The sequence below is a fragment of the Myxocyprinus asiaticus genome, chromosome 39, assembly GCF_019703515.2.
Source record: "Myxocyprinus asiaticus isolate MX2 ecotype Aquarium Trade chromosome 39, UBuf_Myxa_2, whole genome shotgun sequence".
NCBI lineage: Eukaryota > Metazoa > Chordata > Actinopteri > Cypriniformes > Catostomidae > Myxocyprinus > Myxocyprinus asiaticus.
Window position 1 is genome coordinate 38,768,922 of NC_059382.1, and position 72,089 is coordinate 38,841,010.

The 72,089-nt window shown below is 38.9% G+C and overlaps 2 protein-coding genes and 2 pseudogenes across 3 annotated transcripts; all 4 read right to left on the bottom strand.

The window, feature by feature from the left end:
* Nucleotides 1-10,020: 10,020 nt before the first annotated feature.
* On the bottom strand, nt 10,021-33,568 carry LOC127429991 (cytochrome P450 2C31-like; annotated as a pseudogene).
* Nucleotides 33,569-33,713: 145 nt separating this feature from the next.
* On the bottom strand, nt 33,714-35,232 carry LOC127429512 (cytochrome P450 2C18-like; annotated as a pseudogene).
* Nucleotides 35,233-37,782: 2,550 nt separating this feature from the next.
* On the bottom strand, nt 37,783-43,886 carry LOC127429496 (cytochrome P450 2G1-like). The gene is made up of 9 exons (XM_051678538.1): nt 43,619-43,886; nt 43,072-43,234; nt 42,833-42,982; nt 42,597-42,757; nt 40,737-40,913; nt 40,368-40,509; nt 38,593-38,780; nt 38,293-38,434; nt 37,783-37,964 (listed from the first exon to the last, which is right to left on the bottom strand). Exons 1-9 carry the CDS (start codon nt 43,787-43,789, stop codon nt 37,783-37,785), a joined length of 1,476 nt encoding a protein of 491 aa, XP_051534498.1. The 5' UTR covers nt 43,790-43,886.
* A 6,634-nt stretch (nt 43,887-50,520) lies between these two features.
* On the bottom strand, nt 50,521-70,658 carry LOC127430002 (uncharacterized). Of its 2 annotated transcripts, none has more exons than XM_051679394.1 (5): nt 70,500-70,658; nt 63,863-64,121; nt 63,637-63,661; nt 61,475-61,649; nt 50,521-53,429 (listed from the first exon to the last, which is right to left on the bottom strand). In XM_051679394.1, exons 1-5 carry the CDS (start codon nt 70,540-70,542, stop codon nt 53,074-53,076), a joined length of 858 nt encoding a protein of 285 aa, XP_051535354.1. In that variant the 5' UTR covers nt 70,543-70,658; the 3' UTR covers nt 50,521-53,073. The 2 variants fall into 2 exon arrangements, with proteins under 2 accessions (XP_051535354.1, XP_051535353.1); XM_051679393.1 differs by having other exon boundaries at nt 63,628-63,661.
* Between the last annotated feature and the right edge of the window lie 1,431 nt (nt 70,659-72,089).

Below are 72,089 nucleotides of genomic sequence, written 5' to 3' on the forward strand. Positions count from 1 at the left end.
CGAGTAAGGAGGCCTACAAACCTGACACAGTTACACCAGTTCTGTCTGGAGGAATGGGCCAAAATTCCAGCAACTTATTGTGAGAAGCTTGTGGAAGGCTACCCAAAACGTTTGACCCAAGTTAAACAATTTAAAGGCAATGCTACCAAATACTAACAAAATGTATGTAAAATTCTGACCCACTGGGAATGTGATGAAAGAAATAAAAGCTGAAATAAATCATTCTTTCTACTATTATTCTGACATTTCATATTCTTAAAATAAAGTAGTGATCCTAACTGACCTAAGACAAGGAAAGTTTATCACGATTAAATGTCAGGAATTGTGGAATAAAATGAGTTTAAATGTATTTAGATAAGGTGTGTGTAAAATTCTGACTTCAACTGTATATATATATATATATATATATATATATATATATATATATATATATATATATATATACTGTATATAGCATTCAGGTAGTGGGAAGGGTATTTTTGGACATGTCAATTATACACTTCATAACAGCTCATAACATTACCTTTTTCCATGAGATTCACAATCTGCCATCTTGTCCATATTGGTGTGGCTGAGAGCCCAACATCTAATCAAAAACACAAGACATTAGTGATGAGAAGGTCGGATCATTTTACTGACTTGTATCTTTGAGTCTCTTTCAGCAAAATGAACGAATCTTTATTCAAGTCATTTCGTTCATTTGAGCAGAATTAAATTAAAATGTTACATTTTCAATAGCCAAATCCCCCCCAACACGTCTACTTACGCAAACTTTGATTATAGTCACAATAAGGAAACATGTATAATGCAGCCAAGGACAAATAATGAGAAACATAAATGATTAGTTCACCTCTGGAATCTTCTTGTCCGAGTCGTTCGTTCTTTTGTCACATGACAGCCACATGTGCATAGCATATACGGCTGTCACATGACAAAAGAACGAACGACTCTGACCAAAAGGTGAACTAATAATTCTGTTTCCTGTACAGCGCCTATGCGGTTTTCACGTAAAGAATGGAGGTTGCGCAATGCATATGCACGGCCAACACAAAATGAACCAATCACTCTCTGAGACTACTCGTTCTTCTGAGTCACATAAAAGATTCATTCAAAATGAACGACCCATCACTACAAGACATTTCAACACAGCACAACAAAAAGGGGATAAGAGGTTAGAATGATATACACAAAATAGTCTAGAGGTGAAGCTCTGTAGTCTGGTATGCACCATTAAACAATAAGTACACACAGGATACGTTTGCGTTCAAAAACCGATTCGGAGTGCAACAAAATGGAACAGAACACAACAGTCTCTTGACGCGTCTGAAACACGTGACACTATTATGACGCGAGCCGGTGATAACAGCGAGACGAGAAGCAACGGCTTTAATGGTACAGACAAGACAATAAAGCGTCACCTTCACTATTTCTACATTATTCTTACCTTAAAATGGAAGATAATTATATCAAACAGTTAGCTAAAACATGTAATAATGAAATAAATAATGAAACAAAACTTACGTATAATTTACCTTCTCACTGTTTTTTTCTGGCTTTGACGATCCTCTATAGATTACCTCATGCTCTTTCATATCCAAATTTGCTCCAAATTATTTTCTGAGGTAATCAAAAGTATTTTAACATCAATTACAACCATTGAAAATGCATAAAACAAATGAATTTTGTTAACAATATAAGGCTTTTTTCAAATGTCAAGTCTTAATTGGTTTTGATATTTCAAACGTAAAGTTGTCAGCCTTTGTTAACCCTGTAACGGATTTAACTACGCAAAAGTACACATTCACATATTTTACTTTACATATTTAACAAACAATCACACATCACTAATGTATACTTAGGCTTGGGGAGTAAATTACCTTTAACAGTGTTACGTAATCAGGATACAAAAATTGTGTAACTGTAATCCGTTACAGTTACATAAAAACCGTATTCAGATTACAGTTACATTTGGTGAAAATTGGGATTACTAATAGGATTATAATTTTTAATTTATAACAAAAAAACAAAAACAAAAACAAAGTAAAACAAAAGATCCTCCTGACATAAAATGATAAAGACTGCTGCTTGCTTTAGTACAGAATACAGATATGATCAGATGCATGCTTGAGATCTCTTGTGGTTCTCTCTCGTGACACGTGAATCTGGCACCACTTACTGTTGCATGCACAAATAACACCTGTCTCACATCAACACTGTGCTCTCGAGGCAAACGAGGTCAAACCATTAAAGGGGTATTAGTAGTTCTCTAACTAGTGTTAGCATTGCTCTTCTTCGTGTACTTTAAGTACCGATACGGCAGTGGTGTTAGACGCTGTACTGCCATCTATCAATGTGGATAAGCATGATCGTCTCTGCTGCCCCCGCCAGCTTTGGAATATCATTTGCATCTGGAAAATGTCAGAGATTGAGGTAATTTCTAAAGTTATTTATTACTACTATAATATAATTACTTTGCCTCAGAATTCAAGCAAACAGACTTCTACAGTTAAGGACAGATTATTATTGTCCCTCATATCAGTAATCTTTGGAGACTGTCTACGTTTCACATTATTTCTAAAGACAGTTATTACCTTTATTAGAGAACTGCTTAGCGTGAAATAAACCTAAATTATCTAGTGATACAGTGTAACAGACACAAGCCTGTTACCAGTTTGTATTCAGGCTGTAATACTATTCCACACCACTAGGGGTGTTAGAGTGCCACAAAGTTCGTATAAAGCTAGGTGTGGAGTAGAGGAAGTTAGCAATATAGATTATATTATAAAGAAATGTAGTAAAGTATTAAATTAATGACAGGGGTAGCAGGACAAGACTGGGGTGCAGACACAAAATCATTAAAGGGTATATATGTTGGACTTATGCAATCAGTACTAGACTATGGTTGTATTGTATATGAATCTGCATCTGCAACTATGCTAAAGAAACTAGATATCATGCAAGCTAAAGCATTAAGACTCATTTTAGGAGCAGTTAAAACTACACCAATTGCAGCATTACAGGTGGAAATATCAGAAATGCTACTGTATATAAGAAGAGAGAAACTAGCTATGGCATACTGGATTAATCTTCAGGGACAAAACAATGATCATCCAGTAAGGGGAGTACTTGCTGAAAGTTGGGAAACAATAAATACATCAGGTAAAGGCTTTGCATGGAAAATAAAGAAAGGGGCTAATGAAAATGGTCTAGATACAAAGTAATTTGCTCCAGTAGTTGCAATACCTCCGATACCACCTTGGTTATTCACACAACCTGGAATTGATTTAAAGCTACATGAAAGAATTAAGGAAAAATGGGATGGAGTTAAGACAAAAACATATGTAAAAGAATATATAAAAAGTATGCATTATTCATTTCTTCAAGTATACACAGATGGCTCAAAGAACCAAGAATCTGGAAGGACAGGGGCAGCTTTTTATGTTCCAGAGTTTGAAGTAAGGAAGTTTGGAAGAATAACAGATGGTACATCTGTATACACTGCAGATATGATAGCAATCTTAATGGCACTAGATTGGATTTATGAAGAGCAGATAAAGTAATAATATGTTCTGACTCAATGACGGTTCTTATGAGTTTACAGTCAAATCAAACAAATAGAAGTGACATTTTAATAGAAATCATGATTGCATTATACAGTCTAAAACATAGGAATAACAATTCATTTCATGTGGGTAGGAGCACATGTGGGAATTCAAGGCAATGAAGAAGCAGACAAAATGGTTAAAGAATCATTAAGGATGGATGAACCAAGTATAAATATTTCACTTAGCAGATCAGAAGGGAAACATTTGGTATTGGAAGCATGCAATAGGGAATGGCAGACTTACTGGGATTCATGTCAAACAGGAAGACATTATCATAAGGTACAAAGGAGCATTAATCATTCATAACATAAGTAGATTGGAACAAGTTATAGTCACACATCTAAGAACAGGACATTCAAATCTTAACTATACATTACACATCATAGGGAAACATAAGACAGGTTTATGTGAAGTTTGTGCAATAGAGGAGACAGTAGAACATGTGTTGATGGTATGTCCTGCATATGAAAGAGAAAGGAGTAGTCTTAAGGAAGAATTACACACCTTAGGAAGTCAAGAATTCATAATAAGCAATATCTTAAATGATGGTCCAAATGCAGGGAAACAAATGAATGCAATAATGAGATTTATTAGGAGCAGTGGATTAAAATATAGGATATAGGGAGAAATATAGATTTCATTATCTTCACACTCCATCACAGAAGGTGGTGGTATGCACCTATTAAGTTGGTTCGCAACCTGCCATAAAACCTAAAGAAGAAGAAGAAGAAGAAGAAGGAGGTTAGCATGGCTAGAGTTGCGGAAGCATGTCTCACCTGCTCTGTGCTAAAAACAAAAGTCCTTGTTGAAAAACGTGCTGTTTCAAGTTCAACATTAAGTAAGATGTTATTCTCTTTTATTGTTTGTGAAATGTATCATGCTTAAGATTTATTTGTAATGTGACTGAGACCTTGTATTTGTAATTATTCGGATGTTTGGACTTGTTTGCTTCAAGCTAGAAGAGTCATTTGAGTTCAGTTGTATTTTTGTAGAAGGACTTTCTTTATGTTAGCACTATATGCTTAATACAACGCTGCATCAACATTGTGGATCCTGTGCGGATAATAATTCACAAGATGGATGTAAGGATGTAACTTTATGAACGCTGCATTACAACACTCATCTGAAAGAGCACGCACTTTTCACCTTAAATGGAACTATTAGAAGTTTGTTCACCAACAACCACCTCATCGTATTATCATCGCTGGATCTCCTAATCACAGATAAGACACTTACTCACCGGACTCTCACCTTCTCACCCTCTTCCAAACAAAGTAGAACTTCATATTTGAAAAGACTGATTGGTTCACCTCAGCAATTCGATTACATCTGAACTCTATACGTGTTACTTTTTTTTCTTCAAGTTTTCTGGTTTTGCTATTGATGAATGTTGAGTGTTGTGTTTGGAATTTGAGTTTATATAAAAACATATAAAGTATTTATGTTGCTGCCTTGATTCTTAATTGGTTTTAAACATGTTTATGCTAGTAACTCTCCCTAAATACAGATGTGTAGCTGGTATGTATGCAAAAGCATGCGTACGCTTATAACAATGTTATGGTAAAGGAAAGATTAGTATTGTTTTTGATCAAATTTAGCATGTCCATGAATACTGTATTTGATACTATTTTAGAAAGTGGTCTAAACAATTAATAACATCTTACCTGTCCAACAAAAAAGAAGCAACATCAGCATCACTAATGTTTTTCTCATAGCAAATCTTTCCACCTTGTGTATGCCGTACCACTGTTTACTCTAGTTTTTTGCCTTTGCCGGTCTTTCTGTCTTCTTACTTCTGATCCTTTTCAGTTCTTCGTCAGTACAGCTACTGCATCTCCTGTTGTCGCTGCTTCTAAAGCATGATAATAAGTATGTTCCATTGTGTTCTTTTTGCTCTTCGCATCACCAAACAACACTGCGCTAAGCATAGCCAAGTGTATCTACGTAGGCGGCAGCCAATGAGACGTTTAGTGAAACACAGCAGACCGTGTAATTTCAACATGGCAAAACACACCGAAGGGGGTGATCCACACCATGTATAATAAAAACACTTTTAATGGAAAACTATTATGAGTACAGTCTTCATCTCATGTGGGTGTACACCATTCAGATCACTCTTCACAAAAACACAATTCATTTGTTAATGTGTAAAACTTTTTAAATTAGCCACAAATTACTGAATGCACCTTTTAAGGGCTGTTTCATCGCAATGGTCACTGGAGATATATAATTATTTTGTGGAAATTCCGACATTCTTGTCTCTTGAATGGAAAAAAGGGAAACATTACAGTTCAGTGCAATTTAGAGGCTACCTTGCGGTTGTGAAGATGCAGTGATTTTCCAAGGACCCGAAATATAATTTAAAGAAGCATTTAATGGTAAGACCCAAACAAAAATGTCATTAGCTGAATAGCTAAAATTAGTCATAAGTGTTCCCTAATTTCACCATCCAACCGTCTGTCGATAGTTTTCGTGGGAGCAGTAATAGAAGTGGAGAAACGACCACTCCCCCCGGCAAATGGCCAGTATTCTAGTACATGTGAAGCCTACTGTTGAAACTTTGTGACTTCTCATTTCCATCTTAACATCAGTTGAAACTCTAAAATTGTTCTCTGAAATGCGTTCATGTTGTCATGAGAACAGTAATTTCTTTTTTCTTTGTCAAAAAACTCCAAATTGTACACCTGAATACCAAATGAATTGAAGATGTTATGTTCTTAGGGGAAAAGTACAATGGATAATTTATCTGATTTTGATACTTATTATAAATATATTGTTGAGAAAAGTTCAAAAGTATGGGTGAGGTAGAAATGCTGGCAAATGTGACATTTTAAAACTCATAGAAAGTAGGAATAAGTAAATCAGGACACCAAAAAAGGTTTAAATCTACTTCAATCTATTCTATAAAACAATATTTTATTTTTTGTTGTCATTAAAATCTTCCATAAACACAAACATAGAATCACCCATAAACGTTATCTGGTGATGTTTGACTGTAGATCGTGAGCAACCAGAGGACAGACGCTTGAGGCACTGCATTATTAATAACAGTAATGATAATGATGAAGATAACCTGCGATCTAACTATTGCAGTCAGAAGTTAATGAATGGTCAGTGCCAATTAGTCTACATGCTAACTGCAATACTAGGTAGTGTTTTTGAATCTGAGGTGTATCCTGTCAGATTTTTTTAATGCTAAACAATACATAATTCAGTGCATCTGTTCTAACTGTATTTGCTTGATGAGAAAATAAACCATTTTCTGTCAAATATAGAGGACTCACCTGATTTGGTTAAAAATGCTGAGTTCTACATTTTAATATTGTTTTCCTAATAAGGAGGCACTGTCCCTGTTTTTCATGTTTTTTTTTTCTTCTTTCTTATACATAATAGCTACATTACTCAAACACAGTTTGTTTGCATTCAGAAGGCATGATTAAAAGTCGTCGAGAACATATTGCTTTTCACTTTTCACATATGCGATCTTGAGGCAATCAAAATATAACTAAAGTAATCTGATTACATTATTTTCTTATTGAGGGAATGGGATTAAGATATTGATTACATTTGTACCAAGTAATCAGTATGTGTTACGGATTACATTTTAAAAGTAACCCCCCCAGCCCTGTGTATACTTTATCAAGATTAAATAAATGATCATCATACCTGAAGGGCGAAAACTGACAAGAAGCGTCCTGTGTCTGTTAAACTCGCATGCATACGTTGACTGACATAACAGATGTCAACACGTATGTACCAATGTAAATAGATAAACGGGCTATATAGTCTGATGCTGAATAAAATGGATCATTTTAATTCTATGGATAAACAATACAGTGTATCTTATACTGCATACTCTAACACAATATGCCATTTCCAATATTTGTTTTAAAAATAGTAAAACATTTGTTTAAAACAACAAAGAATTTAAGAAGAGACACCATTTAAAGCAAATATTTGTCTTGGTGTTTGAAAAGACAGTTAGTTACTTTTATATATAGTGTCAATACATGTTATTACAGTTATTTAATTTTGCATTAAAATGAAAATATTGTTTCTATACTTAAATATTACATCAGTGCTGTGTCCTCCTAGTATCCTGTATTTTTCTTGCAGGAAATAAATGGGTGTCCTGAAGGATTGATTATTTTATTCCTGCAGGAGGTTTGCAGTTGTCCTATAGAAATGGCAAAATCCCGCAGGATGTTTCTCCTGTGCAGGAAGTGTGCTGGCTATTTCTGCATGTCTCTGTGGTTTTAAAGTTCCATTCTAAACCTTGTGGGAATATTCTGCACAGTTTGTCCATGTGTGCTGCGGGATTTCATCATTCCTGCAGGTTACCTGCAAACATCCTGCAGATAAAATAAAAAATCCTGCAGGATTCCTGTAGGGATTTTTTGTTAGGGTAAAGGGGCCATGTCATGCGGAATCAAAATCATATTTTGACATATAAGAGGTCATTCTACTATAAAAACATACTGTAAATTTCAGAACTCAAAACTTAATCCCCAGTGCAATAAAATAATTTATTGACACTAAACTGCAAAAATGCCTCTTTCTCTACTTCTGCAACTTCCCTACATCACTAGGGGGCTCACTAATTTATGGTTGCAACCTTCAACGCCTACTTTAAATCATCGCACCCTTTGCCCTGCCAACTCGTGCTTAGTTCTTAAACAGAGAGAGAGAGAGAGAGAGAACACCAAAACACTATTCTTAAACACCAAAGGGGACCCATCTGGACTATATTGAATTGTTTTTGTATATAAACATGCACTAGACAGACATCTTTGACCGTTGTCATGTATCGTGCGCAAATTTTAAGAGACACTGTGTCAAGTTACAACTCAAAAGGAGACCCCACCTGTTTTAGTTCAAAATTACTTAACATTATCAGTAGACCTCAGGGAAGATAATAAAATTATAAAAAAAGATTGTCATGACTCCTTTTAAAGCAGGCTAGTTTAAGCTATTAAAAAAAGGTCTCCATCTCATGATGAAGTGTTTAAGAGCTTAATTACTTTTTCCAACACTGTCAACAAATTGAGCACTTTCAGAGTAATGTAATTATGGGCTACAATCTATATCAGGGGTCGGCAACCTAGGCACGTGGAGGGGCAATCACTGGCACGCCAGCAACAGCGAGAGAGGAGTAGACTATTTTATTTATATAAATTCCGCACCTGCATTCCAATCAACATCTTGATGTAATCCTTCCTCATGATCACGCAGCATGTTTTCATGAGCTGAATGGGTGGCTAAACAAAAAGTTAAAATGTATGAGACTGCAGTATACCCAACAGACTCGTGCAGCGCGTGCAAGCCATTTGCACATCACGAGCAGGTAGCGCTTCACTTTCTGTTAATCGCATGAATAAACGCGCCCACTTTGCTTCGGTCAGACTGCGCGAATGACAGCCTACAATTCGTGTTTCATTTGTTTCTTTTTGCTTTCAGAACAACACGTAATGCAATAAGAAAAACACCACTATTAATCGTTGAGATTTCTAACCCAGCATACAGGTACACCCTCCTTAAACCATGTACATTCAAAATTACATTAAACCATTAAAAGAGAAAACATAAACCCACATGGTGGGGTTCAAAAATCTGAGTCTATATGTCTATAAATATGAAGTTTTAGGATTTTGAAGGTGCGATTAAACTGAAAAGGGCTAAATAGTTGACCGGCTTGTGATGCGTGAATGGCTTGCACGTGCAGCGCAAGTCTCGTCACACTTTAATACAGTTTAGCCTCGCGTTGAGATGATGAAAACACACTGCGTGATCATGAGGAAGGATTAGGCTACATCAAGATGTAGATTGGAATGCATGTGCAGAAAACGTCATATAATTAAAATAGCCTGCTCCTCTCTCGCTGTTGCTTGCGTGCTAGTGATTAAATGATTACAGTGACATAAGAAATATTTAAGATTCCACACAATTTCGTGATCAGTCATCAAATAAGCAAATTTGTGACATTAACTTTAACTCAACACAAAAGGACAGGTTTTCTTTCATTAAAGCACTTTAGATGCTCTGAAAATTCACATGCAGGATCATGATTATCATAATCATCGGGTTTTGCACAATTTTCACTCCAACTGTTTAATACAATTTGCAAAATAGAAACATTTTCACAAGGGGAAAACCGCATACATTTGCATGGTGGGTGGTCGGCACAGCCGTTGACCAGAAAAATAAAAAATGGCACTCCATGTCAAAAAGGTTGCCAACCCCTGGTCTATATACTAGAGCTGGGAATCGATTATTTCTTTTTAACAAATTAATCACACAATTTTCTGTAATCTCGATTAATCGCAATTAAGTTATCATACATGATACTTTACTACAAACATTAAAAAAAAAATCATAAATATATTGAATTTATACTTTGTCTCAAATAACTCGCAAGAAAGTGGTTAGTCGTCATTTATTTTAAATAAAATAAATAAATACTGGGTATACATGTTCAAATTATTATTTATTTATTTTATTTTTTTGCGGATAGTTAATTTGACAATTTTACAGGTATTAATCTTTGATACAAGTATATGTATACATGCCATAAAATCAGTGGACATGCTGACAGCTTAGGGTTATTGTGTTACAGTGAGATTGCTCCTAACTGCTTAGGAAAGCATGATGCTGTTATTAAAAGTTGAGCAAATTCCTCTGGCATTTTCCATTGTACTATGTTTAATTATAGGATCAAATGGGCAGGTTCAATTCATATCAAGCTTTACTGGCAAGATAAACTTAAGTGTACTGTATATTGCCAATGCATTATTAGACACTATACTGTATATACAGATATAAAACATATTGAATGCTGTTGTTTAATTTGCTGAAGTTTAAAATCTCAAAACGATATTCTTCTCTGGCTGCTGTACAGTCTCTATAAGTATACCTGGCTGCAGCTTGCTGGACAGCCACGTCCTTCAGTCTCTATCATGTGCACACGTGGGGTCTCTTTAGCGGTTCCACTTTTGAAACTGCAGACGACAGTAGCTGTGTATTTACATATCTCTCGCAAGCCTGGTTCATGCGAAGTCTCCGTTCTCCGTGCAGTAAATCTGCTCTCGTGTTTATAATGCCCGGTACATGCGTCACATGTAACGAAACGTGCACATCCACACAACAGGTTTCTGTGCTAGGATGTGCAGTTGTCGAGTGTGTACCTGAAAATGTATATATGCCAATTAGCCACAGAAAGTGTGGAAAAACATTAGTGAAGTTTTGCCCATTGTACAAAGGTGACTAGGTTCCAGGCAGGCAGCCTGAACCCGCCCCCACCCTATCCCCAACCATATGGAGCCAGTAAGGCTGAGTAGCCTTCCAGGAGCAACCTGAGACACCTTTCTTCCATCTCGCGAAGGCTCTGGAAGGGAAAAAACAGATACTGCAATTATTGCGTACATTTTTTTTAATCACGTTAAACTATTAATCACAGAAATTAATGCATTAAATTTCCCAACACTACTATATACATGTTTAAATACAGGGTTTTTCTTTGGTTAAAATGGTCTTTGCAGGTAGCTGAACTACATGATCATCCACACACTAGAAGTTGTTTTTTTACATAACTGCATTACATCTCTTAAAATATCTAAAGGCAATCATGGCCAGTTTGTTGAATATCAGACATTAGAACAGGAAGAAAACTAATTTGTCCTTGATTCATGCAGGTTCATTCTACATTACACTTTCTCTAATGAAAGTTTACCATTAATCTTTTATTGGTTAACAATACAACAGGTAAGTAAGAGCATGAATGGCTCCACATTAAAATGGTTAGGTCAAGTTATAGAAGGTAGTCATTCTAAAAACTAATAAACTTAAGCATTTGTTATCAATAATAATAATAATAATAATAATTAATGAACCAAACTCTGAGCACCAGAAGGAATTTGGGAGTATCAAGGACAGAACCGCTCTGAGGCTCATGACAGTGTTTTGAGCATGTGTAATACACAACAGACAGAACTGCTCTGAAACCACTGAAAAGAATGTATCATGTGCCTGTGCCTCATGCATGCTCAGAGTATGTGTAATACAGAGACCAGGGCTGTGCACATGAGATGAGTGGAGCAAGAAGCACGGGCAGTCTCTATTAATTTAATTCAATCACATTCCTTGCAGTCTGATAATCGCACTAGGTCATATCATGATTTATATTATATTTTGAACCATTTAGCCCTACTCTGCTGTCTCTGGAGCACACTGACGTGCACTGTGGGGATGAAACCAGGCTGCAATAGAGCCACAAAGATGAACAATTCAGTTTGGAAGCATATTTAGCATTAATAAGGCACCGAACTTGAGATGAATATCATCAAATTTGCCTAAATGTTTTAATGCATGAAAAACCCTGAAAAAGAGTGTTTATGAGCAGTTAACAACATAAACTAGTTTGCTAGCTTGTGACTTACATCTATGTGTATGTGCAAGTTCGAGGTGGAGCTGTTAAAGGCTGGTATTTCCACAGGCTTTAGTAGGCAGAGGTTCAGCCCACGATTAAGTTTTGGGCCTTTCAGATTTGGAAATTGAATACCGATGACAAATGTGGCCAGGGTTGCATTGGCTAGCTGCTTGGTTGGCTCATGAAATATAATCTTACAAAATTTGGTTTTACTGGGTTAGAACATTGTGTTCTATGTTATTGTTAGAACAATAAACTGGGATTATTTGAATGTTGGTATTATAAATAAAATAAAGATATTGTGTGGTTGACTGTTAGAGCAGCTATTTTATCATGACATTTGTGAGCTAAGGCATACATGCCCAGTGGAGCTTGTGTCATGGAGAACTAAAAGCGACAATATACAGCAGCACGTCATAAGGATATGATAGCAACTCCATCACCACATATGACGAGGCACCCTTTAGTTGACCCAGCACTGGAGAGGCCTTATGTGCAGTAATCCCAGAGGGGTGACAGCAGCCACAGGGGCCGTCAACCCCAACACCCACTGGAATTCAGTCAGTGGCAGAGCTACTCCCAGCTTAAACTTTGTCAGACAATTGAATCAATTCTCAAAGAAACGTACAGACTGGGACCCAAGATACTCTTTGACTAAGTGTCTTTGAGGCCCAAATGCTTCAAGAGCATAAGCAACAGATCCCTGTGCTTGCACACCAACTCCTCTGATTGCGCTAACAGCAGCTAATTGTTGAGGTAGTTTAATATGCAGACACCGCTCAGCCTCAGTAGAGCCAGTGGTGCATTAGTCTCAGCATCAGATGCCACGCCCACAGACCACAGACAGTCCATCCTCTAACTGTCTGATGCACATAGCATTTACATTTATGCATTTGGCAGACACTTTTATCCAAAGTGACTTACAGTGCCCTTATTACAGGGACAATCCTCCTGGAGCAACCTGGCATTAAGTGCCTTGCTCAAGGACACAATTGTGGTGGCTGTGGGAATTGAACCAACAACCTTTTGCTTACCAGTTCAGTGCTTTAGTGCATTACGCCACCACCACTCCACATAGCACACAAAATTAGAAAAAGCTTTCTTGAACCACTTAGCGCAAATCGTATCAGCTCGTTTGATAGAACATCTGTGAGTAGAAGCACACAAGGCTTTTCATCTGTCCGCCTGGAAACGAGTCATGTTCACAAGGTTCCGCTTTGATACAATGAGTGCTTTTGAGGACAAAATAATTTCCAGATTTGTTTGCCAGGTTTAGATGTACAGTTGCAATCAAAATTATTCAACCCCCCTGACCAGCAATACATTCTGGTGATGTGAATTAAAACACATCAACTAAAACCTTAGTAAACAGTCAAAGTAAGTTTTTTTTTAATACACATTTGAGTGATTTTGAGAACAAAGAGTTCAGTTTACCCAAATTTTAAAATAAAAAATAACTAATTCTCTCCACAAATGTCATGTAAAAAATATTCAACCCCCTAAGTCAGTCATTTGTGGAGCATCCTTTATCCTCAATAACAGCAAATAAATGTTTCAGGTAAGTGTTCTCAGGCTTTGGACACTTTTTGACATTTCTCATGAGCAAAAGCTTCCAGCACATTGACATTCTCTGGTTTCTGTGCTGCCACTGCTTCCTTGAAATCCCAACAAAGGTTTGCAATGGGATTTTAATAATGGACTGAAAGGGCCATTTAAGGTCATTCCACGACCTATCCCTGAACCAGATTTTGGACAACTTGAATGTATCCTTGGTGTTATTGTCTTGCTGGAAAGTCCAGTGATTACCGAGCTTCAATTTACACACTGAAGGCATCACATTTTTCATGCCAAAATGGCCTGATACCTGAAAGAATCCATGGTGTCAGTCAGTTAGCATGCACTGCATTCGAATGGGAGAACCCCCTGCTGTGATTCGAACGGGAGAGCCCCTGAGTGTTTGAGGCAGGTCCATCCAACAATTTGAGACTGGGGGCACCCGGACTGGCCAGGAGGGTCGCTGCAGCATCTAAACAGTGGGGCCAGCCTATTGAACAGACAAGGATGAAGCAAGTGTCCCCCTGACCCTGATTGTGAACTTTTGTGATTAGTTAATTAGGGCTTGTGCTTTCCTGATATGGAGATGGTTTGTGCAGATTTGGCTGAGATATGCGTCGGATGACCAGTGGCCCAGTTATTGTATTTGGTACTCAGGCAGGCCTTTGTGGGCTGCTGTGGTTGCTGCACCGATGTGAATGGATGCCGCTTAGGTACCCTTTAATAGTACCGGGTTGGAGGTTTTTGGTTTAGTTGAGGTGTGAGGAGGAGGAGGATGTAGGGAGGAGAGAAAATCTGGAAATGGCAAGTTATAGATTAGGTGGAAACCTTTGAAGCATTTCCAAGCTGTCCAATATGTTTGTAGGTTTCGGGGGGGGAAACAGCTTGACCAATGGAGTCCCGGGAGGCGTGGAGGAGTCTGAGAGGGTGATTTCTAGGAATTTCAGTTCTGAACGGGGAGGAACTGGGGTTGGTTTCGGGTTTGCTTCTGGGGCCAAGGCTCTGAATCTGAAAGAAAACATTTGAAAAAGTCAGCCATATGGTTAGCTATAATAAGAGGAAGGAAGGGGATAAAGTAAAGAGGAGAATGTATCTGGAGCGGGGTTCTCCAGCGGAGGCAGCCTCACGTGGAAATCCGCTCTAGTGGTCCATGGATAGGAAAGAGTATGGATGGATGTTGGCAGAGAGAATAGGTTGTGTAGAAAAACTGAGGCATCTGGAGCATATATGAGGCAATGTCAGTAAATATGCTTGCATTTGTGATATGAACGGGCTGAATCCTCGGGCGCGGGACTGCACGACGTTCAATGGTAGAGCATACAATTCATGATAGAATGTTTATGATGTATTTTACTGAACTCAGAGCTGCGAGCGGTTGGATCCGCAGGTGTGGGCCCGGTAGGATGCTTGATTTTTGTGGAATTGATATGTGCTGCATTTTTAAAGAAACTCCCTATGCAAAATGAAAGGTCTGAATCCTCAAGCATGGGATCGTGCAGCATTTAACAGAAAGAGCCCTTGTTTTTCACGTGAAAAGTTTCCACTGCAGATAAGCAAGAACTCACTCCGTGGTACCAATGGGTTGAGCACGGCATTCAACGTGAAAGCATATAGTAGGCTATGTTTGAATAAATTGATTGATTGCGGAGATGCCGGCTTATGGCGGACTGTTCAGGGAAGATCTAAAGTGGCCCAGTTGTTGTCAATCACTAGGTGGGTGATGGTTCGTTTAGTATGAGTTGCATAATATGGGTTACAGAGCCATGGAAGCTGAGATGCATGGCCTGAAAGACATGCTGCTGTTGTGACACATGAACGGCGCATTGTGCTGATTTGAAGTGTAGTGGGAGTTTGTTGCATGGCCCGAAAGACGCCACAGTTGTGGCAATTGGACAGTGCGCTATGCTATTTTGCCAAGTAGTGGGAGTTTGTCACATGGCCTGAAAGACACCATGGTTGCGGCTCTTGGATTGTGCGCTGCGCTGTTTGCAGTGTAGCGGGAGTTTGTCTTAAGGCCCTAAAGACACTACATTTGTGGTGCTTGGACAGTGCATTTGCGCTGTTACGATGTAGTGGGAGGTTTAGTCACAAGGCCAGAAAGACGCCGCAGTTGTGGCACCTGGATAGCACATTGTGCTGCTTAGGGATGATTTGAGCCAATAGTAAACATGATAACATGGTAAACGTGACGTCTGATGATGCCTGGGCATAAATGGTGCTAGATTAAATATCGTTTGGAGTTTGTGCCTGAGAATTGGATTTAGTTTACCTAGATAAATACAGTAGTCTGATGTTTATTTAACTTAAGTGTATGGTTTTGAAATTTAGATTGTAATGCAAGTAATTTGATTAACTGAATTATTGGCATGGAGTGACAATAATATGTAAGAACTTGATTCGGGCAAAAGAAGAGAAGAAAATTGATGGATTTTTTTTTACCTGCGTGAAGCATTTATCCTGGCAGGAGGAGAGAAAGTCATTTTATAGAGATGACTAGAAGATTGTAGAAGCGGTTGCTTCATGGTAATCGGGGCTGCGAGGCGAGCTCTGCTGTGAGGAGGTGAGAGATGTTTGCAAAATGGTTATGAATGAGTTGGACACAGCACGCGATCCGCATCTTGCGGAGCCAAATTCATCTCATTTCTCTTCAGACTGGCTGTGTATAGCTGTGGTGAGCTGTAGCAAATTTGGAGCGGGTGCTGCTGTGGCAGCGAGCTCACACTAAAATGTCTGCATTGATTTGAGAAGATGTTGTAATTAGAGTTATTGTAATAGAGGGACTGTTGCTTAGAAACGAAGTTAATAACGGCTTTGGCTCTGTATTGCCTATGGTATGCAGAAGGATTGGACTTGCGATCGATCATTATTGAAGGATTCACTTGTGGCCATTCATTCCTTAGAAGTATTGCCGCCACCTGCTGTATGATGTACATCTTGCATAGGTGAAGTGTCGCATAGCAATAGTTTTGTGAGGAGGGAATGCTCCACTTGACCCCCAGAATCAGAGCTCAGGCTTCAGCTGGCGCTGCGTGTTCAGCTCCTCCGGCTTTCATGCTGGGCTCCTCAAGCTCCAGTGCGAGGAGTTTTCTCCGATGAGCTTGGGTGCTGTGAGGAGGCAAAACATATGTCAGAGCATGTGCTGCCATGGCAGCGGGATCAAGCTAAAATGTCTGCGTTGATTAGAAAAGATGTTTTTTTGGAAAGAGTTTGTTTGTTGTATGATTGCCCTTGAGTTCCGAATTGAATAAATCACACTATGAAGTTTGCTTTTGAAGGGAGAAACAATCATAATAGTCATGTTGAAGCGTGACATCGAATGGAATCACTGAATGAATCACGCCCTAAATGAGCTGCGCATCAAGATTATGAGGCTGACAGGAATCACCTGTGTGGGGAACCAGGTTGAAACACGGGGAGCGTTGGAATGATGACTGAACTAAGTAGTTAATTCTGTTTTCCTCGCGTTCGAATAAAGCTGTATTAGAGCTCTGGTAGCATGAAGCCGGATCAGCGCCCATTCACAGAGGAATGCTCATGCGATTGACCGCTCTGGGAGGAAAGTTTTATATAAGAACGTATGAACAGTCGAAGGGAGCTGTTTCACATGTAAATGGTGCTGGAGCGGCCAGTTGCTGGAGTAGTCATGATATGATCTGCTTCGGCGAATGGAGATTAATAAGAAAACAGTGTAAAAGTAGCACTTATGTGGTAGCAGTCAATGCTGTGAAACGAATGAGATACTGCGGCAGCTTCTGTTGAGAACAAGATGATTTAGACGGAAGAGCTGTTCTGATGTAGACTAATTGCAATCTGATGATCCGAGCCACTTTTATGGGTCTGTTCGTGGGAAACGGGCAGGGCCGAATGCTGGAAGACTCGACGCCATGTAGAGGAAAGCAGCTGTTTATATACGCTTACTCTGGCAATGTCATTGGTCGGATTAAATGAGCTTGCTCCTCCTGAACCTAGTTTATAAAACTCTATTTAAACGGAAGAGCTGTTCTGATGAGGGTGAATGCTTTGCAGCAAAGTTGCATCCAATGATCCGAGCCTCTCGCATGGGTCTGTTTGTGGGCAAATGGGCGGGGCCGAATGCCAGAAGACTCAATGCACGTAGAGGTAAGCAGCTGTTTATATACTCTAAATCTGGAAGTGTGATTGATAGGATTAAATGACTTGCTCCTCCCAAACCTTGTTAAATGAAATTTCATGTATAATAGAACACACTTAAACACAAAAATGTATTTAATTCCCCCCAACATTCCTGACTCTGGGGCTCTGCACATGCACAGCATGAGAAATGAGCTATTTAAGCACTCCGTGAACAGACGCACCCCTTTTGATGCTCTGCACGTGCCATACCCAGAAGCCAGGAGAGACCAGACGTGGAAGACAAACAAACACCGAACTTCAGCATGCTCCACAAACAATACACAGACAACAGATAAGTTGAATAAAAGACTTAAACAGGTGTGTGTGTGTGTGTGTGTGTGTGTGTGTGTGTGTTTCTGGGGATGATTAAAAAGGAAAAAATGCTTATGAAATGGCATTTTATGCAAGGATGAGCAGGAAATTAGCACAGCTCTAAGTGTGCACCCATCATTTACCAAGATGGCGCCATGAGAGTGGCAGCCTGTTGCAGCAGCTCCTGGAGTCTCATTGTTATTTATCTTTTTTTATTTAATTTTGTCTCTTTTTATCTTTTTGCCATCTTACATGGGTTTTCACTCACTATGGTTTGCTGAGCAGATTGGTGTTTAGTTTATGTACACATGTGACCAGCTGTTAGCGCTCTCTAAACCAGTGCTTCTGCCCGGAGCTAGACCTGTGATCCCAGCAGAGCTCAGGAGGAGACACCTGGGGTGTAGAGCTGGAGCAAAGCTGAGAGCGAGGAGGAGGAGATTTAAACCCTCGGTTCCGGCAATTATCATGGGGAATGTAAGGTCTTTGAGAAATAAGATGGACAAGTTGTGTGTACTGATTCGGACAAAGAGGGAGTAACGGGATAGCAGTATTTTGTGTTTTACAGAGACTTGGCTGCATGCAGACTTCATGGACCAGAGTGCTTCCATACCTATAGTGCCTTCAGGATTATTTGGGCAGACAGGGATGTTGCGCTGAGCAGTAAGAAGAAAGGTTGAGGGATTGCACCACCTTTCATTTACAAAAACTGCAATCCTGGACATATTACCATGAAAGAACGCCTCTGGTATCCAATCATTGAACTTTTAGCTGTGGGAATGCATCCATATTATCTGCCATGGGAATTCTCCTCTGCCATACTAATCAGTGTTTACATTCCACCATCAGCTGACAAGGCAGTGGCATGTGACATAATGCACGCCACTGTTACTAAATTACATTCTCAACACCCTGAAGGTTTTGTGACCATTACTGGAGACTTTAACCATGTTAATCTGGACTTCATTCTCCCAACTTTCCACCAGTTGAATGCACTACACAGGAAAATAGAACACTGGACCTTTTGTATGCAAATGCTAAAGACGCAGACAGAGCCAATGCCCTGCCCCCACTAGGGAGATCAGACCACAACCTTGTCTTGTTAACATCTTAGTATCAAAGGCAGCCTGTCTCCACAAGCACTGTGAGGAGGTGGACTCAGGAGGCCAATGAAGCCCTGCAGGACTGCTTTGAAACTACAGACTGGGATGTGCTCTGCAAACCACATGGGGATGATATAAATACAGTAACATTACATACTGTATACCAGACTACATTAACTTCTGTGAGGATACCACCATCCCAATCAGGACTGTACACTATTTTACCAATAATAAGTCTTGGATCACCAGTGACCTGAAGTATCTGCTGAATAAAAAAAAGAGAGCCTTCAGGTCTAGTGACAAGGATGTTCTTAAAAGGGTTCAGCGTGACCTGAAGGTGGGACTGGGGGAGTGTAAAGACTCCTATAGTCAGAAGCTGGTGAATCAACTCCAGCAAAACAACACCAGGGACGTGTGGAAGGGCATGAAGCAAAATACAGGGTTCAACATCAAAGACTGTCAGCAGGGGGGCAGTCTGGACAAAGCCAATAAGCTGAATGTGTTTTTTAACGGGTTCAGGACAGAACCCCAAGCTGGGCCTTCCCACATTGGACCAGCCTTCACACCCTCTCAGACATCAACTCAACCCCTACTTTTCCCCCATCATCCCCTATGGAGCACACCTGATCACAGCCCCCAAACTCCAACATCCACAGGAATGCCCCCCCCAGGTTAGAAGACAGCTGGAGAGACTTCATCAAGGCAAGGCTACAGGCGCTGATTGTATTAGTCCCATGGTCCTGAAGTCCTGTGCTTCCCAACTGTCTGGTACCCTGCAACACATCTTTAACCTGAGTCTGATGCAGGAAAGGATACTGGTGCGATGGAAAACATCTTTAGTACCTGTACCTAAGAAAGCCACTCCATCTGGCCTCAACAACTTCAGACCAGTTGCCCTAATGTCACATTTCATGAAGGTACTGGAAAGACTGGTTCTGGCCTACCTTGGACCACAGGTAAATGTGTGTGTGGACCATGCTGTCATCTACCTGCTGCAGTGTGCTCACTCTTTCTTGGAATGGTAGTGGTGGCATTGTGAGAATCATGATTTTTTAATTTCTCCAGTGCTTTTAATACCATTCCACCACTTCAATTGAGTGAGAAGTTGCTCAGGATGGGTATCAGCAGGTTTACGGTCTCCTGGATTGCTGACCATCTGTCGGATAGACCCCAGTTTGTGCGGCTGGGGAGCTCCTTGTCTGATGTGGTGGTTAGTAACCTGTCACAATTTCTGTTTACTCTGTACACCTCAGATTTCTGGTATAACTCTGAATTATGTCACCTGCAGAAGTTATCTGATGACTCTGCGGTGGTGGGGTGTATTAGAGATGGGAAGGAGTTGGAGAACAGGGAACTGGTGTATAACTTTGTGGAGTGGTGAAGCAGGAATCTGCTCCTAAATGTAAACAAGACCAAGGAGATGGTGGTTGATTTTGAGGACAAGAACAGCGACCAAGCCCATAGACATTATGGGCGAGGGGGTTGGAATTGTTGAGCACTAAAAGTACTTTGGTGTTCACTTGAACAACAAACTGGACTGGAGGACCAACACTGACGCTGTGTACAAGAAGGGGATGAGCAGACTATTTTCTGCAGAAGCTAATATCTTTGTGTATGCACCAAGATGCTGGAGATCTATGAGTCTGTGGTCATGAGTGTCATATACTGGGCTGTGGTATGCTGGGGGTGCAGCATCAGTGCCAGAGATGCCAGCAGGATTAATAAACTAATTCGCAAGGCTGGAATAATCATTGGTCAAAACCTGGAGATGTTTGAGTCAGTGAGGAGCAGAAGCTCACTGAACAAACTGCTCTCCACCATGGACAATCCATCCCACCCCCTCCATGACACACAACAAAGACAGAAGAGCTCATTTTCTAACAGACTCATTTAGCTCTGCTGTTATAAAGAACTTTTTAGGGAATCATTCTTGCCTTTCACCATAACACTGTACAACAGCTCACCTCTTTGTGACAGGTGAATACACTATTGCACTACCATCTTTTCATACTGTTTTTATCATACAATATATGTATTTATGACTATTATTGGTTTTGATGTATATATTGCACATATCTTTTCAATATTCAGTGTTTGTTATGTGGATCTGCAATTCTGCTTTTAATATTATTGTTATTCTTAATCTATTGTTGATTATGCTGCTGTAACATGACAATTTCCCTTGTGGGATCAATAAAGTATTTCTAATCTAATCTAAGACAGGCTAAACTGTAAGCAGTGTAATGATGGGATGAAGCAAACAGGTAATGTGTGTTTATATATGTGTGCTGCCCCGGCCAGTGACAGAGCCCCTTGTCACACAAGGCATAACCAGCGTGCAGGCCTCACACATATGCAGCAAGGTCCTTTGTGTCATGACATGGCAGCCTTCTGGCACTTCACCAACAACCATTCCCAGCTCGCAACGGCAGGGAATGCGAGAAGGCTTCTTAGCAACATGGAGACTTTTTTTTCCCTCTGGCCTCTTGAAGGCAGTAATAAAACAATGTGCATACTTCTGGTGTTTCCAGTGTTTCAGAGGAGATTACACACTTGTACCTGGCTTACAATGATGGGGGAAATGAGAAGTGAATCTCTGACAAATTCAGCCAATAGTGTCACTCCACAGACACCAGACTGCCCATAGACCTGCAGATTGCCTGGGCAGAGATCATGATGGCCGGAGGTAGCCACACCTGATTGGGACATCTCACTATTGGAAGCCCCAGTGACAAAATACCCTTCACATCATTTCCACCTTCAATCATGATCGATCACATTGCGCCAGAGCAGGCCATCACAGGCATACTGATTAGGCAAAGCCGCTTGAGATAGAGAAGATCTTAAGCTGGTGACAAATCCTTAACTCTCCGTGCTCTATATCCCATCCTCACTTCCCTCACTCGTGTTGTCCCTTTGGAGCCACAGAGGTCGGATACTGGGAGGAAAGGGGACTGGCATCAGTTTCCTGAAGCAAGCTGAGAGCAAAGCGTTTTGAGTTTCATGCAACCTCAATGAACACAAACAATCTCCGTGAGCACCACTTGGCATGGCCCAGACAAACAAACAGCACTTGTGCACAACAGAGGAATAAATCGCTAGAAAAACACTTGCGAAACGCCATCTGGACAAACGCATTATGCAAGTAGCTCTATTAGTTTCAAAGGATGCGCTTATCGTCAAAGGATAAGCTTATCGCTGGTTTATATGCCTGTGATGACCAGCGTTTAAGGGGTGGAGCATCAAGCGCCATCTGCTAATAGAATAGCATGATTCTATATGGGCTTCAAAGATTGTCACTCCTGGAAGGAGTTCCCATAAGCCAAGCGCACAATGCACGACTTGCAGTCGATGACCTGTGACTCACATTCTTGAATTTCATCATGCTAGCGCACATACTACATGACTGATCGCAGACTGGGTGTATCATCTAAATGACCATTTGTCCCCAGCTGAGGCCCTTTTGTACACCTTTTATTAAGATGTTTTGGGTGATCCGATCACAAGTGTACTAGTGAGACACATTACCGTTACACCTGGTCATCTCATTTGACCACTTGTGTTCAGATTTCGAGGAGAGAGTCTCTGATTTCATGAGGACATACATCAGTCATTACGTCTGTGTATTACTGAATGATAATAATGTGCAAAAAAGAAAAAGTGCTAAAAATGCCACACAGTTTCTCTAATTATATGCAAACAATGATTGAAAAAGAATTCTAAGTTATTTTAGTGCAGTACCTGTAACTGAGCTTTGAATGTGTGTGCTGCTTTTACCTACTGTACCTGTACCAACACACCCTACCCCACCCTGTAATTGAGAAAAATAAATTCATCCAAACAAATAACCTTTATGCAAAGACTTTTCACACTGTTTAGCCACACTTTAATGGATAAAGTGGGAGCCCTCAGCTTCCCACTGCTTTATGGCAATAAGGAACTTGCAGAAGGAAGTTGCACGCTGAGGTTCCAACTTCATGAGCTTAGATCTGTTCTCCAGCTTGGGTTTCTTACTGCTGGAAGACAGTTGTTCAGTATATCACCTCAGGTTGGCTGCAACAATGCCATACCCTGTAAGAGAAACTGGGCTGCCTCTCGGATTCTGTCAGCCCCTGCATCAAATTTACCTTGCACTGCTGGACAATGTTATAACTGAGCTCCAACTGCTGCCAAAGGCAGATGTTATAGGCTCTGACATGTCTGTGTGCTGCATTCGCAACTTGTCTCAATTTGTCATCACATCAAATTTATATGATGCTCTAGATCTCATATTCATGTATTTAATCTTATACTGCTAAAAAATTATATTTTCTGTAACCATGGATTCTAAACAGCACTGTGCTGAATGGAGGCCCTGTGCAATGACTGTATTTAGAGGCAAATAGACAAAACCAAAGAAAGTAATAAAAAGTACTACAATCAGAACAGACACAGAAGATATGGAAGGTGGAACAATGAACGGTTCTTTTAACATTTTTATATTGCAACTGCAAGCCAACACATCCTACGTGTCATGTATTCAGAAGTACCCTTACCACATCCTCCACAGTTTTAGCAATAAATGCTTTGATAGTTATTAATAATAATAATACAAAAATATGTATCCTTATATGCTAAAATTAGAACTTTCCTCCTTTTGCTCCTTTTGCTTTAATTACTGCCTCAATTTGGCGTGGCATGGAGGTGATCAGTTTGTGGCACTGCTGAGGTGGTATGGAAGCCCAGGTTTCTTTGACAGTGGCCTTCAGCTCATCTGCATTTTTTGGTCTCTTGTTTCTCATTTTCCTCTTGACAATACCCCATAGATTCTCTATGGGGTTCAGGTCTGGTGAGTTTGCTGGCCAGTCAAGCACACCAACACCATGGTCATTTAACCAACTTTTGGTGCTTTTGGCAGTGTGGGCAGGTGCCAAATCCTGCTGGAAAATGAAATCAGCATCTTTAAAAAGCTGGTCAGCAGAAGGAAGCATGAAGTGCTCCAAAATTTCTTGGTAAACGGGTGCAGTGACTTTGGTTTTCAAAAAACACAATGGACCAACACCAGCAGATGACATTGCACCCCAAATCATCACAGACTGTGGAAACTTAACACTGGACTTCAAGCAACTTGGGCTATGAGCTTCTCCACCCTTCCTCCAGACTCTAGGACCTTGGTTTCCAAATGAAATACAAAACTTGCTCTCATCTGAAAAGAGGACTTTGGACCACTGGGCAACAGTCCAGTTCTTCTTCTCCTTAGCCCAGGTAAGACGCCTCTGACGTTGTCTGTGGTTCAGGAGTGGCTTAACAAGAGGAATACGACAACTGTAGCCAAATTCCTTGACATGTCTGTGTGTGGTGGCTCTTGATGCCTTGACCCCAGCCTCAGTCCATTCCTTGTGAAGTTCACCCAAATTCTTGAATCGATTTTGCTTGGCAATCCTCATAAGGCTGCGGTTCTCTCGGTTGGTTGTGCATCTTTTTCTTCCACACTTTTTCCTTCCACTTAACTTTCTGTTAACATGCTTGGATACAGCACTCTGTGAACAGCCAGCTTCTTTGGCAATGAATGTTTGTGGCTTACCCTCCTTGTGAAGGGTGTCAATGATTGTCTTCTGGACAACTGTCAGATCAGCAGTCTTCCCCATGATTGTGTAGCCTAGTGAACCAAACTGAGAGACCATTTTGAAGGCTCAGGAAACCTTTGCAGGTGTTTTGAGTTGATTAGCTGATTGGCATGTCACCATATTCTAATTTTTTGAGATTGGTGGGTTTTTGTTAAATGTGAGCCAAAATCATCACAATTAAAAGAACCAAAGACTTAAACTACTTCAGTCTGTGTGCATTCAATTTATTTAATACACGAGTTTCACAATTTGAGTTGAATTACTGAAATAAATGAACTTTTCCACGACATTCTAATTTATTGAGATGCACTTGTACTACTTTTTCTGTCAAAATGCATTTGTTTCCATCATAGAAAACAATATGTAACAGTGTTTTATTAACATTTTCCAAACAAAGTATTCCACAGGATAAAGACAGATATTCACTAAAACAGCACCAATTCAAGTAACAATAAATGTTCCCTATCTGTCACTCACTCGACGTTGGTGTCGATGTAGTGACACTAGGGGTCACTCTTGGGAGCCCGAGACACCTCTGGTCTTTGATAAAAGGCCAATGAAAATTGGCGAGTGGTATTTGCATGCCACTCCCCCGAACATATGGGTATAAAAGGAGCTGGTATGCAACCACTCATTCAGATTTTCTCTTCGGAGCCGAACGGTCATGCTCGCTGAGCTGAATACTACTGTTCATTCACCTGCTGGATCTGACGGCGCATTTCAGCGGCTTCTCCCTCCTCTGCACTGGTGCACTGCAGAGAATGCCCCTGGGCGCTTCGGCAGAAAAACTAGAGAGTATATTTTCTGAAAGAGCATTTTTCTCCTCTAAAAGAGTATATATTTCTCTAAAAGAGCGCACACACGGAACGTCTTTTTAAAGACGCGTCTTTTTAAAGCTGCTTTTCCGATTGTGTGTTATTCCTGGTTGTGCTCGTTATCTCTCGCCTTCTAACAGTCACGATCACTGTCTTTCGTGTCTGGGCACTGCTCACGCGGAGACAGCTTTCGTGGATGGTCACGTTCTCATTGCGAGAATATGTCCATGGCAACGTTGCGGTCGCGGCTCGCCTTCGTAAGAAAGCGAGCCACCCCAGAGGCTCCCGCCTCGGTCCTTTTACCCACGGGTTTGAGGCCAGCGCGGCTAGCACTAGGGGCGATTTGGGGACCCCAATGGGACCGCCTCCGCCGGGTATCCCCCCGCGGACCTCCCATTCCCCAGCACGCTCGTCTGCCCCGATCGGGCTTCCGGGTGAGTCCGCCCGCTCGTCTCACGGCGAGTTCGACCTCTTATTTGGAGCCCGCGAAAGTGATGAGCTCTCGAGCGCAGCATCGGAGAGCGGGCTCGTCCAGTCGGAAGCCTCAGCTGGGCTCCTCCCTTCGGGGTCGATCGCCCAGTCACAGGCTGACGTGGAGATGACGACGTGCTTTCCCGGACAGCCGCGAGCGTCGGTTAGAGTGGACTTCACCGCTCTTCCCTGAACCCTCGCGGCTCGGTGATTGGTTCCTGGGCTCGTGGCGCCGCTCAAAGCCACGCCCCGCCCCGCCCCGTTCCTTTCTTCCCAGAAGTGCATGAAGAGCTGACAAGGTCGCGGGAGGCAATTTTACTGCCCGGTCCCGATCTTTTCAGCTTCCCCGCTCTCACTACCCTCGATGGTGGGGCGGCCAAGGGTTATTCGGCAATCCCCCAGTGGATAAAGGCGCTCGCGGTGCACCTATGCCCGCAGAGCGCCGCCACCTGGCGCGGGTGCCCAAATCCCCCGTCCAAGGCCTGTAGGTTTACGTCGTCTCTGACGGTCAAAGCCTACGGTGCCGCTGGACAAGCCGTCTCTGCCCTGCACGCCATGGCTCTCCTGCAAGTCCGCCAAGGCGCTAAAGGAACTGCACGAGGGTAGTTCCGCCCCGGGATTGATGCAGGAACTGCGCTCGGCGACCGACCTCGCTCTCCGAGCGTCGGAGGTCACGGCGCGGTCTCTCGGGCAGACGATGGCCACACTATTTGTCCAGGAGCGCCACCTTTGGCTCAACCTGGTCGAGATGGGTGAGGCCGACAGGACACGATTCCTTGCTGCCCCCATTTCCCAGGTGGGCCTATTCGGCGACACCGTCGAGGACTTTGCCCAGCAGTTCTTGATGGTAGAGCAGTAGATGGATGCTAGCCGGCTTATCCTGCCCCGGCGCGGCTCAAGGTCCTGCACCCCATCTACTCATCGCCGAGGGCGTCCCCCTGCGGTGACTGCACCGGCTCCGCCACAGCCTGCCCCTCTGGCCTGGCCCCGGCGTGGAGCCCACCACAGGAAGCCGACGCCACCCGTCTCACAGCTGGCACCGAAGAACCCACGGAGGTCTTCGAAGCGACCCAGGGACAACGAAACCCGCTGCTCTGGAGCTGGTAAGCAGGTCTTCGTCTTTTTGTTACCTTTTGCATTTAATTGCGCTGCATGCCCAAGTGGCTGCAGTACTCAAGAGCTCAGCAAGAGTGGTTTCCTTGTTCCCTGGGTCACATATCCGGTGTGTACGGCTGGCATCACGACCACCGTCCACCACTCCATTTGGCAGGTTGGCCCTCCAGCGGCGGTCCCCCGCTTCCTCGACACAGACCCTTCCTGCGGTTCGCGTTCGAGGGTCAGGCGTATCAGTACAAAGTCCTCCCTTTTGGCCTGTCCCTGTCTCCTCGCATCTTTACAAAGATCGCAGAGCCTGCCATTGCCTGGTTAAGGGAGGTGGGCATTCGCATTCTCAACTATCTTGACGACTGGCTAATCTTAGCTCACTCTCGAGACACACAGGGACCTGGTGCTCTCACACCTCAGCCGACTAGGGCTTCGGGTCAGCTGGGAAAAGGGCAAGCTCCTCCCGGTTCAGAGCATCTCTTTTCTCGGTTTGGAGTTGGACTCAGTCTCCTTGACGGCGCACCTTACGAACGAGCATGCCCAGTCGGTGCTGGCCTGTTTGAAGGCATTCAAACAGAAAACAGCGGTTCCACTGAAACTTTTTCAGAGGCTCCTGGAACATATGGCATCCTCGGCGGTGGCCACCCTGCTCGGGTTGATGCATATTAGGCCGCTTCAGCACTGGCTCCAGACTCGAGCAAGCGATGGGCAAGTCTGCCCACCACACACCGCCAGTTCACGTAACACAGTTCAGCCTTGTGGCGTTTTGTATAGGGACCCCTAGTGTCACTACATCGACACCAACGTCGAGTGAGTGACAGATAGGGAACGTCATGGTTACTGGTGTAACCTCCGTTCCCTGATGGAGGGAACGAGACGTTGGTCCCTCCAGCCACAACGCTGAACTACCCGCTGAAATGGCCGGACCTTATTTCGGCTCCTCAGCGTAAAACCTGAATGAGTGGTTGCATACCAGCTCCTTTTATACCCGCATGTTTGGGGGAGTGGCATGCAAATACCACTCGCCAATTTTCATTGGCCTTTTATCAAAGACCAGAGGTGTCTCGGGCTCCCAAGAGTGACCCCTAGTGTCACTACATCGACACCAACATCTCGTTTCCTCCATCAGGGAACGGAGGTTACACCAGTAACCATGACGTTTTTTAAAGTCCAACTGGGAGGTTGACTAACTGAAATAACTAGTCCCCATAGGTTGAGTATTCATTGCAATGGGCATTAAATCCCTTAAAACCTCATCTTCCACAATATTAATCATGGCTATTCACTTTGCTACAGCAATTGTGAAGTCGCTGATTCACGCCGTTTTGAAATCCACATGAAAAGCGTTGCAGAGAACATCTTGTTTTTCTCTGAGCGCTGGCACTGCGCACATTATGATACTACATCCGAATTGCCCACTAAAACAAAAGCAAAACATGGCGCCAGGGAAACGCTCATGCTTCACTCCAGCGAGTAATGTTAATGCAGCTTTTCACATGTCTCATCTGACTTAGTTTTGTACAAAATTATGGTTAAGAGGTCCTGGTTGGGTTTTCCGAAGCACTAAGTAGAATGTTAGTAGCACTTAAGTAGTACTTAATCTCTAAGGCGTGTTTCCCAAAAGCATTGTTATCTAAGTAGTTTGTAAAAACCTTTGTATATTAACGAGAGCTTTGAACCGCCCTTAAGTCCATTAAGTGCAACTTAAACGTATCTTTCTGGCATCTTTCACAGTTTATCAAAGACAATGGGACAATGAATAAATTGTATTAATATATTTTGATCATCGCAAAACCATTGTAAAAAAGTGTTAAAAAAATGTCAGAATCTAATCTCAAATTGGTAAAGTCTTTAATCACATAAAAAATAACATGTTAAAAATTTTCAATAAATTGTATAAGTTAACAAGTTAATTTTGACAGCTCTAATCATATTAATTGATTTTAGTCCATTTTTATTAGAATGTCATAAAATTTTAATGAAAATAACATTTTATTTGATGATAATGAGCAAAATTACAAAAGCAAATGTAATCGGCCAAACTTTAACCAAATATTCAAAACATTTTAAACAATCTATAAAACATTTTTTGACATGTAGCAAACATACTAAAGATTAATCAACATAAACAACGTAAAAAAACTGACCTGAAAACCTGAGCTCCTGAAATAATAGCTTATAATCAATATACTAAGTATTAGCTACTTTTTACTAGTGTATGTTGTGAATTCTTCACACTTTAGAGAGTATTCCATGTTTTAAGATAGTTTGGAATATTGCATAAAGCCAGCGTCTCAATAGCCGACTCCAAACAACTTGATTTTGGGGTTAGGGTATAACACTGACCAACTGTTTTGCTGAAATTTCGCTCTCTTCGAAGCTCTGATGTGAAATGTGTGTTTACGGATATAGCATATTACCAAAAACAAAAATACCAAGTTGAGAGTCAGGACACCAAAGTACAGCTGAGAAAATGCTGTTGCAGCCAAAGGGTTTCAAATGCAAAAAAAAAGAAAAAAAAAAAAAAGAAAAAAAAAGAGAGAGAGAGTGATAACTTTTGATGTCAAGTCAAATTTGTGTAGAACAGGACAAAATTTGTCGGAGCAGTAACACTATGATCCTTATGATCCAAAGAGAGCTCATATGTGATTTTTAGCTAATTTACTTCAAAGTTATAAGCAAAAATTGCAATTTTGGGGATTTCTGGACCAGTAGGTGGTGCTCTCACAAAACATTGCATGTATGCACAAATCATCAGCAAAAATGCAAAGTTTTGTTTCGACAGGACAACGCTTTACTGAGATGTGACCTGACTTCTTTTCTTATGTCAGCTTAGCCAGATTCATTACAAGGGAATTCAGGAACAGTTGCATATATAACAAACCCATATAATAACTTTTGTGTAATAACGTAAATTGAAAACTCCAGTTTTACTCAATGCAGAATTATTCGGCAGAGGCTATTTGTAAAAGTATACAAAAAGTATTTGTATAAGTGTAAACGGCAACAAAAAGCATCATCTTTGCACTAAGTGAAAATAGTGGTAGATGCTATTTTCACCCCTAATTAAATACTAATGTACAGTATATAGGAATCACTGCAGTGGGTTTATTTAGAGTCCCACAGATAGCCTACACCAACCCTTACCCCTAAAATTATCTCTTACAAAAATGAACCATGGTTTTACTAATGTAACCATAGTATCACCATGGTATTTTGTAGTAAAACTAAAATTACCACAAAATTAATCATGGTTACTAAATTAACACCATATTACTATAGTAAAACCATGGTTAATTTTACCCGGATCAAAACTTTCTCTCAACTCCCGGACTGTTGATATAAATAATATTATAAAATATTTTTTTTATTCATTATTCTAAGTAGTATTAAAGGAAATATTAAGAGTGGAGACAGGAAACAAATTGGAAAAAGTGGGACAAAAGGGGGAATCGAACCCGGTTCGTCCGCATGAATAAAAGCACATCCATATCTTCTTTACACACTATGCCATTGCAGCAACACATGAGGGTGCAGTTTGTCTTCAATTTCTGTGTTTCCACCAGACTATTTAAGTGCAAATAGCCATTCTGTGTGGCAGGTGCTGTTTATACCTAGTGCAAATAGTCACTTCTAGGCCAAAGGGTTCAAAAGTTAAGCAAAAGAAAAGTCAAACTTTGAACTGAACTGATGGTGGTGCTAGAGGGTCTGGGAGACCCCAAAGTTGGTCAGAAGACTATTGAGTCCTACACAAATCAGTGTGCCAAATTTTACAACTTTCCTCCAAATGGTTCTAAGGGCTGCCAAAGGCTTCAGTGACAGAGGAAGAATAATAAGAAAGAACATAACTAACAAACACAATAGGGGCACCACCCCTAATCAGATTATCCATGATGAATGAAATAAGAAAACTAAAGTAGTTTTCTCTATGATTCTATTTTGTATTTGTAATGGTGCGCACATTTATATTTTCAGTTTAGTTTCATTAAAATAATAATAATAATAATAATAATAATAAAATGGGAGTTATCAAGTTAGCAACATCTAGTGTTCAAAATATGAATTCCATATAATTTCTCAATAGCAGGCCAAATTCTGTTCGATTTTTAAGACCTTTCACTGGCCACACCAGAGCAGTCAACAGGCCACAGATGGCCCACAGGCTCTAGTTTGGACACCCTGGTTTCATCCAAGTCAAATATATTATTTAACATTAATCTGCCTATACTGGGTTATACCAATTAATGTACTTTTAGGGGTAAGATCAGGTCAAAATAGTTCCTTAAGTAAAAGCAATAAAAGATCACTTTTTACATTGAATATTACATTGAGGATATTGAGTTACATTAATTGGGGATTGTTTTGTAGTTTACATTTAGAGTTAGTTTGCAGTTCTAGAGGTCTGGTTAAACATTTAATGAATGCTTGATTTCAAGGGCTAAAATCAATAGAAGAAAGGTTAAACATGCTATGTGTGTGTGTGTGTGTGTGTGTCTTTGACAGTTGTTTAGTGTGTTGATTCTAAGACATTTTATCAGTATACATGCAGGACTGTGCAAAAGTCTTAGGCATATAAGATGTTTCACAAAAGCATTTGTCTTAAGATGGTTATTTATATCTTCAGCTTTAGTGTGTCAATGGGAAATATAAATTTTAGACTCCCAAACATTCCTTTTGCAAATAGAAAAGATTAGAATAGAAGAACAGGGAGCCCTGCAACAGATGTCATGGCCCCCACAAAACCCCCCAATGAACATCGTGTCAGTCTGAGATTACATATAGAGACAAAAGCAATTGAGACAGCCTAAATAGATAGAAGAAATGTGGCAAATTCTCCAAGAAGCTTGGAACATCCTATCTGCTAACAACCAAGAATAACTGTGTCCATGTGTACCTAGAAGAATTGGTGCTGTTTTAAAGACAAAGGTGGTCACACCGAATATTGATTTAGCTTTTTTTTTTTTTTTTAAACTGGACTATATGATGTTAATTGATAAATGAAAACTATTCATGCCATTATTATTGAACAAATCCTTACTATGCAACATTTGTCACAAGTGCTTAAAACTTTTGCACAGTACTGTATGTATATAAATGTCTAAAATTTTGGCTTGTGCACAATGAGGTAAAAGCTAACATTGTTGTCTCAGTGGGTTGTCTCATTGTAAATGGTATATTGTACCACACTAGAGTTGGAACTAAAAAAAAATTTTAAGCTTTGTTACAGAAATATGAGGCTGTTAAAAATTTAACCTGACATGTGACACTTTCAGTCCTACTACAACAAATTGTCTGATGGCTAAATATTGCATCATTCTGTTGTAAAGCTATAAAGATAACCATGTCATGTGAAAGGTTAAAGACTGCCCAGTGTTTACCTGCAGAGAAGGGAAGAAAGGCTGGACTCTTCTTAAAGTTGCCACTGGCATCCAAAAATTGTTCAGTGTTGAATGTCCAAGGGTTTCCCACTGTCCTTTATCCCTCAAGACAGAGTGCAACAGGGGAATAATCACAGTGTCCTGGAGGAATTAATTTAATTTAAAATTACACATATTTTCTGATTTCAACACAATAAGCAAGAGTTTATGTGAAAAGATTTTGTGCATCCTCAACAGTTGGTACCACTGTATATGTTGTTGATTGTTACCTTTGGTATTACATACTCTGAATGAGATGTCTTGTGTGGCGTAATGAGGAACACTGAGTGGAACGATGTCCAGGTATCGCTGCACTTCTTGAATCGCAGCATTAGTGAATGGGAGGGACTTCCTGTCGTCCATTGTAGGCAATCTGTTCTGTTCTATAACTCTATCAATCCCCCTCTGCTTTTGTTCTAAGGAAACATGATAATAATAATAATAATAAAGTTAATAATAAAGTTTGCAAAGATCATGTATGCACTCAGTTCGTTTTTCTTTCTTTTTTTAATTTTTTTATAGTTGTTATTTTCCTTGGTGTGAATTGGCTGTACAGATGGATGTATAGATGTCGAACCCTGTATGTGTGGGTGCTTGATCAACAGCATCAGGATGTATCTCATAGTTGTGCTGGTGGTCTCCGTACCAGCAACAAACAGATTTAAAACTTTCACAAACAAGTTATTTTTTGTGGAATTCCGTCTCAGGATTATCTTTCTCCTGTCATACCACAAAAAGAAAAAGAGAACAGAAAATATATGTAGATTGCATTAGAAATTGTTCAATTAAGAACACAGCAAAATAAAAATAAAAAATAGCAACAGAAGCTAATCAACAGCAAAATCGTTGTAAACGTTGCCTACCTGATTGAGTCTGGCAAGAAAGACTTTGATAAAATCCTTTGGGTTGTGAAAATCCAGATTTTGCTCATGCTCTTTGACCTTATCCATAATGAATGCTCTGACGTCATCTAGCTTTTTAAAGACGGTGTGCTGAATCCCAGGCAAGAGTTACATTAGCTGAGGGAAGACGTTGTACAGCTGTTGGGGTTGAGAAGATATAATTGGGTTTTTATAACAATATTTAAACAATAGTGTGCTAAAACCTTTTTCACTCTGTCCTGTTCTGACATGAACCACCATGTCCCACCTGACCTCAAGGGCTGCTGCCAAAGTGCAAGAGTGTGGAGAGGATCTGAAGCAAGTGCAGGAAGGTTTTGTCTTCATAATCAAAGTGCTGCCCAAACACCAAGGAGCAGATCACACTGGACACAGCTCGGCCTAGGAAGAAGTTTGGATCAACTGGTGCAGCTGAGGTACAAAAATATAATATAACTCTGACACCTTTTTAATGCAGAACACTATGTATTCCATTGCACAACAAGGTACTTATGGCATGTGAATGTCAGACACTCTCTTTTCTCACAGTTGGTTTCTTCAAAATTCTGCACCAAGTGTCTGCTCTCTTCTTGAATCCACTGTTCCATTCTTTTGCATCCCATCCCAAAATCACTCAGTGTAGTGAGAGCGAACCTCCTCAGTTGACAGCATCTTTTGCCATTACTGATGACAGGAGGGACACAAATCTAGACTGAACCACATTAAACCAACTGTTTATGAAACAGCAGAAAACTAAAATGTACTCGTACCATAGCCTTTCACAACTCTCATGAGAAAGGGAATGGGGCTCTGGCTGCAAAGTCTTCTCCCTCGTCCAGTAGGGCCTCCTTCACTGTATCATAACCAACTAGAACAACCATTCTCTGGGGCCCGAGGTACACTGTCATCACAGGTCCATAGGTTTTACTCCACTGTTTGAGAGAACATATTTTACCACCACACCACTGCAAGCTTGGACAGGTTCTCTAGTTGTCATATTTGTAAGTAGTTTGCTCTACTGAAGACTAACGGCAGGCAAGAACTACCTTAAGATTGTCCGTCCTCACCCTACCTGTCTTGTCTGCTGCCTTTGAAATGGTAAATCATCAACTCTCAAAATTAGGCATCACTGGTGGCTCTTCATCGGTTTGAGATCTACCAAACTTTAAGGTTAAGGTCAAGTCCTTTAAGGTAAACTAACCACTAGAGTGCTCTAGGATTTAATATTAGGGCATTCTTTTTAAGGCTGTTGTTGTTATCAATTGGTCATTACGGTGTATTTACACACTGAGTAAGTTGCTCTTCACATATAGAGCACGGTCAAGTCTCTAAAAGTCAAAGTTCATTTTAGAGTGCACTTTGGAAAAACATTCTTAATTTGACATACAATACACAATAAACGTACAGTATCAAGCAGTAGGTTTAAAACACTTGCACAGAAAGCCTTTTGAAATGTGAAATGTCAGCAAAGTTGAAGTTGTCTATTAACTTAATCCACTAGTGCAAATAGCTGCATTATGAGAAATTAGTAAACATCTGCACAAGACACAATGCCCCTTGCAGTTTCCTTACAATAACCTTGCAATTCATTTGAAACATAAGATTCAAAACATACAAAGTCCTGCTTTCTCTCTTACATTCATAAAGCTTTTAAAGGGTGCACGCTTGTCCATCATTGGTAAGTTGCCAATCAGTGGTCCTGGGGGAAAAGGAAGTCCACTCAATTTCCTCCACCATCTGACCAACATCAACATGGCCAAGATTAAGACCAACACCTGTAAACTGGAGATTTCCATCTCTCTTCTCTAAAATGTTACATACAGTTAAGTTTTCTAAACATATGTTTTCTGCTTTTATCTGTTCCATGTTGCATCTTTAGGATTTTTATATGAACAGAGGTAGCAGAGCACAAAGGGGCAGTTCCAGCATGAATGGCATAGAGGTCAGCTATGTGATTGATTCTATGTGGTGAGGTATGTGGTCTGTTTGTACATGTTATCCAGGGAGCCCCCTCACCTCCTTTCTGCTATCTAACCACCAGTATCCAACACAAGTTTAGAAGATGGTTCAAGTGAACTTGAGTTTATGGTTTTGTTTCTTTAAGCATTATGAAATCTGAATTATTTAATAATTGTAGTTTCATCCAATTATCAACCTGCAGCAGCAACTATTTGTATACTTTGTTTATATACAACAACAAATATCTGAAAAGAAAAAAAAATATGCAAATGTGTTGATTGTTGCATTATGATGTTTTTTTGGGTTGGTAAAGTAAGACTGGCTAAAATATGCAGGCACTGAAAAATGTAAAATGTAACTTTACAAAAATTTTGCGTGGCCTCTGTGTGAGGCTGCCAACCACCATAATAAATTAGCATGCCACAACATTTGTAAAGAATGGGGAATCATGCAGAGATCGCAGGTGGCCTCGAAATTGCTTTTGTTTTCATTTAATATATGTTATTAAATGTAATTCTTATTTAATCAAGACAACCTATACATCAAGAGTATACGTTAGAAGGGTTCACTCCAGCTTTTGGCATTTTTAAGGAGCTCAAAACTATTGAAAACTTGCATTACCTTCAGTGGCACAAGTTTTGTGAGAACACTGGGAAGGACACATCAACCCATTGCTAAATTTCAACATACCTGTTTGCCGGTGCTTTCAGAACAACTGTGCCTTTTTCGCATTGTAGAGAGAACTTGCACGCTCATGGTTGCCAGATTGCACAACTAAAGCAAAACACTGGCAGAATGTTTGCAAACTGTGCAAGTCTAATGATCTGATTGGGGGATTGCCCCTCTTGATATCTGACAACCCCAAATATGTTGAAATCCCAGTGGGATGCTAGTGTGCTTTTGGTCCACCAGCTAGACCAGCCAAACCAGTACTAGCCAGCATAAACCAGCCTAGACCAGCATGGGAACTGCATGCTGGTTAAGCCTTTATTGTAAAAGATTGTGTTGACAAATAGGTTTATAGTGAAGTTTCAACATGTGCTCCGTAGTTAAAGCGTGCTTTTGCCACCTTGCCTATCCTCTCCTCTCCCTCCGGCTGCAGCATGGAGCACCTCATGTGCGACTCACAAGCCCAGTTTAAACTGTGACCTGAAGACATAAGCTGCATCCAAAAACTGGAAAATCCTTCGGTGGCTGTATAAGGATGGATGAAGGAAGGGTGAAATAAGGTGCTTTTTAAACTGTTTAGATAGTTCCATATATCCAAAAACACTGTTGTGTGACTCATTAACTAACAGGGCAGCTGCCTATGTTTTCCGATGCAGCCACAGTTCATATAAAACAGCCCTAAACAAACAAAAGTGTAGCTCCGATCCCGGTGTCCTCTTTTGGTGTTGTTGATTTTGTTGTTGCTATTGAAACGTGTGCAAATAACATGAGAAAAAAATGGTTGATAATAGATGATGTCACTACGGCGGTTCCTTTTGTGAATGCGAATGCAACAGTGTAAAAGTCTCCTCGGGTGTTCTGTTCCTTGTAAGAGTTCTGATCTAGAAAGTTACTGAGGGAAAAGTACCAGGACTGCAGGTGGGAAAGGGCCTTATAGGCTTTTTTTCCACCATTGTACTAAACGGTTCTCGTTGCGGAACTGTGTCGTTCTGTACCGATCTGGGCTTGTTGGCACGGTTACTGTTTATTTTTCCATTGTGGTGCTGCAAAATCAGGATTAGAATGGACTGACTGAGCAAGTGACCAATCATGAGTAGCCAGGTCACTACAGGGGTTCCACCAGAATGGTTCTCTGTCCCAAATATGGTTAGCTAACCATACTGAGAAGTCCGGGCCAGGAATGGTTTATAATTTAACTAAAGTGGAAATGCCACTGGAACCATTCCTCAACGTGCTTAGAACCATTCGACCCAATGGTGGAAAAGTGCTTTGTCATTCCTATGACTCAATGATTCATTAAATAATTCATTTATTAATTGCATTTTTAATGAAAAAAACTTAAATGCTCCTTGGTTCCATTCTGTAACCAGAAGGTCTAAGTGGACAACAACAATGGACAATTTTTAATGGCTATGTGCTGTGGCTGTGCTTACTGATGTAGAAACAAAGCCATATTTAATTTTCCTGTAGATTTTAGATTTGGTCAGAGTAGAACAAAAAGTACAAAATTGAACTTGAAATTAATTTAAGGCTAGACTGCTTCCCATCAGCTTCTATTAACATTATTTTCACTGATACACTAATACCAGTTCTCAAAATGGATAATAATGGTTGCTAGTGACTTTTCATAACATACAAATTTTAAAAGATTATATATACAAATGCTTACTAATTTTAGACAGGTTACTTTGATCAACAGGGTGCAATATCCATGTTATTCAGCGAGGGGAGGCAATAAGCTGATAAAATCGAGGCAAGTTGCCAAAGCCGCTTAGTTCAGGACTGGGATCTATGTCATCTGGACCATTTGGACTACTGAAGTTGAACTTCTGAAGCAGAGACACGATGAACAGAAAGAGCTCCATACGAGCCAGAGACTCGCCCACACAAGAGCGTTTACCTGCAGAGATACAACACAGAGGAGACGACAGTGACCATTTACGCTGCTACCATGAAAGTCTTGATCCTCAATACGTAGCTTGCTTTTGTAGCTATTCTGTGGAGCTAGAGGTCTTGTTAAACATTATCTGATACTTGATTGGGGGTGGGCTTATTACTGACAGATAAAGCTGTTCAAAGTTTAACCACATATTTGGACAAACAGCACTTTCAGTCCTACAATGCCAAACTGCATAATTGCTGAAAAATGTACATTCCATTGCTAAGCTAGAAAGATAACTGTGATTATCCCTGGTTTGATATACTGTAAGAGAATTGCTAGAATTTACCAGCAGAGAAGGGGATAAAGGCTGGATTCTTTTTAAAATTGCCATTGGCATCCAAGAAGTGTTCAGGGTTGAATGTCCAAGGGGTTTCCCACTGCCCCTTATCCTTTAGGACAGAGTGCAACAGGGGAATAATCACTGTGTCCTGGAAGAATGAAAAACCATGTCCAGATTTAAACACAACACATATATTAAGATTACTGGGTTTGGTTTTTGTACATTCTTTACAGTTAGTATTGTAGGACAAAATGATCTAGTAATCTCTAAAAGTAGCTGACTACTGTACATGTTGTTGATTGTTACCTTTGGTATTACATAACCTCTGAATGAGATGTCTTGTGTGGCATAATGAGGAATGCTGAGTGGAACGATGTCTAGATATCGCTGCACTTCATGAATCACAGCATCAGTGAATGGAAGGGACTTCCTGTCGTCCATTGTAGGAATTCTGTTCGGTCCTATAACTCTATCAATCTCCTTCTGAATTTGTTCTACATCAAATACCCCAAAAATGTATTGCTATTATTGAATATTCTTTTTAATTGTGACCAAAAAACATAAAAAAGACAAAATAAGAAACATGCATATAACTATACGTAATTTATAAAGGTAACTAGATGAGTATTGATCACTATGCAAGTGTTAAAAATGTGCGAATTGTTTTAGATATGTATTTTTAAAAGTATTAAAATATTGTGAAAGCATATGTTCTTCTGTGAGATTGATAAGGGAGGAGCACAGACAAACGGTGGCTAACTGTCTGGTTAGTTTCAGCAGTTATATGCTTGCTGGTAGATGCCAGAATTACGTCATTATGCTGTTTCTCCATTGACAGCCATTCAAAAGTATCAGTGTATTCAGTGTTGATCTTCACACAGTTTTTTTTATTTTATTTTAGTCATATTATTTTATGTATTGTATTATATACTGTATTATCTGTGTAAATGTGTATTGTGATTTTTTTGCAAGCAACTTATGAATGACACTATTATAATATTATATTCCAGTAGATATTTTGCCAGTCATCGATTTTTTTTTTTTTTTTTTTTTGGCATGGCATTTAGTGCTCAGGTGACTAGCTCAACAAAAAACGTTTCTAGAACTAAGTAAGCTGCAAAAATGTTTGTGTACTTCCGGCACTGTGTGTGCCAGTCGAGTAACTGCTATTGAGATGAATGGTAAAACTAACAGATAGCTCTCTTAGGTATTATAGACCTCCTTAGCACAAACACAATGTTGCATTCTCAATGTTTAGTCCTGATCCTTTAACCCCAAAAATGAAACTTCTCTCACCATTTACTCACCCTCATGCCATCCTAGACTTTCTTTCTTCTGCTGAACACAAACAAACAATTTTAGAAGAATACTAAGCTCAGTAGGTCCATACAATGCATGTCCACAGGGTCCAAAACTTTAAAGATCCAATAGCACATAAAGGCAGCATTGAAGTAATCCATATGACTCCAGTGGTTAAATCTCTATTTTCAGAAGTTACATGTACTGTATATGATAGGTGTGGGGGAGAAACAGATCAATATTTAAGTCCTTTTTGTTGTTGTTGTTGTTGTTGTTGTGCAAATATAATTTTTATCCCTTCTTTTTTTCTTTCTCCTCCCTGCTTAGTAGGTGGCGATATGCACGAAGAATGTGAATCACTAAAAACAAAAGAAGAACTCTCGTTGACATGCATATGATGCTGTTTTAAAGTAGATTTATATTTAAAAAAGGACTTATATATTGATCTGCTGCTCACTCACACCAGTCATACTGCATCAGATGATATAGATTTAACCACTGGAATTGTATGGATGTGGTTTTTGGAGATTCAAAGTTCTGGCCACCATCCACTTGCATTGTGAGGACCAACAGAGCTGAAATATTCTTCTAAAAATATTCATTTCTGTTCTGCAGAAGAAAGAAAGTCATACACATCTGGGATGACATAAGAGTAAGTAAACGATGAAATATTTTAAAATTTATTTTTAGGTATACTAATAGTATAATACTATTCATTTAAACAGCAAGAAAACCTGTCACAGATAACCACTGGGACATCAGGTGTATTTGTGTACACATACCCTGTATATGTGGGTGCTTGATCAACAGCATCAGGGCGTATCTGATAGTTGTGCTGGTGGTCTCCGTACCAGCTGCAAACAGATTTAAAACTGTCCCAGTCATGTTCTCTTTGTGGAATTCTGTCTCAAGATTGTCTTTCTCCTGTTATAGCACACACACACACACAAAACGACAACAGAAATTATGCTTATTCTAGATAATTGCAACAGTATCTAATTAAGTAGGCAGCGTTAAGCTCAACTGGTGCTAGCAATACAAAAGTTGTGAATTGCACTCTAGGATAAAAGATGGAATCCAGCATAATAAGTAGATCAAAGCACAACAAAAAGATAACAACAGAAACACTTAGTGTTTTAAACTTTGCCTACCTGTTTGAGTTTGATAAGAAAGCAGTCAATAAAGTCTCTTGGATCGCTGGAGTCCAGAGTTTGCTCGTGCTCTTTGACCTTAGACATAACAAAGGATCTGATGTCATCTGTCTCTCTAAACACGTCGTGATGATTCCCAGGCAAGAATTCCATTAGTCGAGGGAAGATGTTGTAGAGCTGTTAGTGTTGAGAAGTCTTGTGAATTGTATGTAATAACAGTACAATCTATGACTTTGCTCACACTGCAGGGAAAATAAAAAAATATATTTTTTTTTATTTCTCAAATCAGATTTTTGGACTGACTGTTCAAATTGCAAGTTAGTATCTTGTATTCAAGTGGAAAAATGCTGAAAGGGTGGGTTCCCCTATTTATTCAGTGCCTTCAACACATTCAATACCTTATCGTGGCTCATAACTGTAATAAACTGCTTTGGCTGCCATGTAGCATATATATATACACCGATCAGCCACAACATTAAAACCACCTGCCTAATATTGTGTAGGTCACCCTCGTGCTGCCAAAACAGCACCAACCCACATCTCAGAACAGCATTCTGAGATGATATTCTTCTCACCACAATTGTACAGAGCGGTTATCTGAGTTACCATTGACTTTGTCAGTTTGAACCAGTCTGACCATTCTCTGTTGACCTCTCTCATCAACAAGGCATTGCAGTCAACAGAACTGCCGCTCACTGGATGTTTTTTGTTTTTGGCACCATTCTGAGTAAATTCTAGAGACTGTTGTGTGTGAAAATCCCAGGAGATCAGCAGTTACAGAAATACTCAAACCAGCCCATTGGGCAACAACAATCATCCATGTGATTATCTAATCAGCCAATCATGTGGCAGCAGTGCAGTGCATAAAATCATGCAGATATGGGTCAGGAGCTTCAGTTAATGTTCACATCAACCATCAGAATGGGGAAAAATGTGATCTCAGTGATTTGGACTTTGGCATGATTGTTGGTGCCAGATGTGCTGGTTTGAGTATTTCTGGATTGTGCATTTAAATTCATATTTTTGACCAAGTATGTGGTCGCACTACTTTTTCTCTGTGATTTAGAATAGGCGGAGATAGGCTAATAAGCTAATCAACTCTGGCAAGTGACCATGGTATAAGCGGGATAATCCACGGCTAGGTGGCATATAAATTATTTTAAATGCACTTCGTGGAGGTAGGTTCTTCACCTACACGTTGTGCATTTAAAATCGTTTAACACACACCTAGCTGTGGATTATGCCTTACATATAATACTGTATATATGACCTATGATAAATATATAATACAGACTGAAATGTATCCAGTTCTCACAGTACATCTCTTGCGATCCGTCTGCACTATTTTTAATTGTCACTTTATGTACATGTGCGTCAGACAGAGTCTCAATGGGATTCAGCATCATAAACATCACATTTTCAGAACAATTTGTCAAGTTAAAAGCAATGGAAACTCTGAAAATCACGTCTCAAGATTCCTGTATTCTGTTGTGCTTTGCCAACCTTTGGTGGTGCTACCCTGAGCGGTTCTCATTCTGTGACTGCACTGCTTGTGAGGTTTGTTGAGGCATGCTGCCACCTATTGATGCTGCTTGTAAAATACTCATGTTCTTCGAGCTTGAATTGTTCGAATGGAAGGAAAATCTGTACTTTTATTCTGGAATTTGCATGTCAGTGGGCATGATTAATTGCATTAATTTTGTTAACACATATTTTTTTTTAATATAATAGCACTAAATTAACACGTTAAATCAACTGCCATAGTAAAAAAAAACAAAAAGAAAAAAAAAAAAAGTCCTGTTCCAATTCCTTTTCTCCCTGCTTTGTACTGCCCCGACCCACCCTGTCCCACCTGCTCACCTGGCCCCAAGTGCTGCTGGCAAAGCGCAAGATTCTTGAGAGGATCTGGAGTAAGTGCAGGAAGTTTTTGTCTTCATAATCAAAGCGCTGCCCAAACACCAAGGAGCAGATCACATTGGACACAGCTCGGCTCAGGAAGAAGGTCGGATCTACTGGTGCAGCTGAGGGAGATAAAACCTTAATGTTAACGTTGACCGCTTTGAATGCCAAAAACTCGGTAGATTGCTGACACTCACAGTTGGTTTCCTCAAAACTCTTCAGCAAGTGTCTGCTCTCTTCTTGAATCCACTGTTCCATTCTTTTGCGTCCCATCCCAAAATCCCTCAGTGTGGTGAGAGTAAAACGCCTCAGTTGACGCCAACGTTCACCATTACTGATGGCCAGACCTACAAACATGCAGGAAGGACAAATATCTAGACTGAACAGAATTCAAATGAACACCGTTGTCAAAGAAACATAGAAACAGTACTCTCACCATAGCCTCTCACAATTTTTTTGAGAAAGGGAATGGGGGCTCTGCCTGCAAAGTGTTCTCCCTGATCCAGTAGGGCCTCCTTCACTGTATCATAACCGACCAGCACAACCACTCTCTGGGGCCCGAGGTACACCGTCATCACAGGTCCATAGGTTTCACTCCACTGTTTAAGAGAAAAGACTTTACCACCACACACCACTGCAAGCTTGGACAGGTGGGTCACTGTGACAGGTTCCTTACTTGTCATGTTTGAACATCTTGGTAGCATCTAAAGTTTTAGTGTAGTTTATGTGTATTTTAGAGTCCATTTGGATAAAGCACTCCTGATTTAAATAAAAATTAAAAAAAATTAAACATGCATATTGTACAAGCACTAGGTCTTACAGACTTGCACACCAAGCATTTTTAGGTGCAAGGAACATTAGCAAAGTTGTAGTTGTCTGTCAACTTTATCCAGAAAAGACAGCTACACTGTGATACACTGGCAATCATCTGTTTCAATGCATGAGCTTATATTTGAAACACTTTCATAAAACATCTCTCTTACCTTCATAAAGCTTTTAAAGGGTGCACGCTTTTCTATCATCAGTAAGTTACCAATCAGTGGCAGTGCCAAAGGTCCCGGAGGTAGAGTAAGTCCACTTGCTTTCCTCCACCATCTGACCAACATCAGCACGGCCAAGACTGAAACCAACACAAATGAGCTGGAGATTTCCATTCTTCTTCTACAAAACGTTATTTGAAGAACAGCTCTTTCTGAACATCTGTTTTCATTCTCAGTGTTTCTTAGCTGTCTGTTCTATATTGGCTTTAGAGTTTTTATTTGTAAAGAGGGAGCAGAGCAGGAGGGGGTGGTTCCAGCGTGAATGGGACAGAGGTGAGGTACGTGGCCAATTACCTGCTTGTAGCCAGGGTGCACCTTAACCTCCTTTCTTCTGTCTAGCCACCAGTAACCAACATAAAGAATCCATCAGCCCAGGTATAAGAAGAATCTAGATGGGTCAGTGAACTTAAGAATATCTCAGTGAGATTGGAAGATCTTTGCTCTCAAGTTAAATACAGAAAGCTGTAATAGCTTTAAAATAGGTGCCTTGGAGAAAAAAAAATGGTTGTTGGGTTTGCCAAAGTTTTTATAGCATTATGAGAGTTTATAATTATAATCATGAGTTTTTTTTTTTTTTTTGTTGTTGTTTTTTTAATACAAATGCCCAGCACATGTTTTACAGATTCCTTGATCACATCTGTACATGACCCTTTGTTTTCAGAGTTATATACCAGATGTCCATAACAAAATATCGGGATTCAAATCCATCTCATTTGCATTTTATTTTGCCATTTGATAACCTTGACATACTGTACTACTACAATTATCATCCATCCCTCCTCGGTTTTTGGCTCTAGCAGGTGAGGAGACTTTTCTTATGGCCAGACAGACAGCAGCAGCAGAAGATGGAGGGGGTGGCAAGGGGGAAAGTTTTGCACAGCCTGGGAGCTACACGGAGAAAGAAAAACTGATTTTGACTGCGTAAATGAACGATTTTCTCATTACTCATCGCTTGTTTGGGTAAATAATACAAAAAGAATCTAAATTTATGTCGACTGCTTATGATGACATATTATACAGTACATCAGCACAAAGGTGAGTGCTCAGCTGCACCACCTGCATTTCGGATCTGTATATTATAGTAGATGGTGATATAGGAAAGTTTATTTTTTTGCAACACTTTTTGCAAGTTTTTTTTCCACTTTAGGCTTTCAAAGACAGGATAAAAAACAAATAAAAAATATATGTTCATGATAAGATTGTAAACATATAGGGCCTCAATCATGAAACATGAGCAGAATGAACATTTGTGTAAATCATTTGTAAAGCCAGTCTGATGAAAATTTTCGGATTCATGAAAGATTTCATATTTTCAAAACGTCAGTCGGTACGAACAAAATTTACACCTGCTTCCGACCATGTGTAAATCGTGTGTAAGACTTCCGAACGTGTTGTGTTCTTTCAGACAAACTACCATGACTACATTTTGATAAAAGTGAAATTAAATAAGTAATGAAAAACAAAAAACAAATAATTACATGAGTGATATTAACATAAAAAGGACAAATAATGATGATAAAAAATCTTTGTTTTCTTTTTAAACCATAGCCTATAATTATTTAGAAACATTTATTTGCTGCTTGAATTTATTTTTTTTAAGTTTAGTTTTTTCCCAACTTTGCTTATCATTTTTTCAGCAGAAGTTCTTGACATGGGGTGAAAGGTTCATGGAAAGACGCAGTTTGCATTTGATTTTCTCAAAAAAAAACAAAAAAAAAAACAACAACAACAACAACAAACAAAAAAAATGCCCTCTAACGTGACTGTTTGGACTTTTTATTATTATTATTATTATTTGAAATGAGCTCTATAATTTAGATTTCATAATTTAGGCATCAGTAAATCGTGTTAAGTTGATAATGTATGGTCAATGGTAATGCTGTTAAACCTATAAATAAGCACATCGCATCATATAGCATATACTGTCATATACTGTAGCTTGCAAATCTGTAATATCTTATAGCGTTCTGGTCAAAGACCTTCTTCAGGCATTCTATTAATTTCTTTGAAGATTTTTCCCATTGCCAGGGAAGTATATCACTGTTACAGTCTTGGATTTACTCGAAGTTTCTCCAATTATGCTGACGATGCACTCAACTGAACCAGAGAAGGTTAATGGTGGTGGACATCCTCCTGCCAGCGAGAACTGAATATTTTTGACTAAAAATATTTATAACTAAAGCTTCATTTAAAACCATTGTTAATTTTTCATATATTTACTACATTTTCATGAATGTGGCAGCCAAAATATGCAGCAGAGCTGGAGGGGTTAATATTAAAATATATTTGTATTTTAGCATTGACTTGATACCAAAGTACTGGTACTTTTTGACCCTTTCAAGATGATAAAAACGTTTGGGGCTTTACTAAAATCACTCAGGGCTTGAGCCCCAGAAGCCCACCCCTAGCACACCCCGTTACCAACTATAGCTTATAATCAATATATTAGGAAGTTCCTCTTATCTATGAATGTGTTATTATTATTTTGTATTGTTAGAGGCTTCTGTAAACTTAAAATAAACATCTGTGACTTATGTTTATTGTTAATAACTTAAAGGTCCAGTGTGTGATTTCTGTAATAGTAGCTGCACTAAATAAAAATAGTCAAATAACGACCTGTTAAAAACTTGTTTTCAAACAAGTTTTCTAAACATTCCTCCCCATCTTCCATTTTTGGGACAAATATGTAATCCCGCCCCAAACTCACACCACTGGTTGATCCAGAAATTAACATGTTGGACCGCTCAAGCTTCAAGAAATCAACATATGAATTGCAAACAACCAGGAATTTCAAGAGTTTAAAAATAATGCAAATATGTTAAAACAAATAATTATTAGAATTTGAATCAGAATTAGCTTTATTGCCAAGTATGCTTACACATTTGTCTTGGTGACAGAAGCTTCCAGTGCACAAACAATACAGCAATAAGACTGTAAAAAATAGAAAAAAAAAAAAGTGAATAGAAAATATAAGTATATATAGAAATACACAAAAAGACAATATATACATATATACAGTATATATATATATATATATATATATATATATATATATATATATATATATATATATACAGTATACAAATACAAATATGTTATATACAGATGCAAGGGAATGTATGGCATTAGAGGTATGGTATGTTGGATAAATATAAATAGACTAAGCTATGTATTGCACATAATTATTGCTCAATGTGGCAGATTTAACTGTTTGTGAGATGGATAGCCTGAGGGAAAAAAACTGTTCCTGTGCCTGACGGTTCTGGTGCTCAGTGATCTGTAGTGCCGGCCAGAAGGCAACAGTTGAAAAAGGTAGTGGGCTGGGTGAGTGGGATCCAGAGTGATTTTTCCAGCCCTTTTCCTCACTCTGGGCATGTACAGTTCATGAATGGAGGGCAGAGGGCAACCAATAATCCTCTCAGCAGTCCGATCTGTCCTTTTGTAGTCTTTTGATGTCCGATTCCATAGCTGAATCAAACCAGACAGTTATTGAAGTGCAGAGGACAGACTCAATTACTGCTGAGTAGAACTGTATCGGCAGCGCCTGTGGCAGGTTGAACTTCCTCAGCTGGCAAAGGAAGTACAACCTCTGCTGGGCCTTTTTCACAATGGAGTCAATGTGGGTCTCCCACTTCAGGTCCTGTAAGTTGGTAGTGCCCAGGAACCTGAATGACTCCACTGCTGCCACAGTGCTGTTTAGAATGGTGAGGGGGGTCAGTGTTGGGGTGTTCCTCCTAAAGTCCACTATCATCTCCACTCTTTTGAGCATGTTCAGCTCCAGGTTGTTTTGACTGCACCAGTGAGCCAGCTGTTCAACCTCCCTTCTGTATACAGACTCATCATCATCTCAGATGAGGTCGATGACAGTGGTGTCGTCTGCAAACATCAGGAGCTTGACAGCGGGGTCCTTGGCGATGCAGTCATTGGTGGAGAGGGAGAAGAGTGGGGAGAGAACACATCCCTGGGGGGCACCAGTGCTGATTGTACATGTGCTAGAAGTTAATTTCCCCTGTCTCACTAGCTGTTGCCTGTGCGTCAGAAAGCTGGTGATCCACTGACAGATAGACGTGGGAACAGAGAGTTGGTATAATTTAGTCTGGAGAATTTCTGGGATGATGGTGTTGGATGTACCCTGGTCTGTCCAGATGTTGCAGGATATGGTGCAATCCCATGTTGACTGCATCATCCACAGACCTGTTTGCTCGATAATGACATTGAAGGGGATTTAGAAAGGGTCCAGTGATGTCCTTCAGGTGGGCCAACACTGTTCTCTCAAATTATTTCAGATCAGAGCGACGGGTCTGTAGTCATTAAGTCCTGTGATTTCTTTTGGACAGGAATGATGATGGAGCATTTGAAGCAGCATGGAACTACACACTGCTCCAGTGATCTATTGAAGATCAGTGTGAAGATGGGGGCCAAATGGTTAGCACAGGGTTTTAAACAAATGGGTGAAACACCTTCTGTGCCCTGTGCTTTCCTTTGTCTTTTGTTCCCGGAATACACGGCACACCTCCTCTTCACAGATCTTAAGTGCAGGTTGAGTAGCAGGACGGGGGAGGAGGGGGGTTGCAGGAGGTGTTGATGTTTGTGTGAAGTGAAGGTCTGGGTGGGTGTGGGGTGTGAGAATGAGCCTTTCAAATCTACAGTAAAACACATTCAAGTCTTCAGCCATTTGTTGGTTCTCTATAACATTGGGGGATGGTGTCTTGAAGTTAGTAAATTCTTTCAGGCCACTCCACACTGATGCAGGGTCATTAGCTGAAAACTTGTTTGTCAGCTTATCAGAGTATCTTCTTTTAGCCACTCTGATTTCCTTATTCAGTGTGTTCCTGGCCTGATTGTACAAGATGTTATCCCCACTTCTGTAAGCATCCTCTTTTGCCTGATGAAGCTGCCTGAGTTTTGCTGTAAATCAGGGTTTGTCATTGTTTTATGTTAAATAAGTCCTAGTAGGAATGCACATATCCTCACAGAAACTGATATATGATGTCACAATATCTGTGAGCTCGTCCAGATTTGTGTCAGCAGCCTCAAAAACACTCCAATCAGTGCAGGATTGTAGTTCCAGCTCTGCTTCATTGGTCCATCTCTTTACAGTCTTTACTACAGGTTTAGCTGATTTTGGTTTCTGCCTGTAGGTTGGAAGAAGATGAACCAGACAGTGATTAGAGAGTCCTAAAGCTGCTCTAGGGACAGTTATTGTTCTCAATATTGCGTTGGGCTGCTAAAACAAACAAATTGCATTTCCGTTTGGTGCCGCTAGTGGAACAGAAATTACACACTGCACCTTTTATATTCACATTTATGTTGAACTATTTTTATGAGACAGTTCTTTGGGGAACATAAATGTATTGTTGATGGGTATGATTTTTATTATATTAATGTCTTTTTTTTTTTTTTTTTAAATATCCGAGATACCTAAATATGCTGGCAAGCTAAGCCATTATGGAAGTGCTGTAGAGAACAGCCATGCCTGGTTAACATGCAGATACGGTCTGTTTATAATGCTTTATCCCAAAAAGCATTTGCATGAATGACAAAGCAAATAATCCTTGAATCTTTGAACTGTTATTCATTTGACCGACATTCAGACGCTGTGTGCCTCTGACACACTGACAATCACTGACCTTTGAGCAAAAAAATAACTTTTTACTGTTTGTGTGACTGCAACTAATGCATGCCTTGCATGAACAATTATGAATTAAAATAAACATATGTTATTGTAGTATTATATATTCCAGTAATTGGGGCTAGACTATATAGCTCAAAAAGTATTTTGATATTTTTCAGCCTTTAGACGTTATTTGATATATCTTTTTTTAATTAAAATAGACAGTTCAATAGAACTTATTTATTGAAATGAATCAGACAACCCAAATCTATCTGCATTTTCGCTTCTGGGGCTATGCTACAAAAAAGAAATCTCACTCTCACGCTTGTTTCACATCGCACGCCAAAGCAGTGCATACTCGCAACTGCAGCGTAACAGCAGCGGGCTTGTGACAATACATACTGGCTGCGGTTTAGCTGTTTGACAGAGTTGGAGCTCTATACAGAAACTAAAGTGATTTCTAAGTTATTTCCTTTAATAACTGCCTTAAATTATATAATGAGTATAATTTACATTAAAAGTCTACATATGTAACTGTTTACACTGAGGTGCAAATAACACCTGCAAATGTTTAATGTATATTACCCCTATATATTTTGCAGAAATTTAAAAATCATGCTTCATGTTAAGGAAAGTGAGCCAAAGGGGACATGAAAATAAGTGTACTCATCCCTCAGTTCTGTCTTACTCCTGTTTTCTGCAGCAAATCTGCTTTCTCATCCTTTGCTTCACTCTTTGTTGAGTCATTTAACACACTGTAAACTTGATCACACTTGCTCTGAATGACAGGTGGATATGATGACATTCTCATTGACATGACACTTTATTTCCATTTAAAAGACCCTCACCTTTGTGCTCACTTGAACAAACTCTCTCACACAAACACAGGAAAGAATGTGTGCAAAAGGGGACATAGGAATGAGGGAGGAAAAGAAGCCAATATAACATTTATAGAAGTATCGCACATTAAAATTCAGAATTGAAACACAGTTCAGTGTTTCCCCAAGAATTTTTTTTCCGGCAGCGGTTCTGCTGTGCGTGCATCCACGAGCCTGCAAGGCCGAAGCCGTATTGAGTAATAGCTTAAAATGACCTTAGAATCATTATAGATGGGTTTTTCATGTTCACCTTGTCATGTGTGTGTTTATAATTTACTGGGAGCATTTGACACTTGAAGCACTCAGAAAATCACTTTCACTATTTTTATTAAACATAAACACCAATAGAAAATCTAAACCTATCTAACAGAACATACATGTCACCACAGGGCTCCAGACTAACATAGGAGAGCAGTGGCACTGGTGCCATCAAGTTCTACAGATGGTGGCACCAGCACCCAACCCGATGTCACGAGTTGTCTATTTCGTATGGTCTCGCACGATGTTGTTCGCATAAACTCGTACGACTTTATCACTTGCAAATTTCCGGATGGGTATTATGGAAGTAAGTGTGAGTTCCGCGCACGAGGCGTTAAGGACATACTTATTAATATTATGCCCTAACCCAAACCCCTTATCTAAAAGTCATACAAATCCTGACATTTTCGCCGTGAGAGTGTGTTGCCAGCACCCGATTTGGTAGCAAAAGTGGCAAAAATAAATATTTTTATAAATATTTTAAATATAATGATAGAAACTAAAATAACAGTGACAATATTATATATATTTATATTATTTTGGTGCTCAAATGCACATTAGATAGTATAGCATTGATTTTGACTTGATGCAACAGTAACATCTGTAAAAAAAAATGTATTTATATAGGGCTAAATTGAAATAATCTGCGTGTAATCCTACTGATTAAGTACAGTCATCTCTTTGAATTTCTGAAGGCAAAAAACGACAGTTACTTTTCCTACAATCAAAGAGCGGATTCTAGAACAGATTTTACACCGAAGAAAAATGTATTTCTATATAAGTTCTACCTATATTTCTACTACCTTTGCCAAAGAAGTTATCAGAGTAAAAGACTTTCCGCTAGAGGAGTTATCATGTTGGGTCTCCTGCTTCTCTGTTGTGTATGTGTACGCACTAGTGAACAGCCTTTGATGGGCTGCTAAACGTTGACATCACTGTGAATACATGAGTGTATATGGTGGGGTCTCTTTCACTTCATACAGGTGTCCCAATTGACTGCACGCAGTATAAGTGCGCAACTGACTGGTGCTGGCAAGTTTTACGTTGCGTCACATCATTGATATTAATGAGCCATGTGAAATATCAATAGATAATAGCGGCACTCATAATTCAGCAGCGGTGCAGCACCGCTCCTGAAACACTGCCACAGTTTCTGAAAGTGAGCAAATGAAAAGAGCACATGAAGAGAGTTCAAAATGCACCGAATAAGCAAATTCATCTTTTCACATTACAGTCCTTTTATACAATGAGGGTAGTGATAAGTGTATGCAATCATACCAAGACAAGACCTTTGAACCATTTAGTTTGAATTGGATTAGTAAGAAAAAAAAATGGGTTAAATAAGACTTTTCAAACACAGTAACATTACTTCTTTATATGGGAACATAATGTATATACACATAAAACATACAAAATTAATAGCCACAACATATGAATTAAAAGGAGTACAGTTGGGTCAATCTCATGACACCAGTCAAGAACACATAGGCGATAGGTGACATTTCACCCCAAAATTCAAAGAAAAAAAAAGGTTTTTCTTAGGACCGTTGGTAACACTTTACAATAAGGTTAATTAGTTAACAATTAGTTAACATTAACAATGAACAATACCTTTTCAGCATTTGCAGTATTAATCTTGGTTAATGTTAATTTCAACATATACTAATACATTTTTAAAATCAAAAGTTGTAAATTTGTTAATATTAGTTAACGCACAATGAACTAACATGAACTAAGAATGAACAATTGTATTTTTATTAATTAACATTGACAAACATTAATGAATGATGTGGAAAATTCTGTATATTGTTCATTGTTTGTTTATGATACCTAATGCATTTATTATTGTTAACAAATGGAACATTATTGTAGTGTTTCTGGACCGCTATTTTTATTTATTTATTTTTTTTACACTGTGATTTTATTCTCATGACAATTAAGCACATTCTCCATTAACACTACATGCTAGAAATGTGTGTGTGTTTGTGTGTGTGAGGTCGCAATGGTCACAGAAATATGTGGATACAATATTTGTATTTATTTATTTAGATTTTGGGGTGAAATATGGCCTGGTTTGTGATCCACTATAATTTTTACTTCTCTGAGTACTTTACTGATTATTTAATGAAACATTTTTTTTTTGGCTTCAGCTGTCACAGGAACATAAACAGACGTACAAATGAACATAACTGATGTTTTAGATGTATTTATACATATAAAAATTATTCTAGAAATATGTGTTACCCAAGTAATGTACTTAAAAGTAAATAACTTAATGGAAATCCAGTGACTGTAATCTCATTACAAGAATTGAATGTACACTAAAACCACGTATTGGCTAAAAAGTAATTTGATTACAGTAGCTAGTTACTTTGTAATCAGATTACACCCAACACTGCTTGACAAGGTAAATTCACCCATTCCTCATAATTCCAACTGTTTGCTGCCTTCAACTGAGGAAAGAGCCGTTTTACAAGAAACACAGATAGACAGTGGATCAAGGGTTCTCACATCTTTTGACCTATGAATTTCCATGACTTATCCAGGTGTGAAATTCAACATTTTCCAATGCCCTAATATTTCCAGGTTTTCCATGACCGTGGGGACCCTGTGGATAAATTAAACCCTAATTCTCTGAATCAACTCCATTAAAAGTCAAACCCTCCACAGTCAAAAGCATCAAAATCAGAGTCCCCCTCAAAGTCGAAGCTGTTAAAATGTGGCGACTCTATGGCCTGGCTGCAGGGGTGGTACGGACTGCCTCCTCCCACCTCGGAGAAAGCTGTCGAATGGGCCATGTCTGGCGCATGTACGGCCATGTTAGAGGAGGCAGGTGGACAGGAGCTCAGGTAACCCAGCGCTGAGGACGCAGCCGCCCCGCCCATCACAAGACACACCGCCCTCACCGCCCGTGCATCACTGCTGTTTCCATGGCGCAGACAGTCTGCAGATCGAAGGGGCGGAGCTATAGTGGGGCTGCGGGGAGGGCGCTGGTTTATGCTTCCTAAAGTTCAGAAGAGATATAGCTGTAGATAGTGTACATAGTAAACATGTTGGCATTGTGTGTAATAGTTACTTAAAGAATGCTCAGTATGGGCTGAGTCAATGTTTATAGAGATAAGAGTACTTAGATCTGATTTATTATTATGGTGTCTGCAATGTTGCTCCAAAGCTGCTAGTCTGCCCACCTATCAAACTACTACAAAACAGTGACTAAACAGAACTAAATGGCCTGCCTCAGAACTGTATATTTATAATATCTACAAATACTACTGGCAAAAAAACGAGCTAAAATCCACCGTATTTTTATTTATTTATTTATTTATTTGTACGAAATGAAGTGGTTTTATTCAAGTCAAAAATATTATATAATGTGACTGAATTAACCTGACTACATTAGGTTTTACCAACGAAAGACATTTTTATCAGGTAGAAATAGCTCGGCATATTCCAGGTTCATTACAAGTTAATCTCAGTCCACAGCATTTGTGGCATAATATTGATTACCAAAAATATTTATTTTGACTTGTCACAAAAGTATAGACACAAGACATAAACAATATGTGTGCTAACATGATTTTTGTGTAATAAAATCACTTACTAACCTTTTTGGTGTAAAGTTATATCCAATTTTACAACTTCGTTGCCATGACGACACAACGTTGTAAACCCTAAAACCCTACAATGTTGGAAATGACACCATAAAAAAAAACCAACGATTTAACTTTACAGCTCAAATAACACACAGTTTTTCACAGAAAAATTAATGTAAGTGCTTTTATAAAATAATAAGCTTCACACTTGTCTTTAAACCCTCCAGAAATTGGCCCCATTCACTTCCATTGTAAGTGCCTCACTGTAACCCAGGTTTTAGATTTTTTTTAAAGAAAAGGAGGAATGAGTAAAAATGACTTTTTGTGGTAATCAACATTATGCCACAAATGCTGTCGATTGAGCTTAACTTGTACTGAACCCGGAATATTTTTTAAAGCTAGTTTAGTGTGCATTGACAACTACAGTATAAGTCACCCATTGGTGACTTCCTAAAAGGCACTCTACTTTGAAGTGTCTTCATTTTAATACAAAAATAAACGAATAAGCTCAGAACTGTATGTTTGCAATGTTTGCATAGCGTCTAACAGTGTCTACACTCTGACCTGTATTTTGAAGCATAATATGAAATGATAGAGATTTTTTCAAATGTTAAAAACCGTTAGACACTGACACCACTATTTCAATGATTGTCTTGTTTCCCCATATATGTGTGTGTGTGTGTGTTTGTTGCACCAAGTAGCACAAATTTGAAAGCTTGCCCAATCATCATATAGAGAAGCATGGTTTCCAGGCGTGACAAAAACAAATTTGAATTGATTGTATGATTGTAATCATCACATGTAATAATGGACACATCATGATTTTTGTTTCCCATATTTTCTGATTTTCCACATGGCGTTCAGAAAAATCCCTTTTGCATCCTGGAAAAACTTGTGCAGGTAAGTTTTCTACTGAGGCAAAAGTTGTTGCAATAGATTTTTTTTGGTGACGGTTTAGGCTATATGTCATTTGATTGGCTCACATCGCTTACATCATCAGCGAGCATCAGATTATCATTTTTACAATATGAATAAAACTGTATTATTATGCCAACCAAACTCCTTTTGATTCCTCTGAGGCAATTTTTCTCCTTCACTAAACGATATCTACACTGGTACAGAGAGTACAGTCTATTAAGCTGAAAAATATTTGCTGCTATTATAATTAATAATTTTTATTGTATTTTTTTAATTTTTTTTAATATATTTACTTTTTGTCTGAATTTGTCTCAATTCTCTGTGCCCCTCCCTGACATGCTATGGTGCCCCCCAGTTTGAAAACCACTGTCATAAACCAATCGCCACTCGAACATGAAATACTGCTCATAGTGAACAGAAAGAACACTCTGAATTCTAAATCATAAGCTGAATATGCATAAAAAAGAAACATGATTAAATATGCTTAACCAATAAGATGAGAGAGAGAGAGTTTATATCCCATTGCCAAGAGGCTTACCACTAAACAACTGCATAGATATCACAGGAGATCGTGCTGCTTTATCATCCACTTGTAAGCAGTAGAGGTAGACCGATATATCGGTTTTACCGATTAATCGCTGCCAATATTTGCTTTTTGGAACTATCATTATCGGCAAAAATCTATGGTGACAGTTGCGATAGTTTTTTACAAATTTCATAATTTTAAAATAAGAATCCGCAGTGTGTTTTGGGCTTGATTATACTTAAAAGTCCCACGTTATGCACCAAATCTGATTTGTTTCTGGTTACTTTGGGGATTTTGGTTGAATGTTAAAATGGATCTGGGATTTTATTTATTTAGGACTCTTTGTCTGTACCCGTCATTGTAAGTCGGGTATCAGTTTTAAAAGCTTTAATTAATCAGTTATCTTCCTTTCCCACCACCTTAGTTATTGGTATCTGCAAAATTTGGTTGACCTCTAGTAAACAGTGTTTATTCTGTTTTTGGACCCTCACAAAACCATTCTGCAGTTTACAAGCAATAAAACCATGGTATTTACATGGTACTTAAAGATGAGCAAGAATGAGTGCTAAAATGACCCATTCCTGCTTTTACTGAGTTTTTTTTTTTTTTTTTTTCAGGAAAATAGAGACAACTGAATCCAAAATAATCCAAATACCGGTACCCCAGGGGGCGCAGAGGTATTGTAACATGGACACATTTAGGGCGTTTTCTCCCTTGGTTCAGTTCGCTTAGGCATATATGAACAAGGCAATCGCACTCAGATCCGCACCAAAATGATTGGTCCGAGATCATCTGGACGAGCTGGTCTCGGACCGATTGCAAACAAACTCTGAAGCGGTTCGCTTTTGGTGAGAACACAATCCGACCAAACGGACCAACGAACCAAACAATATCCCTATAAAAACCATCAGCATGCCTGATGGATCTGCGGAGAAGAAATCTGTAGGTCAGCTCGTCACTGCTCATCATCAAAACACAGATTTAGCCTTTTGGCGACTATATTAGATATAGTTGCACATTTAAAATGCAAGTTATTTAATAATTCCTGAGGTCATTTTAGCACGATCACTTCTCTCTTTTGGATAGCAGCAGAACAGACACAGGTAGGACAGCTTCAGCAACTTTTGGACAGGTTTCGCTCTTTTTCTGTGCATGTGTTTAGGTGTGTGTGTAGGCACGAGAGGGAGATATTATTAGGGAGATATTTATTTGCAGTGCAACCTCTGACTGGAATGCGCATTCTGTAACATGTGGTGGCGTTTTGCATAACCTTAAAATAAACAATACTCGAATATTTTGTTCCAGTTGACACATTTTACAGGTATATCATTTTAACCGATATATCAATGTATGAGCTAAATTCCGGAACAGCGCACAAACATTATGACAAATGAGGGAACAGTTTGCTCACATGTGACTTTTATTAACACAGTTTTGGTCCATTTTGAAATATTCCATTTCAAAAGTGAACCAAACAGTGACAAAAAAATGCAACATTGTAACAATTTAAGCCTTTATTTCAGAACAAATCAAGCAAGCTACAGGTCTGAAAACACCCTTAAATATAATAATGACAGCATACTCAAGAACCAATGAAGTTTGTGTGCAATTTCTTCATCTCCACAGCCTTTTCCGTATATGGTGTTAGGTGCGCTCATGGCGCTGCACTTATGTTAAAAAAGACGTTCACACGCATACGGCAGATTTGCATGGGTGAAAGGGAAGATTTTCAGTAAACACTTACATTTCGGTCTGTTTCTCATACAACGCTATTGTATGGCTTTAGATGATTTGAAATATAGCGCGCAGGTGATATGGACAACTTTTATGGTACTTTTGGAGTTTGACAGTCACAATCACTATCTTCTCATCCCTCATCCAACTCGATCTCATGAGAAGCCGTAAGAATAGCATGAGATGACAGAATCGTAAGAAATTGGACGAGTAGGGTCGTACGAAAACGTACGACTTTTAGACCAACCAATATCATATATTTCCCTCATGTCATTGTTAACCCTCGATATTTATTTTCTTCCATGGTAACAAAACGTATTTTGATGCAAACCTAAACCTAACTTAAAAGTGTTACCACCTTACCCAGACTAGTGGTGGTGATTTTGATTCATTTCTGTGACTCAATCCTTTTGATTCTGAATATTTGTTCAGATTCATTCATTGATTTGTTCATTGACCATTTTTTCAAGTTACATGGTGCCAAATGACTGTCTTTTAAGTTAAAGTTCAAGTTGAGCTTTATTGTCATTCCGCTATTTGTAGAGACATACAAAGTAATGAGATGTCTTGCCTCACAGGACCACAGTGTTACATATGGGGGGTTAGGGTTGCTGGGTGTTGAAGGTTCTCACAGCCTAGGGGAAGAACTGTTGAGCAGTCTGGCAGAACTGGCTCGAATGCTGCTGAACCATCTGCCCGATGGTAGGAGCTGGAAAAGACTGTGGGAGGGATGAGTGGGGTCCTTCACGATGCTTGCGGCTTTGCTGGAGCACCATGCAAGGAAAATGTCTAGAATGGAGGGGAGAGGGACACCGATGATCTTTCCAGCTGTGTTCACTGTCCGCTGTAGGGTCTTGCAGTCTGCAGCGTTGCAGTTCCCATACCAGACAGTGATGCAGTTGGTCAGCACACTCTCAGTGGTGCCCCTATAGAATGTGGTGAGTCGGTGGAGGGAGACTTGCTCTTTTCAGCCGCTGCAGGAAGTGGAGGCGCTGCTGGGCCCTCTTGGCGAGTGATGTGGTGTTTGTGGTCCAAGTGAGGTCCTCTGTAATGTGCACCCCCAGAAATTTAGTGCTTCTGACTCTCTCCATGGTTGAGCTGTCGATGGTCAGTGGGGGGTGGTCAATGAGGGACCTCCTGAAGTCCACCACTATCTCTTTTGTTTTCCCCACATTGAAGGACAGGTTGTTAGCACCACACCATACAGCCAGTTGTGATCCATACTGTGATCTATTTCTGAACTGGTTTGGCGAGTTTGAGAAGTGGTCTGTAGGCTGAATTAGCCAAACAGAGATGTGGTCTGAGTTCACAAGGTAGGGGCAGGGGGCAGCTTTGTATGCATTTTTCCCTGTTGTGTAAACCAGATCCAATGTATTGTTCCCCCTTGTTGCAAAGTTAATGTGTTGGTAAAACTTTGGCAATACTGTCTTTAAATTTGCATGGTCGAGATCACCAGCTACAATTAAAAATCTGTTGTGCTGGCCGTTTGTTGCTTGCTGATAGCGCTGTACAGTTTGCAAAGGGCATCCCTTGCATAAGGCACATGGGGGGATATACACAGCCACAATAACAATAGCTGTGAATTCCCTCAGCAGGTAGAAAGGTCGGCACTTCACAAACATAAACTCCACCAGCGACGAACAGTGTTTGGAGACTACCACAGCATTGTCACACCATTTTTTGTTGATATACATGCACAAGCCATCCCTGCGAGTCTTACCAGATTGTGTTGTGTCTCTGTCTGCTTTATAGCAGTGTCCGGGATGCTGTTGTTTACTCACGCTGGGTAGTTCGTCGGAGTCAAATAAAGTCCAGTTTATTGTCCAGGGACCGTACATTAGAGAGCAGTATTGTCAAAAGAGCCGGTCTGGTGGGGTTAGCCTTTAGCCTAGCACAGATACCAGCACGCTTGCCGTGTTTCCGTCCCCGGTTTGACTTCCGCAGCAAACAAAGGCTTTGTAGCTTTTCCATGGGCACCAGTGATGGGTGATGTTTGCATGTTCTGCTGATTTCCACAAGGCTTTGGCGATAATAAACATGTAGCATTTTAGTTTCATGGTGTTTTCGTGTTGTTGAAGAAGTTTTTAAAAGACGCAGTAACAAGACTAGATTACATAAAAAACACCGTCTTTTGACCTGGAGTAGCAGCTGCGTCCGTGCACACTGCCATTTTCCATTTTTTAAAGTCATGTCATTGAACCAAAAGCAGTCATTCATGACCAGAACAAGTCTAATTATCCTTTATTAAAATTTGCATGTCTACAATTCTACTAAGATACTTCAGCACTGCAGAGTGTTTAAGCATCATAAGCATTTCCCCACAAATTACAACAAAGCATATTTATCATATTTTGAACTGCCGAGCATGACTTTTTATCAAGCTATTCAAAAAATAGACAAAAATACTAGCCTAAAAAATAAGAGTTTCAATAATGCTCGTATGTCATTGTAATATGTGGTCATCACTCACTTTTATTCATAATTCATCTGGCCCCTTTTCTTGTTTTAAATGATTGACGAACTGAACGAACGACATGCAGCTCCTCCTCTCGTTCAGCTGGTCAGCAGATCGTTCATGAATGAGATGACTGATTCATTCAGTTCATTCACAAATGAGTTTCCCAGTACATTCAGCTCGTTCATGAATGACATGACTGACTAGTTCAGTGAAAGGTATGTTTGTTCAGTTGTTCAAACCAATGATACACTCCTTCACAGCCCACTCTCGAATGCTTTTGGCTAGTCAGTCTTTAAAAGCAGGACAAAGCAACACGAATGGAATTTGCATGTCTACAAATGTACGAAGATGGTTTAAAAATAGATTAAACACCATAAACATAACCAACACAGGTCTTATTTTCCCTATATTTTGTCAAATGCTGGGCTTAATTTTTACAAAGACAGAGAAAAATGTCAAGCAAAGCCTAATAATATCTTACACTTTGCATTAAAGCAGATCATTTCCATTTGTAATTCATGTTATTTTATCTGTATAGTCTTCAGCCATTTTTACACATTCATAAATTGGGGATTATGTTTTGTGCATACCTATAAACTACTCTTACTGCATTCACCTCTTTCTCTCCTTGTTGAACGCGACTGAATCACATGCCAAACTGAACGAATGACATGCAGCTCCTCCTCTCGTTCAGTCATTCATGTTGTTCGCAAATTAGTTTACCAGTACATTCAGTTCATTCATGAATGAGACATCTCATCTCGTTCAGACTCAAATGACTGACTCGACTGGTTCAGTTATTGGCTTATGCTATAGTCAGTCTTTACAGGCATGAAAAGCCACCAAAGCAGTTTCACGCTTCAAACTAGATCTCACTGGCTTCGAAAGGGAAATATGTCAGTGAAAGAGAAATATGAGTCAGTGTATAGAGTGAATGAGAACGATTCGTTCACTTAAAAAAATTCGTTCAAAAAGGCTGATTCATTCACGAACGAAACATCAAACTTAACCATGATAGTAATGTAACAAGGCCTGTTGTGTACCACTGAAGAAAGATAAACGTATGGTTTTTGAACACGCATTTGTGATACTTTTCCTAATATTTACCCCTAACCCAAACCTCATACCTAAACCTAACAATAAAGTCGAACCCCGTACCATGACTGTAATTGGAAAATATGTTTTGTTTACCATGGAAGAAAGGACATATCAGGGTTTAGAATGAGATGAAGGAAACATGTGTGATTGGTTGATCTCAAATTAATTCATTGTCGTGTACGATTTCGCCATCTCATGTGAATTAGTATGAATTATCATGAGACAGTTTGCCACATCCTTGTATACAGAAAATAACAGACCAATGTAGGCATAGTGACAAAAAATTCATTTTTCAATGAAGAGTGTTAAACTTCATTATTCAGCAAACGTTTTCACTGTATTTTTTAAATAACACTCTTTTTATTATCAGAAACAGTGACATAAAGCTAAAAAAAACACAGTTAATGTTTATTTAAAGCAGTTTTTCCAATAAAAAAAGATTAGACTAAAACGATGAATATCCTCTAAACACTAAATTATATTTGTAATGAAATGTTATACTAATGATAATGAAATGTGATGTTTCATGGAGTCTTACAAAACCTGTGGTGGTACCATGGTGCAGCGATGAGATCACATGTACTATGGTACTGCATGATTACTATATTCATATACCATGGTATTGGTACACCAAGAATGGTATGAATGGTCCAAACAAACATGGTATTACCATAGTACATATTTGTAAGTGCAGGAGCAAGAGTGAGTAAAATGAGGCACACCTCTGTGTCTGAAGGAATTTTCTCTGGATCGGACGTCTGGGGAGTTCAGGGCCTTGTCACTGAAGTGGGGGGACGAGGGGTCTTTATCACTGGACACATCTGGAAGCGGCTCTCTGTCTGTGATGCAAGGTGTGATGCTCTGCTGCCTCTTCAGGGCGAGCGGTGACGTCACACCCTGAATAAACAGAGGATGAATAGGAAATATACCTCTTTCTAATCCAGAGATTAAAGATGCCTAAATATTCTGTTAGACTCATGGGAGATTAAAACACTTTTCATTGATATAGGGTCTGGCAAAGGCACTGCCATGTGACATATTACATAACATTAATCGAGAATAATCCAGTTCTTCTCGTGTGTAGAAAAGCCTTCAAACTGCATTTATGTTGCATGTTGCTCATCATGTAAATATACAATTTTAAGTTTAAATTTCAGAGAACACTTTCAGTTATTAAAGAAGCATAAAGCATGCAGTGTAACAATGTCAAAAATAAATAAATAAATGGAAATAGAATGATGTAACAGTAACAGCATTAAAAAAATGTATAATTATGTAAAATTTTAACCTAAATTCTTTATGTTGAATTATGAAAAAGCTCATGGACATGTATGTTATTTGTCAACTAATTGCTATCAGTAAACTCAAGATGGCCAAATGCAATTACCAAATAGTCCAAAATAATCCAATGATCATAATAATAAAAAATTATATATATATATTGATTATTTGTTCTGAAAAGATTTTTCATGTTAATGTTTTCTTCTGATGTTTTGATGGTCATTTTTCTTTATTCGATGGAAAAGAGATTGTGAATGTCCTCTAAGCTGGTTAATTTTTTTTAATTTATTTATTTTATGTTATAATATTTACCCAGTGGGGTGCAAAAGTCTGAGACCACTATAAATACTTTTATATTGCTTTCTTTTCTTTTCTAAATTTATTTAAAAATATTTAAAAAAACTAAAACTGAATTGAATCTAAAATTAAAATTAATTGAAAAACTACCTGAACTGGAGAATTTCTTTGTACTGGGTACAAGAAATAGTACAGACAGTAGCGGATTCTGGCATAGGCGATAGAGGCAGCCGCCTAGGGCAGCAGCGCTCTCTGGGGCGGCACCACAGGGTACCTGATCAGCCGCCCCCCACACAGAGCTCACAAGATCGCGATGGGGAAAAGGTGCTCCGAACTCTGCTGGCTCGCGTTGGGAGAAAGGTGCCCCAAATCGTGCCACCCCGCCCCCGCAGAGAGCTTGCAAGTTCGCGATGGGGGAAAGGTGCCCCGAGTTGTTCCTGAAAGGCTACTCAGCCTTATGGTTAAGATAATGAATGTTCATAATGTATTCTTACATTCTGAACAAACATAAGATAATCATGATCAACAGTATAGTTACTTCATTTCTATATTTGTTGTCTCGTTATTTTTATTTAAAGATAGTTTAAAGATAGTTCACCCTAAAATAAAAATTCTGTCATCATTTACTCACCCTCATACCATTCTAGAAACATGGCTTTCTTTCTTTTGCAGAATACAAATTAAGATTTTTAGAAGAATATTTCAGCTCTGTAGGTCCATAAAATGCAAGTGAATGTTGGCCAGAACTTTGAAGCTCCAAAAAGCACATAAAGGCAGCATAAAATAATTTATAAGACTCCAGTGGTTAAATCAAAGTCTTTAGAAGAAATTTGTGTGGGTGAGAAACAGATCAATATTTAAGTCCTTTTTTTAATATAAATCTCCACTTACACTTTCAGACGTGAAAGTGAAATTAAACAGGCATCAAATGTGACTTTCAGATGTGAAAGTGGAGATTTAGAGTATAAAAAAGGACTTAAATATTGATCTGTTTCTCATGTTGTTGTTGTTGTTGTTATTAAGGGGGGCACCACGTCGGATCTCATCTAGGGCACCAAGTAAGCCAGAACCGCCACTGAGTACAGAATCTTAAAACATTTGTATTCATTTAATGTCGTTTCTTTGCTTAAAAAAACCAAATTTGAAATCCTTAAACTTTGTTAATTTACAGGTTTAAATGAAATAAATAAATCCCAAATTTCCAATGTGGTCTAAGACTTTTGGACCCTACTGTATATGTTGTAGTAATGAAATGTGATGATAATGAAAGGTAATGATGTTTTAAAGATTAACGCACCTCCTTCACCTTCCTGAGTAACTTCAGCCATTGACTGTTGGGAACAAAAAAAAAGTGTCACTTCCAGTCAACAAGTCTGCTGAAATATCTCTTTCTTTTTAAGAAAATGAATGCAATACCCATCAGCATAGGTACTTTGCTTGTTTTGTACAATTTAACAGCACACAAGTCTTTCATCGATAAATATTTATATGATGAGGATAATTATTCAGCAAACTCAAGCATGTGAGCTCACCTGCACTCATCAGGGCTGTCGGACAGCAGCAGGAGGAATTTGTCTTGGGGCAAGATGAGGGCAAAGCAGCTGTCTCTGCGCCCTCCAGGGGGTAAACGGGGCAAGTCCAGGATTTCTTTACCCTCCACAATGGACTCACAGTTACTCTGCAGCGCCACCACCTGGTCAGGCGGTGAGTCTACATCTTTGCAAACCATCAAATTTCCTTCTACCGTCAATACCAGATACTTCTCCTTCCATTGCTTGAACATGAAGCCCCCTTCAAAACAAAATAAAACTTCAGGGTATGTTTGTGGCCCATTCTCAGGAAACTATGCAATTTTGGCCTGGAAATTTCAGGATATATATGCTTTTGTGTATATCTCATCCAAAATTGTTTCAAAAATTTAAACGAGATATAACATAAAACAAAGGCAACTGATTAACACAAAATACAGTTTTCAATATATATATATATATATATATATATATATATATATATATATATATATATATATATATATATATATATATATTTATTTATATTTTATTGAAGCAAAAAAGTTATCCAACACCTAAATTGTCACCCATGTGAAAAACTAACTGCCCCCTTAAACTTACAGTAATAGCTGGTTGTGCTACCTTTAGCAGCAACAACTGCAACCAAACGCTTCTGATATCTGGAGATCAGTCTTTCACAACACTGTGGTGGAATTTTGGCCCACTCCTCTTTGCAGAACTGCTTTAGTTCAGCCACATTGGAGGGTTTTTGAGCATGAACTGTCCGTTTAAGGTCCTGCCACAGCATCTCAATCAGGTTCAAGTCAGGACTTTGACTAGGCCACTCCAAAACTTTCATTTTCTTCTTTTGAGCCATTCAGTGGTGGACATACTCCTATGCTTTGGATCATTGTCTTGCTGCATAATCCAGTTGCACTTGAGCTTCAACTCACGGACTGATGACCGGAACCAGAATTCATGGTTCCCTCAATTATTGCTAGTTGTCCTGGCCCTGAAGCAGCAAAGCATCCCCACACCATCATACTACCACCACTATGCTTAACCGTAGGTATGATGTTCTTTTTGTGGAATTCTGTGTTTGAATTACACCAGATGTAACAGGACCCCTGTCTTCCAAACAGTTCCACTTTTGACTCATCAGTCCACAGAACATTCTCCCAAAAGGTTTGAGGATCATCAAGGTGTGTTTTGGCAAAATTCAGACAAGCCTTAAGAAAGTTCTTAGGATAAATAATAAGAAGTTCGTAAGAATGTTCCTAAGTGCAATTCTTGAAAAATCCTTAAGAAGTTCTCAAATATTTGTCTTTTTCATTTTTGTTTTTTCGATCATTTTGGCTGTGTTAATGCCTCAGTTCCTATAATACATCTATAATACACTGTGTACACAAAATAGTTACACTCAGGACCTTCAGGACAAAAATGTCCCCATTGAAACCCATTAAAACTGCAATATTTGATCCCAGTGCCATTAAAGCATAAAATCATGAATTCTATGATATTTTGCTTTCATTCCGGAGCCCTGGCTTCAAAATTTAAATTTTTCTCATGTTTAGCCTATGGAGCAAATACATGCTTTTTCCCTATTTTCTGTTTGCTGTATTATAGAGCACTGCAGGCCAACTGAATAAATGATGCAGCTAAAATTGTGTGGGTGTGTTGGTATGGATGTCAGAGTGTGTGTGTGTGTGTGTGTGTGTGTGTGTGTGTGTGTGTAAAAAACAACAGTGGCATTATGTAAACAAACTGGCATTTAAAGGGTTAAAATCCTGAAAATGAATGAATATATGGAAGTTATGATCAGAACTGATGTTGGTTAAAAAATGTTACTCATTGAAAGTGGAAGATCATATTAATCTATAATATTTTTATAGCAGTTTTTGACACAGACATTTTGTCCTCTAAGGACCTCTGAGTAACTTTTTTAAATTGATGCACATGGGTTAAGAATCTTAATTTTTTTCTAAAAAATAAAATGATAGACTTTGACATTGTCTGATCAGCCTGCTCATGGGCTTGTCTTGTCTAATAGCCTACAACAAATTCAATATTTCAACACTGGTCAGTCGTAACACTAAATGTATCTTTTTTTTTTTTTTTTTTTTTTTTTTTAAATAACAAGCACTTTGCGATAATTTTTTTGAATGTAAAGTGTATGAGATGTGTTAGTTTAACGACATTAACTGTCATAGGAGAATTTACTTGCTGCTAACCATTTGATAACTTTTAATTTGACATGGAGGAAAAAAAAAACCTTCAGTAGACAAGAGCTGGATGTTCTTGTTGAGGAAATTACTGCAAGTAAAAAGTTCTCCTGGGGAAGCTTGATAATAATATCACGTCAGGGTAAATGGGAAAGATGGTGGAGGCTGTCTCCTCTGTGCCCAACTCCGATAGGGATGTTGATGGGGGGTGAAAAAGAAAGTCTTAGCTTTCTAATGTTATAATTATTATGTCTCTATGAATCCTAAAGGTTGTGGAGAGCGAGCGCTATATGCAGCACATCTGTTTGAATTAGCATGATCGGTCACCACATTAAGAAGCTTCAAAACAACATTTATTGTTTGAATTTGGTGATAACATTTACATGGTTTGAAAGCTGAAAATAAAAATATAATTAAACACAAAACAGTCAAAAACGTTTTTTGTTCTAAAATCACATTTCTGCATAAACAGCCCATTGCGACTTCAGACTCAACATGAAAAACCACAGTAAATTCATTAAACATCTTACCTTTTAGTATTTAAGACAACTGTGATGTTATCCTAACATTAAGATGTTATTTTCTGCAATTTTTAAGAATTATTATTATTATTATTTGTTTTTATTTTTTTTTTATTTTATTTTTTTTATTTGAATGCTTCTTAAAGTTTTTTCTTCAGAAAAATCATGACAAAAGATAAGAACTTTCTTAAGAAGTTTTTTCGGGAATACAACATATTCGTAACTTTTTGCTTAAGTTAGAAATTAAGAAGAAAGTGGTATTTAAGAAGAAATTTATTCTTAAGAACTTTTCGTGAATCCGACCCCAGGCCGGTCTAGTCCAGCTGAACCCCATTATGAAGGCAGTTTTCATAGATTTGGGGATTTTGTAACGGGGGGGGGGGGGCAAATACTTTTTCCACACAGGCCCAGTTGGTACTGGATAACTTTTTTGCTTCAATAAATAATATTATCATTTAAAAACTGTATTTTGAAACAATTTTGTATGAGAGCTGCACAAAAATAGAAGAAATCAGGATGGGGGCAAATACATTTTCACAGCACTGTGTGTGTGTGTGTATATATATATATATATATATATATATATATATATATATATATATATATATATATATTAACATTTGTGTCATTTCATTTAAAAAAGGTTACTTCTTAACTTTTAGGAAATCATATTTTCTTACTGTTAGTGCAAAGTACCAGGGCCACATACACATTTTGGAATTACTATAATGGAATTTATTCCCTGGAATATTCAATGGCCGATCCTAAAAGTATGACCCATAAACGCCTATAACATTTGTCTTTCAAAACATCTTTTGCACAAAGAAATTTCAAACTTCGAAGAAGGAAAATAAAATTACTCAGTGGTTGCTCTGTCATATAGCTCAAGAGACTTAATGCACTGCTCAGCTGTGTTTTATGATAGTATTAACTTTGTCTCAGAAATGTATCCTAAAATTCCTAAGAAATAAAAATGGAAACAAATGAGACAACTGCTGACAAACTGTAAGTGACTAGAACAATAACATTAATGTGGAAAGTTCAGATGTGTTATAGAGATCTCCAACTTTTGATTGCAGACTTGGTATCTTAGTAAAACTGAACAAAGTTTGAGACGTTTAGATTTCATATGAAATTCTAGAAGAGACACATGATATTTCCTGGGGTGTATTTTTAACACATTACGTTATTGTTCCCATTGTTAAGGATTAATAAAGAGGTTAATTATTGACATAAGTATTTTATAAATGCTTTACAAATGATTAATATGCGGTTATAACAACGTACATAAAATGGTTTTGCAGCATTGTGATATAAATCATGAATTTGGGCATTTTATGTTTGAAATAAGTATGAATAAGTTTATTTATTAAGCATTTATAACATGTAAGTTGTTGTAGATGCTCGCTATTTGGCAAGTACTGGATGAAAGTTGCCTTTTTTATGTTAGATGCATATAAATGATTAATAGTGAATTAGAAAATGACTCATTAGTCATTAATGAACCCCTTTATTAACCCTTAACAAAAGGAACATCAATGTAAAGTGTTACCAGTGTTTTTCTCTGCATAAAAATTTGGAAGTAAGAAAGCAAACATCTCTGTTCCATCTCAGTTTAATCTAATTGCCTTCTAAGAGAATCAATTTAGACATTGATGATATTTTTTCCCTTTTCTGCTACATTAAAATTGTTTCAGCCTTGAAAATCAGTGTAACGTTGGCTAATGAACTAGCAAATATCTATGCACCACGGCACATTATTTACAGTCGATATGTAAATATTTTTTTTTTTTTTTTTACTTATTTTTGGCTTAGTACAATTACCAATTTAATTTTTCTCCCATAACACCTTGATGAGACCATATAAATATTATGAGATACTGCAAAAATAAGCATGATATTTTAATGTCAGAAAAAAAAAAAAAAAAAAATCTTGAACTCTAATGTAATGGTGATGAATGGGGATATACAAATTGGCAGAAATTTCTAATGAAAAACAATCATTAAATATAATTCTTTAATGATTAATAAACATTTTTCTGTTTTTATTACATATTATGTATTATTACATTTATTATTATTTTTACATATTTTTCATGAACTTTTTTTATTTATTTATTTTGAATTAAACTTTTTTCCTGTTAATTATATCCATATTTAGTCAAAGGTGCACAAATGGCAGTGTTTACTGAGAAGTTTAGTTTTGGCTGCCAGTGTTTGATTTGACTGATAATACAAGCTCCTTGACCAATGTAAGTAGAACACAGGTAATACAGGTCAATGTCGTAATGATTTTTGTCATTGTCATCACTACCATCATCATTTGACCTAAATACAGGACACCGGTAGAGAGACAGAGACTGAAGCAGTCGGCTGGAGCTGACACAGTTTATAATGTGAACGCCTGAAAACAGTAGATGAAGAGCCCATGCAAATAGCTCACTGCCAGATTAGAGATTATTTAAACCTCATGTGGATTAACTTTAAAGAATACTGCAGGGCTTCATCAGGTGTGGGGTCACAACAATAAAAAAAACTACAATCCCGTGAAATAATCTAGAACATGTCAACAGATTTGTGACAAACTGCAACTTTTTCATGTCATGAATCGGCTTCATCTGTGTGCTTTTAAGATGAACTTTTTTGGTGTTCAAATACTCTCTCGGGACTATGTTTGTTCAATCGGTGTCAGATGGGGTGTATTTGGAAAGCTGTTTGAAAACAATATGCATTCTTGCAATTCCATTCGGTGGCACTAGTGGTGCAGAAATGATGAGTATCTGTGACTTTAATAGATACTTTGGCTGCAATCATTTATAATTGTGTATAGATAAAAATGGAATTAAATAAATGTGCAATACATGTACAGTGGAGTCCACAAATCTGAGACCACTTGTAAAAAAAAGATGCTTTTGAATTTAAGAATATCTTAGTACGGGGGCCTGGGTAGCTCAGCGAGTATTGACGCTGACTACCACCCCTGGAGTCGCGAGTTGGAATCCAGGGTGTGCTGAGTGACTCCAGCAAGGTCTCCTTAGCAACCAAATTGGCCTGGTTGCTAGGGAGGGTAGAGTCACATGGGGTAACCTCCTCGTGGTCACGATTAGTGGTTCTCGCTCTCAATGGGGCATGTGGCAAGTCGTGCGTGGATTGCGGAGAGTAGCATGAGCCTCCACATGCTGTGAGTCTCCGTGGTGTCATGCACAACGAGTCACGTGATAAGATGAGCGGATTGACGGTCTCAGAGGCGGAGGCAACTGAGACTTGTCCTCCGCCACCCGGATTGAGGTGAGTAACAGTGCCACCACGAGGAGTTAATATGCTCAATGTCACAAAATAACTTACATTTGATCAGTGACCTGGAAATAATGCAGAATCTGAAATATTTATTATTCATTTTATGACAAAACCTTTCTTTGTTTTACATGTTTCAAAATCATAAAACTTTTTTTTAATTTCCAAGTAAAAAAAAAAAAAACAATTCTGTGTCTGGTTAGCACAGACACTGTCTGTAATAATATCTCATTGGTCATCATAAGCTGTGTTTTAGCAAAGTGAAAAGTGTCACAGCTCTTGATTTGATGTTAAATTCAGTAATATATTTTGTCCTTAATGTTGGTAATATTTGACATAATCAAATAGATTGTCACATTTTTTTAATCTTCAATCAGTGAGCTGTGTTTTTCTACAAGACCACATCTCCATCTTGCCGATACAGGCCATGCATCAAAAGCAGGTCATAATATATTCATATTGCTCTATAATGACAGTTTCACTGCAGTAAAAATGCAAATGATTTACCACATTCAAAACGAGTTCAATGATGATATAATAGAAGTACAGAAAAACAGTTGGCCATCACAGCTGGAGTGCAGGAAGTAGAAAGAAGAGAAAATGAGAAAGTGTTCACTTTACCATATTTCCTGAGGAATCCTCTGTGTACCACTGCTGTGCTCATTCCTGTGCTCAGCCAAGCAGCAGAGATACAAAGCGCTCAAGCCGTGGCTTTACTCTCAATCTGAGCAAGAGAGACACATAATCCTGACTCATTTAGGACATTCTAGCAGGCACTGCCCAATCTCAGCTGCTGAGCAGAGCATTATGGGATTGTAGCAACTGCACCAGTACTTATAAACATCACATGCTCCCATGAGCTGCCAATCATGATCCAAACCAGGAGAAAATTCCACTGATCTGGAGGCCGACACATCAGATGTTATCATTGTTAAAAATGTTCATGTGATATTACAGTAATTTACTGGCAGCAGTTTCACCAGTAGAGTGCAGTTTTTATGCAGTACACATACTGCATGTCTGAATTACAGTACAGTGCTGTAATGTAAGTAGATAGTTCATTACTGCATTCATTTCAAAAGTACAGGAGATTACCATACTCATTTCCCAGTGAATTGCTGTTTCAACAATTCAACTCAAAACTGTCAATTTTTTTTCTCATTATATTGTTACAGTGTGTTACCGTTAATTTGTACATCACATTACAGACAAAAACCACACATATATGAAAATGATTATAATTTAGAAGACACACTTCAAAGGCCAATGGATTACATAAAGACTAATTTCAAACAATGCTTTTACAATTCAAAAATATAATTCAACACTTTGAGAAATTAAATGTAATGATGATACAATTAGTGTATATCAGAGAGTGTGTTTTTCCACTGTCCACTGGTGCTTACATTTTTAAGACTCATCATGAAAATCAACACAAGCTATGGAAAACTTTGATTCCTTCAAAACCATCTTCAAGTCAATTCTTCTTGAACTGCTGGATGTTCAAGAAAAAGGAGAACGTTTAAACAAACAATCACAATTTGTAGACAATTCACATATAAATGGTGAAAACACAGTAAACTCACATTACAAAATGTCCCACTTAAAGTCCATAAGCTTCCTCATGAGTGTGCATACATGTGGGTTCAGGGATTTCTGCTTCTTTTGAACTGTTTTGCCAGTCTGTTTCCTGGGTACCTTCCCCTGATGAGCTTTAGAGCCATGTTCAGGGTTAATACCAATGAAGCATCTGTACATGGAAATATAAAAAGAACAGAAAAATGCAGGAGAAAATGTAATGGCTCATTATACTGGCTGAGAGGCCTTCATCAAGCAAACAATCCCCAAATGCACATCCTAAAAAAAAATTATATTCTTGTCTATCAAGGAGGAGTCTCTATATGTGTGATCTAACTATGAATTAACACAAGTTTAGATGTAAAATCTTAAATACTTAAGTGGCTAAAACATTTAAAAGTAAATTGTATTCATGTAGACCTTAATAGATAGCATGGATAAAAAATTCAAAACATTACTTTGTTTTAGAATTGAATCAATCCTATCTTAACTGTGGCAAATATGAGCTTTGCTACAAGTAAAGATGAAAACTCAATAACAGCATACCATCTGGAAAAATGGAAAGATCCACATACCAGTGAGAGCTCAATGTATGTGCTTATATTTAAAAAGCCAATGTGATACATTTGGATA

Excerpts from the sequence above, each read along its gene's own strand:
- LOC127429496 (XM_051678538.1), bottom strand. The coding sequence starts at position 43,789 with ATGGAAATCTCCAGCTCATTTGTGTTGGTTTCAGTCTTGGCCGTGCTG. Across the intron at positions 42,983-43,071 it reads AAAAATTGTGAGAGGCTATG|GTCTGGCCATCAGTAATGGT; the intron begins GTGAGAGTACTG and ends GCATGTTTGTAG. Across the intron at positions 40,914-42,596 it reads CCAGCAGCACTTGGGGCCAG|CTCTACAACATCTTCCCTCG; the intron begins GTGAGCAGGTGG and ends CAACACTAACAG.
- LOC127430002 (XM_051679393.1), bottom strand. The coding sequence starts at position 70,542 with ATGAGCACAGCAGTGGTACACAGAGGATTCCTCAGGAAATATG. Across the intron at positions 61,650-63,627 it reads TACTCAGGAAGGTGAAGGAG|GGTGTGACGTCACCGCTCGC; the intron begins GTGCGTTAATCT and ends CTGTTTATTCAG. Across the intron at positions 53,430-61,474 it reads AAATTCCTTCAGACACAGAG|GAAGCATAAACCAGCGCCCT; the intron begins GTGTGCCTCATT and ends TCTGAACTTTAG.